Source organism: Lagenorhynchus albirostris, chromosome 3, assembly GCF_949774975.1.
Source record: "Lagenorhynchus albirostris chromosome 3, mLagAlb1.1, whole genome shotgun sequence".
Taxonomy (NCBI): domain Eukaryota; kingdom Metazoa; phylum Chordata; class Mammalia; order Artiodactyla; family Delphinidae; genus Lagenorhynchus; species Lagenorhynchus albirostris.
Window position 1 is genome coordinate 155,138,388 of NC_083097.1, and position 57,830 is coordinate 155,196,217.

Genomic DNA, 57,830 nt, shown 5'->3' on the forward strand with positions numbered 1-57,830 from the left:
CTTTACTACCTGAAAAACCCAGGGCAAGTGTCCTAAACTCCCTACATCCTACCTTTCCTGATAAACAAAGGGTCTGATGAGTGATGCAGAATGGGGTAGATGGAGAGAGAAGAATGGAAAGTGACCAGAGTTAAGTTGGAGGAGGCTCTCCGGCCCTCGCTCACCCCTACCCTATCCTTACCAGGAGGGTCCTGGAGGCTGCACGCCAGGCCAACCTGACCAGCTACTTCCTGTGGGTTGGCTCAGACAGCTGGGGAGCCAAGATCTCACCCATCCTGAACCTGGAGGACGTGGCCGTGGGAGCCATCACCATCCTGCCCAAAAGGGCCTCTATTGATGGTGAGTGGGGGAACGCCCTTCCCCACGGCATCTCCCACCCATATTTATCCTTCCCCATGATCCCCCCTTGGGGGTGCTCATTTTCCCCTTCTATAAAATTGTACCATGATCCAGGGTCCCTTCTAGGATTCCCAGATTCTAGAATTCTGAGATTCTGTGAATACATCCCTCCAAGCAGTGTTTGAATGAATTGGCAGGTGAGGAAATGCACATCCCACTCTACAGGGTGAAGAATTGTTAGGTTTTGTTTGTTTGTTTAGTTTTGTGTTAATTCAATGCCTGTATTCCTGGTTCTGCCAAAGGCACTCTAATTTGAGGGTGACTGTGGGAGGGATAGAAACCAAGGATGTGGGTCATACTGTCCTGTTGATCAATTAATGAGGCCTTCCTCTCCACCATCCCGCCTGTGAATATCTGGAAGAATGCAGGAAAGATGGCCACTTTACACTAGGATTGCTCATTTCCCCAAAGGCTAAACTGAACATGCTTTGATGAGGCACTTCGGGGTATTTTATGAAGTGCAGACCCTTGTAAATGCTGAGCCCTGACTCGCAGAGGCTCCCAGCCTTCGGGAGGTGTACACCCACCCTTACACTCTTTCTTTCCCTTAGAATGCATTCAGTTGCAGGCAACAGACTAGACTGAGAGTGGTTTTAGCAATAAAGGCATTTCATTACAAGGCAAGAGGTTTCAAAGTAGGGGCAACTTCATGCTTGGGGCAGTGAGTCAATGATGTTCTCAGAGCCCTGAGCTCTGTCTCCCTTTCTGTTCCACCATCCTCTGTAGTTGCCATATGCCTTCTATTTTTTAAAAGTCAACCTGTTTTTGTTTTTGTTTTTTTAATGAATTTATTTATTTATTTATTTTTGGCTGCGGTCGGTCTTTGTTACTGTGTGCGGACTTTCTCTAGTTGTGGTGAGCGGGGGCTACTCTTCGTTGCGGTGAATGGGCCTCCCATTGCGGTGGCTTCTCTTGTTGCAGAGCACGGGCTCTAGGCATGCGGGCTTCAGTAGTTGTGGCTCGCAGGCTCTAGAGCTCAGGCTCAGTATTTGTGGCACACGGGCTTAGTTGCTCCGCGGCATGTGGTCTTCCTGGACCAGGGCTCGAACTCGTGTTCCCTGCACTGGCAGGCAGATTCTTAACCACTGCGCCACCAGGGAAGTCCCATGTGCCTTCTTGATTGTGGTGTTTTATTCACAAAGTGGCTGCTGAAGCTCCACCCATTACATCTTCATAGCAGCATCCTAACCAGGAAAGAAAAGGCAGCAAAAAATTCTCTCATGTGGTGAGGCTCTGAGCTTGTATCAGGATGCAAATTTACCATGGAGTCCCTAGATGGCTTTGAACTCATTGGCCAGGCCAGAAATTGGTCACATGGGTATCCCCAGCTGCAAAGTGAGTAAGCGGTGAAGGGACACAAGTAGTGAGCTGTGGCTAGCTCAGACTGTTGCCAGCCCCCTCCCTCCTTCCCTGTCTCTCAGGATTTGACCAGTACTTCACGACTCGCTCCCTGGAGAACAACCGCCGGAACATCTGGTTTGCTGAGTTCTGGGAAGAGAATTTTAACTGCAAACTGACCAGCTCAGGTACCCAGTCAGACGATTCTACCCGCAAATGCACAGGTGAGAGCTGCCCAGGGTGGCGAGGGTGGTGAGGGAGAAGGTGGGAGGCCAGGTTGGGCATCTGGGAGCCAGGCACACTTCCTCTGGGCATCCCTAGGACAGGTGAGGAACGCATCGGCCGGGACTCTGCCTACGAGCAGGAAGGGAAGGTGCAGTTTGTGATTGATGCTGTGTACGCCATTGCCCACGCCCTCCACAGCATGCACCAGGCTCTCTGCCCCGGGCACACAGGCCTGTGCCCGGCAATGGAGCCCACCGACGGGCGGACACTGCTGCAGTATATTCGAGCTGTACGTTTCAATGGTGAGTGGGAGCCAGAGCCCCTACGTGAATGAGGGGAAGCCTGCTGGGATGGAGTTCTTGGGACCTGGGACGACTCAGGATGGAAGGAATGGGAGAGCAGAAGAGTATAGTGGGAGCATCTGGGCCTGAGAGCTGGAGGCTCGAGCCAAGTTCTGGGGAACAGTTTTTAACACCCCTCCTTCTCCAGGCTTCAGTACCTCCTGCTACAGGCTGCAAATTCCAGGTGTTGGGGAACTTCTCTGTGGCCCCTTCTGCCTGGATCCCTCAGAGGGTCACACACAACTCTCCTCTCCATTGCACGGAGTTTGTAGTCGTCTGGTCTCTGAGGGCACGCACGGGGCACAGTGCAGACTGTGCAAAGGCACTGCTTACACAGTGGACAGGCAGCCCACTCCGAGTCTCAGGCTTCCGAATGCCTCCCCAGCCAGGCCCTGTGCTGCCTGAGCACAAGGCATGAGTCTGTGTCCCTCCAATACGAGTGGAGGGCCTGGCACATGGTCAAGGCTCAGAATAAGGGTTTCTGAAAAGGCCCAGATGGACTCAGCCATGCTTATGGTTTGCTGGGGGGGCTTCGCATTGTGTTCAATTACTATCCTTTAGTAAATTAAGAACTCTCTTCTTCCACCAAATGTTGAGCACCTTTCCTCTGCCAAGCTCTCCGTTAAAGAGCGTGACTTAGGGATTTCCCTGGCGGTCCAGTGGTTAAGACTCTGTGCTTCCACTGCAGGGGACACAGGTTCGATCCCTGGTCAGGGAACTAAGATCCCTCATGCTGATGGCCAAAAAGTTATAAATAAATAAAGAGCATGACTTAATAGCACTCCAGAACAGCTCTGCAAGCTGGTAGAACAAGCTTCTAAAAGAAATAAGGCACGCTGATTGTTCAAATCAGTACCTTTGTAAGTCTGAACTCATCCTCTCGCCTGCACAGTTAAGCTCTTTCTTATTTCTTTTTAAATTGTGGTAACATGCACATAGCGTAATATTTACTATCTTAACCATTTTTAAGTGTACGGTTTAGTGGTGTACATTGTTGTGCAGTCAATCTCTAGAACTCTTTTCATTGTGCAGAACTGAAACTCTGTACTCATTAAACACTAACTCCCCATTTCCCCCTCCCCCAGCATTCTACATTTTGTCTATGAATTTGACTGCTCTAAGTACCTCATATAAGTGGAATCACACAGTATTTGTCCTTTTGTGAGTGGCTTATTTCACTTATCATAATGTTCTCAAGGTTCATCCATGTTGTAGAATGTGTCAGAATTTCCTTCCTTTTTAAGGCTGAATAATATTCCATTGTATGTATAGACCACAATTTGCTTATCCGTTCATCCGTTGATGGACACTTGCGTTTCTTCCGCATTTTAGCTACTGTGAATATGCTGCTGTGAACATAAGTGTACAAATATCTCTTTGAGTCCCTGCTTTCCATTATTTTGGGTATATAGCTAGAAAAGGAATTGCTGGATTGTGTGGTAATTCTGTTTAATTTCTTGAGGAACCACCATATTGTTTTCCACACTGACTGCATCATTTTGCATTCCCACCAGTGAAGTATAGGGTTTCAATGTTTCCATACACTTGCCAACACTTACTTTCTGTTGTTTTGACAGTGGCTATCCTAAGTGGGTGTGAGGTGGTATCTCACTGCGGTTTTGATCCGAATTTCCCTGATGATAGGTGATGCTGAGCACCTTTTCACGTGCTTGCTAAGCTCTTCCTTTGTCCTGGCTGGGCCTTTGATGGGCTCGAGAACCAGCTGAGGATGACAGGCTCTCCTTCCAGGCAGCGCAGGAACCCCTGTGATGTTCAATGAGAACGGGGATGCACCCGGGCGATACGACATCTTCCAGTACCAGGTGACCAATGGCAGTGCGGGCAGTGGCAGCTACCAGGCTGTGGGCCAGTGGGCGGAGACCCTCAGACTGGATGTGAGTGGCACAGGATGAGCTCTGGGCACAGGGAGGCGGACCCACCTTCCTGGAGGTGGGAGTCACAGGTCCCGGTGTCCCCTGTGTCCCAGGTGGAAGCCCTGCAGTGGTCGGGAGACCCCCGAGAGGTGCCCGAGTCTCAGTGCAGCCTCCCCTGTGGGCCGGGAGAGCGGAAAAAGATGGTGAAGGGCGTCCCCTGCTGTTGGCACTGTGAGGCCTGCGACGGGTACCGCTTCCAGGTGGACGAGTTCACTTGCGAGGCCTGCCCCGGGGACATGAGGCCCACGCGCAACCACACGGGCTGCCGCCCCACGCCAGTGGTCCGCCTGTCCTGGTCCTCGCCCTGGGCGGCCCCGCCCCTCCTCTTGGCCGTGCTGGGCATCATGGCCACCACCACAGTGGTGGCCACCTTCGTGCGGCACAACAACACGCCCATAGTCCGGGCCTCTGGCCGCGAGCTCAGTTACGTTCTCCTCACCGGCATCTTCCTCATCTACACGGTCACCTTCCTCATGGTGGCTGAGCCCGGGGCGGCTGTCTGCGCTGCCCGCAGGCTCTTCCTCGGCCTGGGAACCACCCTCAGCTACTCTGCTTTGCTCACGAAGACCAACCGCATCTACCGCATCTTTGAGCAAGGGAAGCGCTCGGTCACGCCCCCACCCTTCATCAGCCCCACTTCGCAGCTCGTCATCACCTTCAGCTTCACCTCCGTGCAGGTGAGTCCTTGGGCTCCCAGAGTGACGGGGTGGGCAAACGGGGTCGGGGCTGGGGGTACGGGCACTGACCTCCACCTTAAAACTCAGAGTCCCGGGCTTCCCTGGTGGCGCACTGGTTGAGGGTCCTCCTGCCAATGCAGCGGACACGGTTCGTGCCCGGTCCGGAAAGATCCCACATGCCGCGGAGCGGCTGCGCCCGTGAGCCATGGCCTCTGAGCCTGCGCGTCCAGAGCCTGTGCTCCGCAACGGGAGAGGCCACAACAGTGAGAGGCCCGCGTACAGGAAAGAAAAAAAAAAAAAAAATCAGAGTCCCTCTTCTATTTTGGCCTCTATGTTAAAAAAAAAAAAAAAGAAAAAGTCCCAGGAGATAGGGTGCTACTATTTCTGTAACTAGAAGAACTCATTTAGGAGCAGCTGTTTCCTCCTGCTTCATCCTTAAAGGAAAATGGATCAGTAAGGTGGGGAGTGCAAGCATCCTGTTATTTTTCTGTAAAACAGTGAAATTATTTTCATAAAGTGAACGTGCTCTTCCATAATTTGGCTCCCAGGGCAAAGAGAATCTGATGAATTTCCCCCAAGCAGAGAATCTGTTTCCATAAAGGCAGTTCCTGCTGCCCAGTCACTGGGTAACTTGGATAAGAGGCACAGGGTCTAATGATACTATGTGGAGTGAAGCATCCAATTCCATTGATGGCCAGAATTTCATGCTGTATGTGCAGCAAAAGCAGAGTTCCTTTAGGGTTTTCTCTGAGATGGTAATATTACAACATTGGAAATGGCTCCTGTGGTCTGGAAAGCACTGGATGTTTTCTGTGTAAAGGGTGCTAAGACAAGTGTGTGTGACATTGTATGACACTGCAGAGCCAGCCCAGTTCTCAGGGCCAGGTGGATGGCCCATGCTCAGCTCATTTGGACACGGCTCACTCTCCACCCCAGGAGAGCCCTTCTTCCTACCCAGCTCTGCATATAACATGGTCATTCCCACCCATGGGCCTCAGTCCATGCAATTCTTCACAACTGGAAGGTGCTGCCATTTTCTGACACATAGCAGGGTCTGAGCGTCCTCTGTCAGGGCTGGAATCTCAGTGCACAGCCCATCCTCAGAAAGCACCTCACTGCTTCCTGCCTGAAACCCCCGTGGCACCTCTTGCCCCAGGATAGAGATGTTTAGACTGCATTCAGTACCCCCGTCTGGCTCACCTATGGACTCCCCACATTATACCTCTCTTTCTAGAAATCCCAAATCTTTTCAAAGATGCACACCTTCAACTTTACAAGGTTATTCAGCAATATGATGGATGTGAAATGGTATCTCATTGTTTTAATTTGTCTCTACTTACTAGTGCAGCTAGCCTTTGTACTTTCCTCTTCTGTGATGTGCCTGTGCCTCTTCCTGTGCTTTGCTCACTTTCTATTATTTTGTAGGCTTTTGTTATCTGTACTGGATGCTAATTCTTTTACCAAGTACATGGGTTGCAAATTCAGTGGGGCACATTTTGGTTGCTACTCCGTGTATCATAGGCCTTGGGTTTTAGTTTCTCTTGGGCAACTTTCCCCCCCAGCTAGAGGATTTCTAAGAGGAGCCTCCATGCTTCCTTCCTGGACAGTGGGTGGAGTTTTATTTTATTAGTCCCTTGTTCATGGGGCTGCTGCCTTTGGGAGAATCACAAAAAGGTGTTCCTTCTGGGTGTGCAAATTATTTAAAAAGCATCCTTTCCTCTAGGATCACATGGCCCTACTCCAGGTGCCCAGTATGGCGCTGAAGTGTTGGCTAGGTTTCAGCCCTGCTCCTCCCAAGTCAAGCATCTTGTGCAGTGAACCACCTGGACAAATGTAGGGGACGGCCCTTCCAGGGTCCCACCTTTATGCAGGTGTCTTAGTTCCTACTCCCCAGCTTCCCTTGGCTCGAGGTCATGTCTCCCCTCACTGTGAAGGAATTCATACTCCATCTTCTCCTTGTTAGGGCCTGTGTCTGACTCTGACCTCCCTGGCCACCTGGCATCAGTTCACATTCTTACTGCTCTCCATTCAGTGCCTCTATATTTTGAGCCTCACTATGCATTCACACACAATTTCATTATATCTTGTTCAACAGTTCTCTGGATCTGGAGAAGGAAGGGGGTCCTCAGGAACTTGGTTTGCCATATTGCTAGATTAGATAAAGCTAGTGTTTTCCCACCTACAGAATACATGATACTGCCTCCCTGGATGGTTGTGAAGGGAAACATTTCTGCTGGGCCTGGTTCCTAATCAGTGGGACATGCACTGACTCCTCCCCCAAGCTGGCATCGTGTCTTCACAACAGATTATGAGGGTTCCCATTCGGTAGATAGAGGAGACGTGATTAGGGTCACCTTTCCAGAGCCCCTGCCTGCAGTCACTGCACCTTGCTGGGCTCAGTAAACGGTGGTGGTAATGGCTGAAATACAGGAAGAGGACATCCAGGGCCCCTTCCCCAATCAGCCCAGATGTCCCCAGTACATACTTCCACTGCAGCCCCTTCCCTCCACCTGCCTGTGTCACAGGCCTTTGCCCAGGCAGTCCCCTGCTGGACAACCCTCCCCTCTCCACAGTGGCTTTCAGGCCTGAGCATCCCACTCAATAGGCCAGGAGCCTAAAAACGACCCTAACCTGCTAGAGATCTCAGTCGAGGGTGAGGCTGGGTGTGTCCTTGATACCATGTTGGCTCCTGCAGGTGGTGGGAGTGATGGCCTGGATGGGGGCCCAGCCCCCACACAGTGTGATTGACTATGAAGAGCAGCGGACAGTGGAACCAGAGCAGGCCAGAGGGGTGCTCAAGTGCGACATGTCAGATCTGTCCCTTGTCGGCTGCCTGGGCTACAGCCTCTTGCTCATGGTCACATGCACGGTGTATGCCATCAAGGCCCGTGGCGTGCCTGAGACCTTCAATGAGGCCAAGCCCATTGGCTTCACCATGTACACCACCTGCATCATCTGGCTGGCTTTTGTGCCTATCTTCTTTGGCACTGCCCAGTCAGCTGAAAAGGTAATCTGGGTCCCCCGTCAGTTTCATGACCTCGTTTATTTCCTGCCTGTCCACGGAAGGGCTCGATTATTCCAAGAGCTGGGCCACCCATGTGAATGCTTGCTTGGTTGGCTGAGTAATTCATGTACTCATTTGTCTTTCCAGTCTCCCTCCAGTTGTTCTCTCAGTCCCCTTTCCATTGTTTATTCATTCATTTTTTTTCATCCATGCTTCTTCCAACCATCAATTAACTTTATTTTATTCAATTATCTTTTCATATACTTTGTATCTGCCAATCCATTCATCTGTCGGTCTATTTGTTTGACAGTCATTTATTCATGTGTACAGTGGAGCATTTGTTTATTCACCTCCGTCTTCCCTTTGTTTGCCTACTTGCTCCTTCATTCAGGTTTGGTTCATCCATTCATTTGTACATTTGAAAACATGTTCATTCATTCATTAACATTCTCTAGCACTTTTTAGGCATATGGACCATTTCCCCAGGTGTTGCTCTCTGTGAATGAACCTCTCACTTCCCTTGATCACTTGTCCACTCAGTCCTGTGTCATTTACCCTTCTTCCTGCCTATACCAGAGCCAAACAGTGACTACCAATTCTTCATGCCACGGGGCCTTTGCTTACACTGCTCTCCTTTATTGAGTGCTCATTCCCAGTCACTTGACTGAAATAGACTCATTTCCAGGCTGTGTGGGGGTGGAGGGTGGGAGAGACCTGGGCTGAGTCCCACCTGGTCCCTTCCTCCGTGGCCTAGATCTACATCCAAACCACCACACTGACTGTGTCCTTAAGCCTGAGTGCATCGGTGTCCCTCGGCATGCTCTATGTACCCAAAACCTACGTCATCCTGTTCCACCCGGAGCAGAACGTGCAGAAGCGGAAACGGAGCCTCAAGACAACCTCCACAGTGGCAGCCCCACCCAAGGACGAAGGCACAGAGGCCCCCAAGTAGCAAGTAAGGGATGAATGGGACAATCGCTCCCCATCCTCTGTTCTTTTCTTTCCCTTGCTTCATGGTGGAAGCTGTGAAGAGCCCAGATCTGCAGTGAGCAATCAGGGTGGGGAGTCCACAAAGGCCACGGCCACCAGGATGGAGCTGGCCTGGACCCACAGGACACCTTTTTCTGTTTTTCTGTGCATGATGGCGTCATACTTCCTCACTGCAGACCAGACTTTCTACTCATGGTGGGAAACAGCCACTGAGAGAATCCTACTCTGGAGAGGAACTAAACTTATACTCACTGATTTGAAGTTCAGAGATCATGATGAAGCCCTGGGCTTGGCCCAGTGTGAGTGGATTTCCACCCCTTGATCAACCACCAGAATTTGGGGATTGGGCAGCATGTGAGAATATGTAGACCCCAGAATGAAATTCAGGGTTGGAGTCAGGGAGGAGCAGTTTCCACAAGAGCTCTGTGGGTCTGTATTTTGGACTAACTTGGGCTTGGGTAAATATTTTGCTGGTACAGAGGGATCGAGCCTTGGATGAGAGCCCTGTGAGAGAAGATGGGCCTGCACAGGACAGGGGAATGAGCAGAGGGAACTGGGATGCTCCCATGAGATTATTTGTGGCAGGGTCTTTTCCTCGAGATCTTTTCTCCTGGGATCTGGGGGATGTCACATTTAGAGAACTGCTTTTTTTTCCTTTCCCATGTGTATTCCCTTAAATGAACCCTGAACTTTAAGAAAATCAGATACACTTGTGTGGTGGTAGGGGTGTGAGAATAAACTAGCAAGGGTGGTGTTTGCCCTCCTCTGATGCCTGTAAGGGATGGTGTTCACAAGTTCTAGGTTGGGACCAGTGACAGAGAGAGTTGTGTCCATGGCGAAGATTAATTCCAAGTGGATAACTTAGGATGAACATCAAAACTGTTCTCTTCCAATATTTCCTGGGAAGATCCCCTTCGAAAGGCAAGCATGAGGCATGGGAAGGAAGATGCTTGGACTTCAAATGCATTTTTCATTAATCTTTTTTTAACAAGAAGTTCAGTTTAAGTTAATGGAATTTTATTTCCCTGGGGTAGAATTTAAATTTGTTAAATTGACTCTTTTTATTTATCAGTATGAATTCTCTAGTATCTAATGTCTGGAACTGATTTTGAAGATCAACAACACTTCATACAACATGGAGACTCTTCCTTAGACAGAGTCTCTGCATAATCCATTTTGACCTTGGGACTAGGTGTTTCTGCATTCTTTAATAGGGCTTCTCCTCAGAATAACATTTTTGGTGTACAGATTCTCCTTCCTCACATTTGTTGCATTCCTAGGAATTCTCCACAGTGTGAACTATGACATTTCATATATTGCTGGATGCTTACCAAAATTCATTATTTCATACAGGTTCGCTCCTGTGTGGGTTTCCTGATGTACAATGAGGTGTGTTTTCTTACTGATGGCTTTTCCACACTAGTGCTTTGATAGGGTTTTTCGCCTATATTAACTCTTAGAGAACAATGAGCTCTGATCTCCGAAGAAGGTTTTCCTGTATTTATTATTTTCTTGGTGTTTCTCTTGGTATGAATTCTCTGATGTGCCGTGAGTCTTGACTTCTAGTTGAAAACTTTTCCACAGTTTTTACATTTTTGTGGTTTTACCCACTCTGAACTCTGTGACTTAGATTTTGGATGATTTCTTAGTAAAAGCTTTTCCACATTTAGAGGTTTCCTCCCCATGTGAAGTTTCAGACTTAGAGTCCTGGTTTCCTGCTGAAGACTTTCATATACCCCCGCATTCATTCAGACTGGTCTCTCTGATGTGGATTCTTTGATGCACAGTGAGTTCTGTCGTCTTCTTCTGGGCCTTCTCACATTCAGTCCACTTGTAGAAGATGCATGCACCATTTTGTGTGCAGTGGGGGCATCCTCTATTGCTAAAGGCATTGTCATATTTAGTACATTTGTGAGATTTCTCTCCTTTCTGAATTCTCTAATGTGTACAAAAAGTTCTGACTCTTGGAAGAGGGCTTTTCCACATTCAGTGTGTACATAATGTCTCTACCTTGGATCATTTCTTTGATGTTCAGTGGGGGTTGACAAATCCTTGAAGGTTTTTCCATGCTCTTTGCATGCATAGTTTGCCTTCTCCGATGTCCAATCAATCAATTTGAACCCCTGAAAAAAGTTTTTCCCCCAAATTTGTGGAATTTATAAGGCATTCTGCCTATGTGTTTCATTTTCTGTTGAATAAGAGCCAGGCTATACCTATAGGCTTTCTCACATTCATTGTCCTTGAATGATTTCTCACCAGTATGGATTATATATTCCAGTGAAAACGGGGTTCTGGTTGGAGGCTTTTCCACATTACAGTCACAGTATTTCTCTCCAGTGTGAGTTCTCTAAAGCAGAGTAAGATTACATTTTGTTATAAGCTTTTATTCACCATGTTCAATGTGTTGAGACTTGTACAGGAGGGATTTTTTTATATTACTTATATTCTTATGCATTTTCACTAGTGTGGTTTTTAGTGGACACATTTATAACATTTATTACAACTTTGTCACATTTATTACATTTTGTGGTCTTTGGAAATTTCTCCCAAATTCATTACATTCATTGTCTCTCACTTTATTCAGTAATTTCTCCATAAATAAATGTAAAATTTCCCAAACATTTGACTTGGGTTTTCTGTTCCTTTTGTATATAGTTATTGACTTGCAAGACTCCCTGTAAAATGGAATAAAATGATAACTCCAAGTGAATCTTTTCGCCATCATTTTATAGAAGGAAACCTCTTCAGGAATACTGTTATATTGACGTCTTTGCCTCTAAATATGAAAAATTCCTAAGTGTAAACATTTCCCACCTCTTGGGCTTTGAGGGGAGAAACCTGCTCCAGTGTGGACAGAGCAGAGTACTGAAAGCTATGACAAGTAGGTTGGGAGTTTCAGAGATGACATTTTAATCTGTGGAGCAAAGAGTAGGAATCAAGATGGGCTGCAGCTCTGAAAGGGGAAGACTGAGTGGGAGGATTGGATGGAAAAGGCAAAGAAAGGTAAAGAGAGGCACTAATGGTGATGGGACTGGGTTTGGACATTTTTAGCCTCATCACTTCATTCATGGATTACTATTGCAAAACTTTAGTCTTTCTGCTTTCTGTATTTTCCCCCCTCTCATCCTACACACCAGTATCAAAATCATCATGCCAGGGCACCAGCTCCCCACATTTATAGGAACATTGCTGTGGGTCCTGCCCTCTCCCAACACCTGCATCAGGCTGTGATTCATTCTCATATTTACCTGCAGACTCAGAGGCAGAAATCGCAGGAAGGGTGCATTAGTCTAGAGAATCATGGCCTCATGCACTGTTCACTGATATAATCTGACAGATGAAGCATCATTAGGTTATTCTACCAGAGCTCTTGAGTGCTGAATTTACCTGTAGTATCAACTTTCTAGTTTTTTCCCCATTCTGATTTGCTACACAGGGAAAATTTCCAGGATCCACAGACCTTGTCTTGCCCCTGCCCCTGTATACTTCCTTCACTCAGCTTTCACATCTTGACTTGTACAACACTGAGGTTAAGACATCTTGAGATCAATTCCAGCTCTGCCACTTACTAGATGGGTGACTTTGGGCAAGATAATTAGCCTCTCCCATAGCCAGTCTCCTTAATGATCTCCACAGAGATGCCCAAGCCATTGACCCCATTTACCTACTACTGACCCTCCTAGTCCTACCAATCACTGTCCATGCAGACCCCATTCATTAAGCGAAGTCCTCAGCTGACAAGTCCCATCACCCCATCTCAGACCCACTAGCCCTCTGATTCACTGATCTCCACAGACTGCTCATTCATTGCTGCTCCAACAATTATCATTGGGTATTTCCTCTGTGCTAAGCACCTGGGATACATCAGTCTATAAAATAGACAAGGATTGTCTCCTTCATGGAACTTACATCCTAGTTGTGGAGACAAACAATAAACAATATGTAACACAAATAAATTATGAAATATGTTAGGAGGTGATAAAGTGCTGTGGAAAAAAGAAAACAGAGCAGGGTAGGGAGAAAGGGAAAGACTAGAGGGGATGGGCTGCAATTTAAATAAAGTGGTTAGTATAAGCTTCCTTGAGAAGGTGGAACTTGAAGGAAGTGGAGAGTGAGCCAGGGAATTATCTGGGGGAAGAAGGGTCTAGTGGATGGAGCGGCCAGTGCAGAAGCCCTAGGGCAAGGGCATGCATGTGTGTCTGAAGACCCAGTCAAGAGGCTGGTGCGGTTGCAGCAGGGCAAGTGGAGGAAACAATGTGAGAAAGGTAGGTGAGGTATATCAGTCAGAGTTCTCCAGAGAAGCAGAACCAGTAGAACATATTTGTTTCTCTGGAGAACACTGATAGATTAGATAGAGATAGAGATAGAGAAAATATATAGTATGTATAGATATAGATAGAAAGGCTAAAAAATAGATGGATAGATCTATCTATCTTATCATCTTTCTAACTATCTGTCTAACTTATACCTAATAGGATGTCTGTGTGTGTGTGTGCATGTGTGTGTGTGTGTATGCATAATGTCAAGACATATATTTTAAGAAATGGCTCCCAGATTGGTTCAAGGTGGTGGAATAGAAGGTTGTGTGCTTACTCCCTCTTGTGAGAGCACTGGAATCACAAGTAACTGCAGAACAATCATCAACAGGAAGACACTGGAACTCACCAAAAAAGATACCCCACATCCAGAGACAAAGGAGAAGCCACAATGAGATGATAGGAGGGGCACAATCACAATAAAATCAATTCCCATAACTGCTGGGTGGGTGACTCACAAACTGGAGAACACTTATACCACAGAAGTCCACCCACTGGATTGAAGGTTCTGAGCCCCATGACAGGCTTCCCAACCTGGGGGTCCAGCAATGGGAGGAGGAATTACTAGAGAATCAGACTTTGAAGGCAAGCGGGATTTGATTGCAGGGTTTTGACAGGACATGGGGAAACAGAGACTCCACTCTTGGAGGGCACACACAAAGTAGTGTGTGCATTGGAACCCAGGGGGAAGAAGCAGTGAGACTGAACCAGACTTACCTGATAGTGTTGGAGGGTCTCCTGCAGTGGCAGGGGGTAGCTGTGGCTCACCATGAGAACACAGACACCGGCAGCAGAAGTTCTGGGAAGTGCTCTTTGGCGTGAGCCCTCCCAGAGTCTGCCATTGGCCCCACCAAAGAGCCAGGTAGGTTCCAGTGTTGGGTCACCTCAGGCCAAACAATAACAGGGAGGGAACCCAGCCCCAACCATCAGCAGACAAACAGTTTAAAGTTTTACTGAGCTATGCTCACAAAAGCAACACTCAGCTCTACTCACCACCAGTCCCTCCCATCAGGAAACTTGCACAAGCCTCTTAGATTGCCTCATCCACCAGAGGGCAGACAGCAGAATCAAGAACTACAATGCTGCAGCCTGTGGAACAAAAAGCACATTCACAGAAAGATAGACAAGATGAAAAGGCAGAGGGCTAGGTATCAGATGAAGCAACAAGATGAAACCCCAGAAAAACAACTAAATGAAGTGGAGATAGGCAAACTTCTGGAAAAATAATTTAAAATAATGATAGTGAAGTTGATCCAGGACCTCGGAAAAAGAATGGAGGCAAAGATCAAGAAGCTGCAAGAAATGTTTAACAAAGACCTAGAAGAATTAAAGAACAAACAGAGATACAATGACTGAAATGAAAACTACACTAGAAGGAATCAATAGCAGAATAACTGAGGCAGAAGAACAGATAAGTGACCTGGAAGACAGAATGGTGGAATTCATTGCTGTGGAACAGAATAAAGAGAAAAAAAAAAGAAAAGAAATGAAGACCACCTATGAGACCTCTGGGACAACATTAAAGGCAACAACATTCGCATTATAGGGTCCCAGAAGGAGAAGAGAGAGAGGTGGGACCAGAGGAAATGTTTGAAAAGAATATAGTCAAAAACTTCCCTAACATGGGAAAGGAAATAGCCACCCAAGTCCAGGAAGTTCAGTGAATCCCATACAAGATAAACCCAAGGAGAAACAAGCTGAGACACATAGTAATCAAATTGGCAAAAATTAAAGGCAAAGAAAAATTATTGAAAGCAGCAACGGAAAAATGACAACATACAAGAGAACTCCCATAATGTTAACAGCTGATTTCTCAGCAGAAACCCTACAAGCCAGAAGGGAGTGGTATGATATATTTAAAGTGATGAAAGGGAAGAACCTACAACCAGGATTACTCTACCCGGCAAGGATCTCATTCAGGTTTAATGGAGAAATCAAAAGCTTTACAGACAAGCAGAAGCTAAGAGAATTCAGCACCACCAAAGCAGCTCTACAAAAAATGCTAAAGGAATTTCTCTAAGTGGGAAACACAAGAGAAGAAAAGGACCTACAAAAACAAACCCCAAACAATTAAGACAATGGTCATAGGAACATACATATCGATAATTACCTTAAATGTGAATGGATTAAATGCTCCAACCAAAAGACACAGGAGTGCTGAATGGATACAAAAACAAGACCCATATATATGCTGTCTACAAGAGACCCACTTCAGACCTAGGGACACATACAGACTGAAAGTGAGGGGATGGAAAAAGATATTCCATGCAAATGGAAATCAAAAGAAAGCTGGAGTAGTAATACTCATATCAGATAAAATAGACTTTAAAATAAAGAATGTTACATGAGACAAAGAAGGACACTACATAATGATCAAGGGATCAATCCAAGAAGAAGATATAACAATTATAAATATATATGCACCTAACATAGGAGTACCTCAATACATAAGGAAACTACTAACAGCTATAAAAGAGGAAATCAACAATAACACAATAATGGTTGGGGGGGGGCTTCCCTGGTGGCGCAGTGGTTGAGAGTCCGCCTGCCGATGCGGGGGACACGGGTTCGTGCCCCGGTCTGGGAGGATCCCACGTGCTGCGGAGCGGCTGGGCCCGTGAGCCATGGCTGCTGAGCCTGCGCGTCCAGAGCCTGTGCTCCACAACGGGAGAGGCCACAACAGTGAGAGGCCCATGTACCGCAAAAAAAAAAAAAAAAAAAAAATAGTGGGGGATTTTAACACCTCACTTATACCAATGGACAGATCATCCAAAGGGAAATTCATAAGGAAACAGAAGCTTTAAATGACACAATAGACCAGATAGATTTAATTAATATTTACAGGACATTCCATCCAAAAACAGCAGATTACATTTTCTTCTCAAGTGCGCATGGAACATTCTCCAGGATAGATCACATCTTGGGTCACAAACCAAGCTCCAGTAAATTTAAGAAAATTGAAATCATATCAAGCATCTTTTCTGACCACAGCGCTATGAGATTAGAAATCAATTACAGGGAATAAAACGTAAAAGACACAAACATATGGAGGCTAAACAGTACATTACTAAACAACCAAGAGATCACTGAAGAAATCAAAGAGGAAATCAAAAAATACCTAGAGACAAATGACAATGAAAACTGGATGATACAAGACCTATGGGATGCAGCAAAAGCAGTTCTAAGAGGGAAGTTTATAGCAATACAAGCCTACCTCAAGAAACAAGAAAAATCTCATGTAAACAATCTAACCTTACACCTAAAGCAACTACAGAAAGAAGCACAAACAAAAACCAAAGTTAGCAGAAGGAAAGAAATCATAAAGATCAGAGCAGAAATAAATGAAATAGAAACAAAGTAATCAATAGCAAAGATCAATAAAACTAAAAGCTGGTTCTCTGAGAAGATAAACAAAATTGATAAAGCATTAGCCATACTCATCAAGAAAAAGATGGTGAGGACTCAAATCAATAAAGTTAGAAATGAAAAAGGAGAACTTACAACAGACACCACAGAAATACAAAGCATCCTAAGAGACTACTACAAGCAACTCTATGCCAATAGAATGGACAAACTGGAAGAAATGGACAAATTCTTAGAAAGGTATAACCTTCCAAGACTGAACCAGGAAGAAATAGAAAATATAAACAGACAAATCACAAGTAATGAAATTGAAACTGTGATTAAAAATTTTCTAACAAACAGAAGTCCAGGACCAGATGGCTTCACAGGAGAATTCTATCAAACATTTAGAGAAGAGCTAACACCCATCCTTCTCAAACTCTTCCAAAAAATTGCAGAGGAAGGAACACTCCCAAACTCATTCTATGAGGCCACCATCACCCTGATACCAAAAGCAAACAAAGATACTACAAAAAAAGAAAATTACAGACCAATATCACTGATGAATATAGATACAAAAATCCTCAACAAAATGCTAGCAAACAGAATCCAACCATGATCAAATGGGATTTATCCCAGGTATGCAAGGATTCTTCAATATATGCAAATCAATCAGTGTGATACACCATATTAACAAATTGAAGAAGAAAAACCATAAGATCATCTCAATAGATGCAGGAAAATCTTTTGACAAAATTCAACACCCATTTATGATAAAAACTCTCCAGTAAGAGGCACAGAGGGAACTTACCTCAACATAACAAAGGCCATATATGACAAACCCACAGCAAACATCATTCTCAATGGTGAAAAACTGAAAGCATTTCCTCTAAGATCAGGAGCAAGACAAGGATGTCCACTCTCACCACTATTATTCAACATAGTTTTGGAAGTCCTAGCCACGGCAATGAGAGAAGAAAAAGAAATAAAAGAATACAAATTGGAAAAGAAGAAGTAAAGCTGTCACTGTTTGCAGATGACATGATACTATACATAGAGAATCCTAAATATGCCACCAGAAAGCTACTAATCAGTGAATTTAGTAGGGTTGCAGGATACAAAATTAATGCACAGAAATCTCTTGCAATCCTGTACACTAATGATGAAAAATCTGAAAGAGAAATTAAGGAAACATTCCCATTTACCATTGCAACAAAAAGAATAAAATGCCTAGGAATAAACCTACCTAGGTAGACAAAAGACCTGTATGCAGAAAACTATAAGACACTGATGAAAAAAATTAAAGATGATACCAACAGATGGAGAGATATACCATGTTCTTGGATTGGAAGAATCAATATTGAGTAAATGACTATACTACCCAAAGAATCTACATATTCAATGCAATCCCTATCAAATTACCAATGGCATTTTTTACAGAACTAGAATAAAAAATCTTAAAATTTGTATGGAGACACAAAAGACCCTGAAGAGCCAAAGCAGTCTTGAGGGAAAAAAACGGAGCTGGAGGAATCAGACTCCCTGACTTCAGACTATACTACAAAGCTATGGTAATCAAGACAGTATGGTACTGGCAGAAAAGCAGAAATATAGGTCAATGGAACAGGGTAGAAAGCCCAGAGAGAAACCCACACACATATGGTCACCTTATTTTTGATAAAGGAGGCAAGAATATACAATGAAGAAAAGACAGCTTCTTCAATAAGTGGTTCTGGGAAAACTGGACAGCTACATGTAAAAGAATGAAATTAGAACACTCCCTAACACCATACACAAAAATAAGCTCAAAATGGATTAAAGACCTAAATGTAAGGCCAGACACTATCAAAGTCTTAGACATAAACATAGGCAGAACAGTCTATGACATAAATCACAGCAAGATCCTTTTTGACCCACCTCCTATAGAAATGGAAATAATATCAAAAATAAACAAATGGGACCTAATGAAACTTCAAAGCTTTTGCACAGCAAAGGAAACCATAAACAAGATGAAAACACAACCCTAAGAACGGGAGAAAATATTTGCAAATGAAGCAACTGACAAAGGATTAATCTCCAAAATATATAAACAGCTCATGCAGCTCAATATCAAAAAAAGAAACAACCTAATCCAAAAATGGGCAGAAGACCTAAAGAGACATTTCTCCAAAGAAGATATACAGACTGCCAACAAACACATGAAAGAATGCTCAACATCATTAAACATTAGAGCAATGCAAATCAAAACTACAATGAGATATCATGTCACACCAGTCAGAACGGCCATCATAAAAAATCTACAAACAATAAATGCTGGAGAGGGTGTGGAGAAAAGGGAACCCTCTTGCACTGTTGGTGGGAATGTAAATTGATACAGCCACTATGGAGAACAGTATGGAGGTTCCTTAAAAAACTAAAAATAGAACTACCATACGACCCAGCAATCCCACTACTGGACATATACCCTGAGAAAACCATAATTCAAAAAGAGTTGTGTACTTCAATGTTCATTGCAGCTCTATTTACAATAGCCAGGACATGGAAGCAACCTAAGTGTCCATCGACAGACGAATGGATAAAGAAGATATGCACATATATACAATGGAATTATACTCAGTCATAAAAAGAAACGAAATTGAGTTATTTGTAGTGAGGTGGATGGACCTAGAGTCTGTCATACAGAGTGAAGTAAGTCAGAAAGAGACAAACAAATACCATATGCTAACAGATATATATGGAATCCAAAAAAAAAAAAGGTCATGAGGAACCTAGGGGCAGGATGGGAATAACAACCCAGACCTACTAGAGAATGGACTTGAGGACACGGGGAGGGAGAAGGGTAAGCTGGGACAAAGTGAGAGAGTGGCATGGACGTGTATATACTACCAAACGTAAAATAGATAGCTAGTGGGAAGCAGCCGCAAAGCACAGGGAGATCAGCTCGGAGCTTTGTGACCACCTAGAGGGGTGGGATAGGGAGGGTGGGAGGGAGGGAGACGCAAGAGGGAAGAGATATGGGGATATAGGTATATGTACAGCTGATTCACTTTGTTATAAAGCAGAAAATAACACACCATTGTAAAGCAATTATACTCCAATAAAGATGTTGGAAAATAAAAGAGAGAGAGAGAAACATCTTCTGTGCATGTGTCTTTTCAGAGTATATTACATGCAGACCAGTGTGGTGGACACATTCATTCATTGAAATAACACTGTTCTCAATCACGTATGCACTAGCATTCTTAGAAACACCTTTTGATGTCACCTTATATTTTGGGAAGGGTATAAAAAGGAAGATAGAGAAGAGGTGAGTGGAGGACTCTGGCAGCCAGAGTGACAAAGTCTCCAATCCATGGCAGTGCAGTTTAGTGTTTAAGCGTTTGGTTTCTAGACTCAAAAAGACTTCACATTTAAACACTTCTGTTACTCTAACACTGTGACTTTGGACAACTCACAGATGCCTCATCTATAACGTGAGTATGATAATCATATCTAGCTGATAGATAATCATCCATCCCCACAAACCTGGGGGTTTTGTATAAATTTCTTGGCATAATGTAGGTAAAGTGTACAGAGCCTGACCAATAGTACATGCTTAGTGAATATTACCTATGATGTGAACACATCTGTGACTCTATGATGGTATGAATAAAAACAACTAGAAAGCGTAAGAAAAGTTGATGATTAAAGGAAACCTAAAAGATGAGGATGAAGATGAGGATCACGGCTTACTTCTCAAGGAATAGCCATAGACACTTTCTTTACCGATATTATCATTTAACTCACACAAATTATAGTAACAGCTGCATAACTGGACTCTCAAGATCCAGTCTCCCCCTAACTTCAGGTATCCACAATAATTTCCTACCACAGAATCTGTTGGAGTAGGGCCAAAGATATAAATAGCTACATTTTTTAACACCTCCACAGGTAATCCTGATAACCATCCTTGCTAACAAATCACTTCCCTAATGAAAATGCGTAATCATGACCTTCTCTTCTCTTATCATCCCAGTCCATCCCCACTGCCTACTTAATAAGATCAAACACATAACATTGGTTAAAAAAAGCCCTTTAAGATCCATTCTCAGACTACATCCTCATTGACAAAGAATGGCAGAAATAATATAAATGGATAGGATATTTAAAATTCTCTGGTCTGCTCCTTTTTTTTAATCAGTAAAGAAACTAAATACTAGAAGATATAAGATTTGCCCCAAGTAACACACCTAGGAAATGCCAGAAATGAAAGGCAAGTCTGTGTCTCTGAGTGCATCACCCCTACAAAAACAGCATGACTCTTTCAAAAGTACCCACACATAGCTTCTTCCACATTGCTTACCACTTGATTTCAGTTTTAAAGATCTTACTGTATGTAACCAAGTTTCATGAAGCCTTTGCCAAGACTTCTGTCATTTCTGTGAATTCCAACAACAATTTGTTCTTATCTCCTCATGGCACCTCATGTATTGTGGCTGCTTGTGACCATCAAACCAAATGACCTCTAATAGTTCATGGCTCATTCATCTTTTTCATCCCCAGTGATTCTGAACATTCATAATCAAATCTCAGGAGAAAATACTTGCAAATATATTAAATTTAAACCCTTAATTTTTTAACAATTCTCATCTCTAAAAAACAAATTGGGTAAAACTTAGTATTAGGACAAATAACAGAACTGTGTGAACAATAACATTAAGGTGGAGGAATTACTTCTGCTGATACTAAGGCCCAGTAATTTTCATTCAGTATTTATTCATCTCAGAATTTTTTTCATACAAATGCTTCATAATAATACAGTAACATCAGAGGCAATATGATTAACTAATCAAGATTGGCCCCATTAGAATTGATCGAAATTTAACTTCACCTTATGTTCAAAACTTATTACACAATTTCTCCCAAATGATGTACCTTAGTTTTCTGGAAACACATATTTTCCAGAAACAGGTTACTGAATATCCTTGTTTACATGAAAGCCAGACTCTACTTACAACTATTCTACTCCAACTTTAGATATTCTTTGCCTAAAAGATAATTTCCATGTAATGTATTGACCTACGGAAAGCTTCTGATTTGCTATACTGTTAGGTTTCAATGTTGATCCCTGGATATTAATGCCCATTTCAACTTTTAATATAATGTCATGAAAAGAATGAGGGTGGACATGTGCATACAGAACAAATTTCAGTTCTAAATAGCATAAGACAAAGCTATGACAAAGGCCTACTTTTCTTTTGTCTTCACCTCTGTAAACTGATACATAGCCTTTTGGTTTAAGTGGCCAATTAAACACACACCTATCTTCTCACCTACTTAAGGCCCCACTCAAATAACACGTATAAAAATTATATAAACTCAGATGAACAAAGCGAGTATAAAAAGGGACAAAGTAAGCAACAGTACTATGGAAAATGTAAAGCAGAGAGGGCTAATTTGCACAAGAGTCTCCCATAAAGACTGAATGCTTAGAAGTAGTAGGTAAAGAAAAGAGGGGGAGTGTGTCTGGGCAGGGGCAGAGAAAACAGGAAGTTATTTTGAAAGTCCATCTATGACACAGTACACCTCTACATTCACACCAGATGCAGAAAGCCATCAACAGACACCTACTCACCAGGGATGAGAGAAGAAGCTAGATTTTTTTCTTAGAGACATTGACTGGGAAAGACTGAGGTCTTAGATACAGGGGCAGGGCATGGCAGGGTACAGGGGTGAGGCAGGGGACTAGAAACAAGGGTATTATTTACAAACCTAATTACAGAAAAATTCATCTGCCCCTCATGCACCCTTAGAATTCTATAATCAATCAACTACCAATCTGAAACAAAGGCAGAATGAAGACATATTCAGACATGCAAGGACATGAAGTTCATCTCTCATGCTTCCTTAGAATGCTTTTGGAGGATATCCTCCAACAAAAACTACATAGTAGGGACTTCCCTGGTGGCGCAGTGGTTAAGAATCCACCTGCCAATGCAGGGGACATGGGTTCGAGCCCTGGTCCAGGAAGATCCCACATGGCGCGGAGCAACTAAGCCCGTGCACCACAACTACTGAGCCTGCACTCTAGACCCCATGAGACACAACTACTGAGCCCACATGCCACAACTAATGAAGTCCTCGCACCTAGATCCCGTGCTCTGCAACAAGAGAGGCCACCGCAATGAGAAGCCCACGCACTGCAACAAAGAATAACCCCTGCTCACCACAACTAGAGAAAGTCCGCACATGGCAACAAAGACCCAATGTAGCCAAAAATAAATAAATAAATTTATAAAAAAACAAACAAAACCTACAGGGTAAACCAAGAGAGAAGGATACATGGGATCCAAGAAACAATGGATCCAATCCAAGAAATTAGTGCAGAGAGCCATTACCTCCCTTGAGTGTTCTAAAATATCCCAGATCATGAGGTGTTTCACACGGGCAAATGCAAATCTTCTCTGGAAGAATGCACCTTCAACTAGGCTTCAGAATTCCTCCAATATAGTTATTCAAAAACAAGGAACAGCATAGCATCAAAAAGTAATCAGTCAAAGAGGGAAATAAAGCACCATGATAAACAACCAGCAGAAAACTATCTGGAGCAAATACTCCAGATATTGAAATTATCAGACACAAATTAAAAAATAACCTGCTACACCTTCCCAAAATCACTTTGAGCCTGGGAAATAAGCCTCTCAACCCCTCCACTAGCATTGCTTCTTTTAAAACTGCTGTGTAGAAAAATCTGAACTCTATTTCCTTTATAAAAATATGAATTCTTCAACCAGGCTCCTAGTGACAGACTTAGGTTTCCTTTAAGTCCAAGGTTATTTTTTGTAGCTTTCTTTTTTCCTTTTTTATACTAAACAAAAGCTAGTGATGACTTCCCTTGAAGTATTCACATGAAAAAAAAAGGACCACATTTTCAAGAAAAAATAATAAAATAACCTGCTTACTATGAAGACAAGCTTGAAAATATCATCCATGAAGGGGATCACACACAATCTAGCATTTCAAGTAGAATAAAAGGTCTACATTAGCTTTGATATGTAACATTTCATTACCATCAGTTTTCTGCAGGGGTCAATGATGCATTCTGTATATAGTCCCATAAGGTCAAGTTTGTTAACCATGATTTTTTATATCATACTGACTTTTTGTCCAATGACTCAAGTTAAAAATAAAGCAAGAAAAGATAAAGGGTTAAAACCACATAGAAACAAAGACACATAGACACACTTAAATGTGCCAAAAGCAGTGACTCTTGAGCTCCATTCAGAGTTGCTCCTTAGACTAGGTTGGTTGTCAGGGAATTCAACTGTGAAGGAAAAGGATGTGTACAAAGGACTGAAACACACCCTTGAAAACTGGGTCTAAAAGGTAAGACCCAGTTTCTCACTTTTTAAATCTTCATTGAAGTGAAAGACTTAAAATCTTCATCGACATTCTTCCCAGCATTAAAATCAAGTTATAAGGATTCCCTGGTGGCGCAGTGGTTGAGAGTCCACCTGCCGATGCAGGGGACACGGGTTCGTGCCCCAGTCTGGGAAGATCCCACATGCTGCGGAGAGGCTGGGCCCGTGAGCCATGGCCACTGAGCCTGCGCGTCCGGAGCCTGTGTTCCGCAGTAGGAGAGGCCACAACAGTGAGAGGCCCACGTACTGAAAAAAAAAAATCAAGTTATAATTATCCTCTTAAGTAAAGTGAAGAAAGATTTTGAGACAAATTACTTCAGAAATACATAAATTTTATTGTCTGTATTTTAAGGTCAATCTATATAAACATATATACATATATACACACATATATATCAAGTTATAATAATTCAAAGTACTGCTTCATAGATCATAGACCAATGGGACAGAATGGTCCAAAAAGACCAAAATATGTGTGAAATGTGGTGAAAGATAAAGATAACATCTTAAATCAGTGGGGGAAATATGGCTTAATTAATAAACAATGTTGTGACATCTGGATAGCCATCTTGAAAAAATTTAAATTTGTCCTATAGTCTCACATCTTACCCAAAATTATTTCAAGGGCTCAAAGATTTTAAAGTAAAAAATAAAACTGGAAAACAGTGGACAATTTGAAAAGTAATCTTGGTGTGGATAAGTACTTTTTACCTGTGATTTAAAACTCAGAAGCCATGAAAGAAAAAATTAATCAATTTTGTTTAAAAATAAAGCTTTGTAACAAATAAAAACACCATTATGTACAAAGTTAAAAGACCAAAAACAAAACTATAAAATACATTTGCAACTCATGACAATGGGCTAATCGCCTTGTTATGGAAGAGAACCTACAAATTGATTTCTAGAAGCCAACAAACCTAGAATGAGATATACAGTGGCTCTTAAGCACAAGAAATGATGCCCAATCTAATTCATAGTAAGACAACTGCACTCTCAGTTATGAGTAAGTGCCAGGATCTAATGTTCAGCATGGTGAATGAGTTAACAATACTGCATTGTACACTTGAAAGTTGCTATGAGAGTAGAGCTGTAATGTTCTCACCATACAATGAGAACAACATGGTAATTATGTGAGGTGAAGGCTGTGTTAACTAACCTTATTGTGGTAAACATTTTGCAATATATATTGTGTATCAAATCATCACATTGTGCCTTTTGGCCATCTGTATGTCTTCTTTGGTGAAATGTCTATTTAGGTCTTCTGCCCATTTTTTAATTGAGTTGTTTGGGGTTTTTTTGATATTGAGCTACAAGAGCTGTTTGTATATTTTGGAGATTAATTCTTTTTCCATTGCTTCATTTGCAAATATTTTCTCCTATTCTAAGGGTTGTTTTTTCGTCTTGTTTATAGTTTCCTTTGCTGTGCAAAAGCTTTTAAGTTTAATTAGGTCCCATTTGTTTATTTTTGTTTTTATTTTCATTACTCAAAGAGGTGGGTCAAAAAAGATCTTGCTCTGGTTTATGTCAAAGAGTGATTTTCCTATTTTTCCTCTAAGAGTTTTTATAGTGTCTGGTCTTACATTTAGGTCTTTAATCCATTCTGAGTTTATTTTTGTGTATGGTGTTAGGGAGAGTTCTAATTTCATTCTTTAACATGTAGCTGTCCAGTTTTCCCAACACTCCTTATTGAAGAGGCTGTCTTTTCTCCATTGTATATTCTTGCCTCCTTTGTCATAAATTAGGTGACTATATGTGTATGGGTTTATCTCTGGGCTTTCTGTCCTGCATCATTGATCTGTATTTCTGTTTTTGTGCCAGTACCATACTGTCTTGATTACTGTAGCTTTGTAGTATAGTTTGAAGTCAGGGAGCCTGATTCCTCCAGCTTCGTTTTTCTTTCTCAAGATTGCTTTGGCTACTCAGGATCTTTTGTGTTTCCATACAAATTGTATGGAATTAGAAAATTAGAACAAAAATTTTTGTTCTAATTCTGTGAAGAATGCCATTGGTACAGATAGACAAGAGGCACATGAAAAGATGCTCAACATCACTAATTATTAGAGAAATGCAAATAAAAACTACAGTGAAGTATCACCTCACACTGGTCAGAATGGCCATCATCAAAAAAATCTACAAACAATAAATGTTGGAGAGGGTGTGGAGAAAAGGGAACCCTTTTGCACTGTTGATGGGAAAGTAAATTGATACAGCCACTATGGAGAACAGTATGGAGGTTCCTTAAAAAACTAAAAATAGAACTACCATATGACTCAGCAATCCCACTACTGTGCATATACCCTGAGAAAACCATAATTCAAAAGGACACATGTACCCCAATGTTCATTGCAGCACTATTTACAATAGCCAGGACATGGAAACAACCTAAATGTCCAATGACAGATGAGTGGATAAAGAAGATGTGGTACATATATACAATGGAATATTACTCAGCCATAAAAGGGAACGAAATTGAGTCATTTATAGAGAAGTGGATGGACCTAGAGTCTGTCATACAGAGTGAAGTAAGCCAGAAAGAGAAAAACAAATATCATATGTTAATGCATATATATGTGGAATCTAGAAAAATGGTACAGATGAACCTATTTGCAGGGCAGGAATAGAGATGTAGAAGTAGAGAATGGACATGTGGACACAGGATGTGAAGGGGAGGGTGGGGCAAATTGGGAGATTAAGATTGACATAAATACACTACCATGCATAAAATAGCTAGTGGGAACATGCTATAAAGCACAGGAAGCTCAGTTCAGTGCTCTGTGATGACCTAGATGGGTGGGATTGGGGGTGGGGTAGGAGGGAGGTCCAAGAGGGAGGGGATATAGGTATACACATAGCTGATTCACTTCACTGTACAGCAGAAACTAACACAACATTGTAAAGAAATTATACACCACCAACAAAAAAATCATCACATTGTACACCTTAAACTTACAGAATGCTGTATATTGATTATATCTCAATCAAGCTGGAACAAAAACCCACCTTAAGACACCCTTTTTATCAGATTGGCAAAGATCAAAGAGTTAGCTAATGTTCTGTGCTGGCAAGTTGTGGGGCATGGCCCCCACCTCCCATGGCCCGTGGAATACACACAGTACAGCCTCTAAGGGGGGCTAGATGGCACTGTTTTGCTAAATTTAAAAATGTGCACACCCTTTGAACCTAGCAGCTCACTTCAGGGAGTTTTTCCACCAGAAATACTTGCATGAAATGGCACATATCTAAGAATATTAATTGCAGCATTGTTTGAAACAATGAAAGATTGAAAACAACCTCACTGCACCTCAGTTGGGAGCACTGATTTAAGTGTATTATGGTGCATCCATGTGTCGATGAGGCCAACCAATAAATAATCTATAATAGGAATAGAAAACAGTTTTATTTGAGCCAAACTGAGGACCATAGCCCAGAAGACAGCCTCTCAGATAACTCTGAGGAACTGCTCCAGAGAAGCATGGCTTTCAGCACAGTTTTATATCTTGTTAGAACAAAGAACATTAAACAAGTCAGGGATACATTCCTTCAAGTTTTCAAAAACAGATCAGCACATACACAGTAAGTCAGTATGGCCTTGGCACCTGGAAAGCGGCCTTATCATAGAAGGAGTACCAGCATTGGTGTCCCAGGAAGGGAGGCATTTAATCTTTATTTTTAGTATGGACATTACTTTTGGTCAATGTGTCCTTTTCTTTAATAATTAAAGCAGATGTACAATGTATGTTTGATAGGCCACAAACAGGCTGTTTTAGTTAGCATCAAATTCAAGTTAACACATGTATAAGCCAGAATGACTTCCCCATACTTCCATATGTGAATATTTCCTTTATCACAAGCAATGGAATATTTTGAAGCCACCGGAAAGAATGAGGAAGTTCTGTATGTACTACAAAGAAAACATCTTTGAGATATGTTGTTAAATAAAAGCAAAATGCAGGACAACATATCTAGTATCTGCATTATAAAAAAGTTGGGGGATGCTTTCCCTGGTGGCGCAGTGGTTGAGAGTCCGCCTGCTGATGCAGGGGACACGGGTTCGTGCCCCAGTCCGGGAAGATCCCACATGCCGCGGAGTGGCTGGGCCCGTGAGCCATGGCCGCTGAGCCTGGGCCTCTGGAGCCTGTGCTCCGCAATGGGAGAGGCCACAACAGTGAGAGGCCCGCGTACTGCAAAAAAAAAAAAAAAAAGTTGGGGGTTGTATATGTATAGACTATCTCTGGAAGGACACATAGAATCTGGTAACTGCTGTTGCCTCTGGGGAGAGAAACTGGGAAGGTGGAGGAATGGGAGAGAGGCAGTTGCTTTTCACTGTACAAGTTTTGAATTTGTACCACGTGCTATCAAAAAGGAAAAAAAGAAACCACATTAAATCACTTTAAAAACAGTGATATATCTACTGAATAACACTCAGAGGATAACGCAGCCACTCCTCCCACTTCCTTTCTCCTACCCAACATTTATACACAGGGTAGCTGGCTGAGTACAGAATTTTCCCTTATAATGTAGCCCTGGGAATAGAAGTGCATTTTATAACCCATAAGCCAACTGAAGGCATTTTACTTTAAAGAGATATGTCATAAACCATACAGGCCTCAGCAAGTTATTTGTTGGAAATAGTGAGGATCACCTGTTTACTAATTTAACACATATCTGTTGACACCACTATGTGCTCAATTTGAGTTGGGTTCTGGGCCAAGTTCTTAACATTAGCTCACAGCCTTCTTGGGGAACTAGACAAAGAGATGATGATAACCCAATCTGGCATGCCAGGAGCTACTGGCAGTTCCATTTTTGCAGGGTAAGGTAGGGAGATGAGGCTGGAGAGTCTACACGGATCTGGTTGTGAAGGGTCTTGAAGGCCTTGCTTTTAAGCAGGTGAGACCTCACCATCTGCAGGGTGGACACATCACTGGTTGCTGGAGTGGAAGATGGACTGGAGCACACCAGAAAGATTGGTCAGGAGCCTGGGGCAACTTACCAGGGGGAATCTGGCATATGCCTGCCTGAAAATATATTTATAATTCTTTATTTTTTGTATCTAAGAGCTAGAAATTATAAAATAACATCAGGTAATAATCAGGGTTGTGTCAGAGAGCAACCCTGTACGTTGGTTAAGGTATATTGCTGAAATAAATTAGCAATTGAACTTTAGGTGGTTAAATAGTTTTTCCAAATTTGGAACTTCTTATTCATTACAAGGGAAATTAATTGGGAAAGAAAAAAATCAGAAAAATTTACAATCTTTTATGCTCTAGTAAAATTTATATATCAGTGGGAACTCTCTGTAACTTAGAAGTTTGAAATGCAAAAGCTAAAACCTGGCAGTAGCTTCCTTTGTGTTAACCTGCCAAAGCTCATCGCACAGGCTGGTCCGGCTGTGTGGTCTCGCCTCTTCTCATCCAATCTCACCTTGCTCACCTGGTTCCCAACTCTCTCTACCCACACGACCCACTTTTTTTAAAAAATTATTTTTTATTTATTTTTGGCTGCGTTGGGTCTTCGTTGCTGAGCAGGCTTTCTCTAGTTGCAGCGAGCAGGGGCTAAACTCTTCCTTGCAGTGCACGGGCTCATTGCGGTGGCTTCTCTTGTTGCAGAGCATGGGTTCTAGGCATGCGGACTCAGTAGTTGTGGCACACGGGCTCAGCAGTTGTGGTTCACAGGCTCTAGAGCTCAGGCTCAGTAGTTGTGGCACACGGGCTTAGTTTCTCTGCGGCATGTGGGATCTTCCTGGATCAGGGCTCGAATGCATGTCCCCTGCATTGGCAGGCAGATTCTTAACCACTGCACCACCAGGGAAGCCCCAGACCCGTTATCTTGAGACGGCATAGTCGTGGGTGTGCTAGGAAGTGTTTGTGCCAGTAGGGAGTAGTGGGGGTTGGGCTGGATGTGCTAAGGATGGCACATCTAACCCGGGAGTGTCCCAAACAGTGGTCCTCATCTTCTGTCATGGTGTCTATCAGTAAAACTAGAAAAGCGAGGTGCAGAATGAACTGCTCCTCCTAGGAGGTTGGGGTAGAGAAAAGTCCCTGTCAATAATTGCTCAACTCTTGTTAGGCACAGATAAGACAATTCATATGAATATATTTTTTATAAACTAATTCACCAATATAAGCTTAATATTATCTACATTACTTTAGACTTTTTCTATAACAAGGTATTCACGAAAAATTACTATGAGATAAAGTATGTTAAAGAAATTTAAAAAAATAAATAATTGCTCAACTCTTGTCTAATACCATGCAGATCAGCTGGCAGAAGAAAAGGTGGCTGAGGGACTTTAACTCAGAGTTCTCAAAAATGCACTTTTGGGGGGTTAAGCCAAAGGCCAGACTGTCGGTGTGGAGAACCTACTTCAGATTTAAAAAGTATGAAATAGCACCCAGGCAAATTTTGGCTCACTTAGTTGAGGTGGTCATACCATAAGGTGTTAATCATATGGCATAATGTAATAAAGCCAATGCTAATGGTCTGGTCAGATGAACAGTTCTAGCATAAATATATCCAAGTTGACTCAGGCATTTCTAATAGGCCATTTACTTTTTGCCTCCCCAGCCAGGGGGCATCTCAGAGGCATCTCAGAGGTCTAATTTCATGAAGACCCAAGCCTGACAGTGGTGGGCTCAGGGAAAGTGGACTGTAATCATATGGAGGGCCTTCAGACTGCACTAATGCTGGTGGAAGCACAGCTGCTGGAGCTGCCACTGGGATGAGTGGCAGAAGGTCTTGGCCTTAGCCCAAATGCAAGCACATTCCAAGGGGCAGCAGCTCTCATTAAAAACAAAAGGAATGGGCTTCCCTGGTGGTGCAGTGGTTGAGAGTCCGCCTGCTGATGCAGGGGACACGGGTTCGTGCCCCGGTCCGGGAAGATCCCACATGCCGCGGAGTGGCTGGGCCATGGCCGCTGAGCCTGTGCATCTGGAGCCTGTGCTCCGCAACGGGAGAGGCCACAACAGTGAGAGGCCTGCATACAGGAAAAAAAAAAAAAAAAGGAACAACAAAGTTAGCTAAGAAATATGTTCCTTGTGAGGGATTCAAGGCAAGGAGGTAATAGTGAGGACAAGGCGGGCCATAGGGATAGTACTGAAGGCAGATCTCTGTAGCAGTGAGCAGCTTTCCAAGTTTATTGTGGAATCTGGGGTTGCCAGCCATGTAAGGCTGCAGATGAACATGTGTGGGCCCAGGGCATGGAGAGTTCCAAGCAACCTCTTGAAATGCTGCTTCACCTGAAGCACAATAGGGAAGAAAAGATGAGTTGCTGATCTAACAGGAGATGCCTACCCACACCAGTGGCCTTTATTAGGTGGGAGCTGAATTTAGAGAACTTGGGTATTTAAAGCTGCTGGAAGCTTCCAAGTCCATGTTCAACCTGAAGTCCTGATTCCACCATGACAGACTATCCTCTCCTGTAACTTGGAGCTGAGGTGCAGCATTCGTAGGGGCCGGCAGTTGCCCAAATTGATAGAGAGCACTTCCACAGACCAGGAACCTGTCACACTGCTTCCCAGACAACAGTTGATTTGCTCTTCCACCTTCATGCTGTAGTATGCTCCAGTCTGCAGTAGTGCAGGCTCCGCATTCTTTGTGGTGGGGAAGGGGAGGTGCCCCCAGAGGCTGTGTGTGAAGGGACACAGATGTTATTTTATCTGTGACTTCTACAGACAGCACTGAAGAATTAAAGACAGTGAAGGAACTGTACCTGCAGGACTAGAGTATTACTCAGACTTCTGGGCATGGACACTGCCCCTGCCAGAGAATGTCATGGTGCTGTTGACTACTCCATAGAATTACTCAACACGCTGCTCACCACTGTCAAAACGGGGTAATCTTTAAGTGGTGGAATACCCAGGTGGAGGACATGAAATGGCCACTTCCAAATGCAAAATCAGAAATTCAAAGCTCTCTGTGTTTTCTATGAACAGAGTTGATACCTTCAGAAAAGTAGACAAAAGCAGGGCAAGAACCAGGATGCAGCAGTTCAATATTCTGGGAGTAACAAATATACACTAATGCAGTGGACACAGGATTGCCCAGCCAAGGGAAAAAGTGGGTGAGAGCCTTTTGACAACTCCCTTGAGGCTCTAACCTCCCTTGTCAGATGCACATCAGGAAATGGCAAGTCACAGAAGTAGCAGTGCCCAGAACATCTCTAGGTGGCTGGGATCATCACACCCGAAGCTGAGCATGCCCCTGACTGCCATGTGTAGTGTAATCTACAGTGCAGAACAACTGGCGGGGGGAATGTCTGCACAGATTAAGCCCCTACTTTAGGGATTATCCGAGGGTCAGAGTCAAACTGAAGCCCAGAGGACCTGGGTTACTCAGGAATTTTTATCAACCTCTGCCTTCCAGATAGGAGTCCTGAGTTCTGAAAGCTGGGTTTGGAACAACATCCAGAATCATGGACTGTGTGTGAGGTCAGATAACCACAGTCTTCAAGGGCAAACTGGGTGGTAGTAACTGACGTGATGTTATCAGTTAGGAGTTGCTAAATCAAAAAGGGACACACAGTTCAAATGAATTGTCCCAGGAGAAGAATACAGGTAAGAAGCCAGTGGACACATGAACCAGGGACATCTGACAAAAGTTGGTTTGAAGCAGAAGGTGGGAAGCATAATTTAAGTAACTCCTGGGCCAGTGCACAGGTGACTGCACTTTCTTTACACTGGGTGTAAATAGTGGGGGTGAGGAAAACAAAGCATTCCATTAAAGGTAGAAACCCTCCTATATAAGAGAATCAAGTACAGTAAAATGCTTATAGACCATTTTCTTACTTTTTTGTTCCTGTGCTTCTCAATTTTTACAATTTTATAATTTATCTTAATGGTCAACTAATTTCTATGTTGTTAATGAAGGTCCATGTTGGTTCTGATACTTGGTAATTCAGACTATTCAACTGAGGCAGTTCTGAATTATGAGGAGTGTTTGACATTCTTAAGTTCTCAAAACCCACACTACTGTGAACCTTGACTCTCAGTAAATAAAATGACTATCTTCATGTAAGCTTTCATGATTATTCTGTAGAACGGAAATTCTCTTGCATTCAATAATTAATACACTTAGTCTCAAAGCTCTTCCATTATCACTTTTCTCCAATATGATGTCTCTGATGCTGAATGAGGTTTGCAGTCTGGTTGAAAGCTTTCCCACATTTATTACATTTATAGGGTTTCTCTCCCGTGTGAATCCTCTGATGTTGAGTCAGATGTGTACTTCGGATAAAGGCTTTCTCACAGATTTTACATTTATAAGGTTTTTCTCTAGTATGAATTCTCTTATGTTGAGTGAGGGCTGAATGGTCACTGAATGCTTTCTCACATATATTACACGCATAAGGTTTCTCCCCAGTATGAATTCTCTGATGCTGGGCTAGGGCTGATTGGTCCCTGAAGGCTTTCTCGCACAAACCACACCTGTAAGGTTTCTCTCCAGTATGAATTTTCCGATGTCGAGCAAAGGATGAATTATCCCTGAAAGCTTTCCCACATTCATTACACTTATAAGGTTTCTCTCCAGTATGAATTCTTTGATGTTCAGTAAGGGAAGAGTTCACCCTGAAAGCCTTCCCACATTCATTACATTCAAAAGGCTTCTCCCCAGTGTGAATTCTCTGATGCTGAAGAAAACTTGTACTCTGATTGAAGGCCTTCCCACATTCATTACATTTATAGGGTTTCTCTCCACTATGAATATTCTGGTGTTTGGTAAGATGTGCCCTGCACACAAAGGCTTTGTCACATATGTTACATTTAAAAGGTTTCTCTCCAGTATGTATTCTATGATGGTGGGCAAGGTGTATGTTTCGGATAAAAGCTTTTCCACATAAGTTGCATTCAAAAGGCTTCTCTCCAGTATGAATTTTCTGATGATAAGTAAGTGAGGAGCTCACTGAGAAGGCCTTGCCACATTCCTTACATTCATACGGCTTCTCACCAGTGTGAATTCTTTGGTGATGGATAAGGTGTGTGCTCTGGTGAAAGGCTTTCCCACATTCTCTACATTCATATCGCTTCTCTTTAATAAGAATTTTCCGATTTGCATTAAGTTTTTCAGTATGAATCTTCTGATGTTTATTGAGGGTTGAACTCTTAGTGAAGACTTTTCCACACTCACTACACTCAAAGGCTTTTTTGCTAGATTGAAATCCCTGACTCTGAACAAAGGATGAGCTCATGGTGCAGTGCTTCCCAGATTCATCACATTTCTGGTCACCAACCACAGATGAAGTTTTCTCATGAGCAAGCATCACTTGCTGCAACTTTATCTCCTGGCTTCCATGCTGCCATTCCAACAGTGTATCATATTTCCAGTGAGTATCTTTAGTGAATCTTTCCTTTATCATCCACTGACCCAATTCTCCTTCAGGAATATCTGCCTTGAGAGTTGGTTTCTTACTCACAGGTGTAGTCATCCAATCTGAAAGACATCAAAAATTCACATGTCTGTTTTATCCTAGTAAAACATCTAGTTGGGATAAGAACGTGACCTTGTTTATAATGCTAACAGAGAGGTTGTAATTTTGAAGATTTCTTGAAGTGAAGATAAAACAGGAAAAGGGAGAAGAGGTGAACAGAGGACATGGCAGGAAGGGGTTGACAACTATACAATGTATGAAGCAGGAGAGCTTGGAGCTGGCATTCAGAAGTCACAGGCCTGAGCTGGGATCCTGAGTACAATATTTATTTTCTTTGTGATTACAGAGAAGTTACCTGAATTTTGAAGCCTCAAAAACACCTGTAAGACCACACTATGCTAACAGATAAGAAAAAAATGTACCTTATCTGTTTTAGTGATATGGTCTTTAAAATAACCTAGATGTGACCTTAAGAAACCATTGAAACTAGAGGTCAACACTTGGTAGAAAAAAAGTTCAGCTTTGGAGTAACTACTAAAACCAGCATTTATGTTTTATAGACACATTTTAGCATTCAGATGGAAAATAAAAAGTTAGGCTACTATAGAGCCTGTGAAACACTGATACCTACTAATAAAGTTAGAACCTCCTGCTACCAGTGAGGAAGCAACATCTTCAAACCTATATGAATAATGTGACATTGATATAAGGAAAATGTACCATGAGGATGTATATGTGAGCATAAAAAATTAGGAAGAAAGCAGCAAATCTGCCAGGATATATCCAGTATGTCTTGGAGGCAAGGCCCTGAATTTGGGGAAAGGAGTATAATAGTCATTAGAAATGGGGCTCTGCTACTGGGATCTGGGCCAAGGTCCCATGAATTGTCTGACAAAATGATTCCTCTCCCCCAAAACAAATTCCACACTTACTCAACAACAGTCTCACTTGGTCTCATGGGTATCCTGATATTAACAAGTAGAGTTCTGAATGCATACTAGTTTTCTGTACGTATTTGTGAATATCTGTCTTTTGTGTTAAGTCTATTTAAGACTTTGTACTAAGAAATGCAATGATAAGGACTTGATACTAACACAGATGATGCAAAGATTCCTGGGAAAGCCTATCAAGAACAAGCCTCCCTCAATGCTTTTTTCTCCTACTCACTCCAGAAAATCTATAAAGAGCTATAATAATAATAATAAAACTCCTTGTACTTACCTGGAAAAGAAAGTTAAACAGGTGCACTTTAAGGCTAAAATCCTTGTGAGCTTAGAATAATATATCCTTGCTCAAAACAAAGAATGTTTAAAGTTAAACACCAGTTTTGCCAAATCTCAAAATCTTAAGAACTGACTTTCGCTTCTGGACCTGACAAAGTAGCCTGTGGAAGACCAGATTCTTGCAAAAAACACCCGAAAAATCTGAATTGAAAAAAAAAAAATCTGTCTAAAGGCATCAGATATCACTTGAAGCCAACTTGATAGTCTAATATTTGGGATAGAAGGGAAATACAGAGATGATTCTAACAGTGTTTTTTTTCGTCAGAGAATTTGCTGAATTCTTAAACTTCTCAGGGCAAGAGACTAAGCTAAGCAGAAATTCAGAATTCTCTATAGTCTTATAGTACTGTTGAGCCAAAAACTGGAGTTCAGGACCTTCTGGGGGGCTGTGGGGTGAACAGTGGTCAGAGTAAACGTGTAAAGCTCTCGGTTGGGACTCCTGGAGGTCTACAACCTAACAGCAAGGGCAAACAAGAGATAGGTAAAGCTTCGTAAACATTCAACCCAATCTCCAGCTAATGAGTCCCTGGGTGGATGGATTAGGGTGGTTTGCTTGTACTCCAGCTGTCTACCAGAGGGAAGGAAAATCTTCTCTGGAGGAACATAACATCAGCCAGAGCGTATTCACTCCTTTACACATGATGTCAAGGATTCAGTCAAAAAGTACCAGGAGTACTAAGAAATTATTGAATCAAGAGAAAAAACAGACAATAGAGAAAGACCCTCAGAACTCAGATACCAAAATTATCAGACATGGGGTTTGAAATAAGTGTGACTAACATGTTCAATAAAACAGATAAGAATGAGAACTTTAACAGAGACTTGGAACCAAAGAATCAAATGAAAATTCTAGAACTGAAAAATATAACTGAAATTAAGAACTCAATAGATAGCTTTAACAGTATATTGGACATTGGGACTTCCCTGATCGTCCAGTGGTAAAGAATCTGCCTTCCAATGCAGGAGACAGGGGTTCGATCCCTGGTCAGGGAACTAAGATTCCACATGCCACAGAGCAACTAAGCCTGTGCGCCACAACTACTGAGCCTGTGCGCCTCAACTAGAGAGCCCGTGTGTCACAAACTACAGAGCCCACGTGCTCTGGAGCCCAAGTGTCACAACTAGAGAGAGAAAAAACACGCACGCCACAACTAGAGAGAAGCCCACGTGCCACAGCGAAGAGCCTCTGCACTGCAACAAGAAGATCCTGCATGCCACAACAAAGACCCGACACAGAGAAAAAAAATTTTTTAATAAATAAAATGAATAAATATTTTAAGAAACAGTATATCAGACATAGCAGAAGAGAGGAATAGTGCACTAAAAAAATACATAGGCAGAAAATACCCATGGTAAAACCTGGAGGAAAAAATTTAAAAAGACATATAAGACATGGTGAAAACATTTATTAACACGTGTGACTGGAGTTCTGGGATGGGAGGAGGAAAAGAATGGGGCAAAAAACACTATTTTTTTAAAAAAAGGTTGAAAAATGAATTTGAGAAGCACAACAGACTGCAAGCAGGATAAATTCAGAGAAAATCCACCTAGGTACACCATAGTCAAACTACTGAAAACATAAGACTAATTTGAAATTTCCTTGAGAGGAAAAATATATTACCTTTAAAAGAGAAAAAAATAAAACTGATAGCTCTCTTTTCAACCAAAAACAAGGGAAAACAGAAGACAATGAAATAGGAACTTCCCTGATAGCACAGTGGTTAAGAATCTGCCTGCCAATGCAGGGGACATGGGTTCAAGACCTGGTCTGGGAAGATCCCACATGCTGTGGAGCAACTAAGCCTGTGTACCATGACTACTGAGCCTGTGCTATACAGCCCATGAACCACAACTACTGAGCCCTCATGCCACACCTACTGAAGCCCACACACCTCGAACCTGTGCTCCGCAAAATGAGAAGTCACGGCAACGAGAAGCCCACGCACCGTAACAAAGAGTAGCCCCTGCTCACCACAACTAGAGAAAGCCTGCCTGCAGCAATGAAGACCCAATGCAGACAAAAATAAATTAAATAAATTTAAAAAAATAGCTCTGTAATTGTCTAAAAAAAAAAAAGATGACAGTGAAATAGCATCTGAAGTGCTGAAAATTGCTAAACTAGAACTCAATAGAAACAAAATGTCCCAAAAAGGTAAATATGAAATGGATATTTCTGTACAAATAAAAACAGGGATTGTGTCACCAGCAGGCCCATATTAAAAAAAAACAATAAAAGGAGTGTTCCAGGCAGAAGAAAGATAATCCCAGGTGTAAAAGTAAGAAAAGGCAATGGAAAGAGTAAATAAAAATATTATTGCACAAAACAATAATTATAATGTCTTGAGAGGTTGAAAATATATACATAATTAAAATACATAGCAAAAATACCACAAGACATGAAAGAAAGAAAATAGTATTGTTTTAAGCTATTAGCATTGCTTGGGAATTATTTATTTTGGATAGTAATAAGCTGGTTTTACTTATTAGACTTACCAATAAAAGACTGGTTAAAGAAGATACAAGCTCATACAGTCTTTAAGACTAGTTAAAGAAGGTACAAGCTCATTGGAATATGGAACAGTAAAAATAGTTGATTCAAAAGAAGACAAGAAAAAAAAATGGACTTAAAGCAGGTGAGTAAAATTAAAATTAAATAATGAAATAGCAGACGTCCAATCCTATACATATTAGTAATTGGTCTAAATTCTCCTATTAAAAAACTAAGCTTGGGCTTCCCTGGTGGTGCAATGGTTGAGAGTCCGCCTGCCGATGCAGGGGACACAGATTCATGCCCCGGTCCGGGAAGATCCCACATGCCGTGGAGCAGCTAGGCCCGTGAGCCATGGCCGCTGAGCCTGCGCGTCCAGAGCCTGTGCTCTGCAACGGGAGAGGCCACAACAGTGAGAGGCCCATGTACTGCAAAAACAAACAAACAAACAAACAAATAAAAAACTGTTGTGAGGCTGGATTAAAAAAATAAAATCCAACTATATGGCACTCAGGAGAGAAATATCAAAAATATAGATCCAGAATTAAAAGGAAAGAAAAGAATGGAAGAGGATTTATCAAGCAAGCACTAACCACAAGAAAGCTGGTATACCTATACTAATAACAGACAAATCTCATAATATTAGAGAAAACAGGCTTTAAGATAGTTCATATTGACAAAAGGTTCAATTATCTAGGAAAATATAACAAATCTACATTTTTCACATAATATAACTTCAAAATGTATAAAGTAAAAATTGAGAAAATAAAAAGGAAAAATAGAGGAACCTTAACAATGATAGTGAGATATGTTTACATACCATTCTCAATAACTCACAAATCAAACCATTAAGAATAGGGGATCTGAATAACAAGATAAACAAACTTGATCTAAATGATATACTTATAACACTATACCCAACAATGACAGAATATACATATTTATGTGCATATAGAACATTTACCAAAACTGAACATATACTGGGATGTGAAGTAGTATGAACACATTTCACAGGACAGAGATCATTCAGAATGTGTACTCTGAACTCAGTGGAATTATGCCAGAAGTGAATAACAAAATACCAAAAAGACGGTTAGAAAATCCAGATATTTTTAAACTAGTCCATACATTTCTAAATAACTGATAAAGAAGAAATCAAAACAAAAATTAGAAAATATTTTAAACTTAATGATAATAGAACCATGAAATGAAACTTACAAAATGCAGCTACAGCATGGTTAGAAGGAAACGTACATCTATCTATCTGTATCAATTATCAATCTCAAGAAATCAGAAAAATAGCAAATTAAATACAAAGGAGAAGGAAAGAAATAATAAAAATAACAGAAATCGATAACTTAATAAAAAATTGATAGACCTCTATCAAGACTAATGGAGAAAGAGAGAAGGCACATATTACCACTATCAAGAATGACAAAGGTGACATCAAGACAAATTCTAAAGAGACTTATAAGATAATAGCATAATGAGGAAACTTTATGCCAATAAACTAAAAGACTAAATTCTAGGAAGGTATAGTGTATCAAAACAGATGCAAGAAGAAACAGAAAATCTGAATGGCCCTACATCTAATAAATAAATTGAATCTTCCATTTAATACCTTCTCACAAAGAAATTTTCAAGCAGAGATGGCTTCACTAGTGAATTCTTCTGAACATTTAAGGAAGTCCAGTCTGTATACAAACAGGCCAGCGGAACAGATTATAGACCCAGAATCAGACCTATGCCCATGCAGTCCCCTTATGTATGACAAAGGTACACTGCAGTACAATGGGGGAAAAGATAGTCTTTTCAGTAAATGATCCTGGGTCAACTGAATATCTTTATGGAAAATAATGAAAATAAATCTTCCATGTGGACTGTAGACCTAAATATGAAAAACGACAGAATAAAGGAAAACACAGAAGATCTTCATGGCATTAAATGTCTTAAGTAGGACACAAAAAGCATTAACTTTAAGAAAAACCCCAATTAATTGGACTATCCTAAAAATTTAGAACTTCTGTTTACCAAATAACACCATTATTCGAAGTGTGAAATAATATTTATAATGCATTATGTATCTATATGACAGAGGATCAAATCCCAAATGTACAACCCTAAAATATATCAATAAGGTAAGATTAGACAACTAAATAGAAAATAGGGGAGAGACTTATAGATACTTTACAAAAGAGGATATTTAAATGATCAATAAAAAAATAAAAAGATGATCAACTTCATTAGTCATACGTTGAGATACAATGAGATCCTCCATATATCCTCTAGAATGGTGAAAAACAAACTTTTAATGACAATACTAAGTATATAAGAGGACATGGAACCCTCGTATCCTGCTGGCTGGAGTATAAACTGGTATAACCACTTAAAAAAACTATTTGGCGGTGTCTATTAAAGCTTGCAGGGACTTCCCTGGTGGTCCAGTGGTAAAGAATCCACCTTACAATGCACGGGACGCAGGTTCGATCCCTGGTCAGGGAACTAAGATCCCACATGCTGCGGGGCAACTAAGCCCGCAAGCCACAATTACTGAGCTCACATCCCTCAACTAGAAAACCTGCATGCCGCAAACTATGGAGCCCACATACTCTGGAGCCCACACCACAATTACAGAGCCCACGTGCCCTGGAGCCTGTGCGCCACAACTAGAGAAGAGAAAACCTTCACACCACAACTAGAGAGAAGTCCGTGCGCTGCAACTAAGACCCAACGCAGCCAAAAAAAATAAATTAAAAAAAAAAGCTTGCCTACTCATGAACATAGTACTCCTAGTTATATGCTCAATAGAAATGTATAACGTACATTCTCTAAAAGATGTATAAGAATGTTCATAATAGTTCCAGTATTACTGATAATAGCTCCAAGTCAGAAATATACCAAATGTCTAGCAACTGTAGAATGTATAAATAGTGGTAGGTTTACAGAGTGAAATATCATACCTCAATGAGAATAAACCAACTATTGCTACATAAAACAACATGGATGAATCTCAAATACACTGTGAAAGCAAAGAAGCCAGACACAAAAGAGTAGACACATATGAGTCCATTTATAAAAAGTTTTAAAATAGGCAAAACAAAGCTATGGTCAGGGTAGTAATTATCTTCAGGACAAAAGAAACAGAGGGGATGGGAGGGGATATCTGGTGTTCTAGGAACATTTTATTTCCTGATATAGGTGCTGGTTATACAGATGTATTTATACTGTAAAAATCTGATGAGCTGAACACTTATAATTTATGTATTTTCCTGTGTTAGTATTACTTCAATAAAAGTTTACTTTAAAAAATCTGGGAGTGGCTTTCAAAAATAATAATTTGGCTCAATAAAAACAACCAATTGCTAGCTTTCTTTTCTAGCAGCTATTAGATAGCTATGTTTATTAAAGCCTTTTCTTGATTGTGATCATAAAACATATCACCTATATATAAGAGAAAATTGGCTTTTTAATGTTTTGTGTTACAGGAAAACACTCATCTAATTGTGTTATCAAGAGGGGGTCAAACACACCCTGGTTTCACGGCGCTGAAAATGAACTGAGATGGGGAAAGACTGGACCCTCAGAGTCAGTTCTCACTGGGGCCCAGGTTACTTCATGGGGGCTGAATTAGGAGCAGTATCTGTAGCTGCATTGGGCCACACTAAAAAAAAGTATGGTTTTAAACTATATATCGATAACTCTAGGGTATCAAACAAGGTATGCAAGTAGTATGATCCAAACCCTATACAATGTAGTCAAGAGGTCACCCCCAGGGAGGGACCAGAAACTGACCCAATTTCCTCCAAATCATCAAAAGTTTCAAGACTTGGCACTATCAAGTACATCTGAGAGTGGGGGTGGATAAAATAAGGAGTTTTGGATTAAGGTCAGTTTATGAAGCCTTTATGCCCTCAGATCCCTTCCCCAACTCAGAGGAGCTGGAAGGTTTCCCTCTTCCAACTGAGGAAAGCCTCTAACAAGAAAGAGATACCAAAGAGATATCAAAACAATCAAAGAGAAAATTTGAGAACACAGTGCCTATAAAGGGAGATGAAAGTGTTTTTGGAAATCATTACCTTTAGAGGTAAGATATTACAATTGTAAAACATGAATAAGAGCTTACAAATAAAACAAGAGTTTTTGGAAATTAAAAAGGATGGCAGAATTTGAAAACTCAACAGAGAATTTCCACCATAAACAATTAGAAAACCAGGGAAAAAGTGAAACAACTATTTTTAGGCAATGGAAAAGTAATCCTGGAAAAGTAAACTCACAGTGACAGAAGCAGACCTGTGGTTGCCAGGGGCTGGGGACAGGGGATGGGATTAATTGCAAAGAGGTAAGAAGGCACTTTTAGTTAGAGATGACAAAAATGTTATTCCTTTGATTTGGTGATAAATTTGTCAAAACTGATCAAATATTACACTTAAAATGGTGAATTTTATTGCATGTAAATTATACTTTAATGAAGCTGATTAAAAATATTTTTTAAATCTCAATAGATGAACTGGAAGACATAACTGAAGAAACCTGTGAAAAGTAGAACAAAAAAAAAAGATGGAAATTTTAATAAAAAGATAAAATTAGGGCTTCCCTGGTTTTGCAGTGGTTGAGAATCTGCCTGCCAATGCAGGGGACACGGGTTCGAGCACTGATCTGGGAAGATCCCACATGCCGCAGAGCAACTAGGCCCATGAGCCACAACTACTGAGCCTGCGCGTCTGGAGCTTGTGCTCCGCAACAGCCGAGGCCGCGACAGTGAGAGGTCCATGCACCTCAATGAAGAGTGGCCCCCGCTCGCCGCAACTAGAGAAAGCCCTCACACAGAAACGAAGACCCAACCCAGCCATAAATAAATAAATAAATTTTTTAAAAAAACAAAAAAAACTTACTGGGGACAGTAAGATTTATATATATATATATGATAAAATTAGAAGACCAGTCCAGGTGGTATCAGGCATTCCATCAAGAGAAAATAGAGAAAACTGAAGGTGGAAATTTAAAAATGCTAGAAGAAAATGTCCAAGATCCACAGGGCAGAAATTTAGATGGAAAGGCTCACCAATCCTCAGTGGATCCAAGTATAGGAGCACACCAGGGTACACCACTGAGAAACACTGGAGTAAATGAGGAGATCATGCAAGCTTTCAGAGAGGAAAAACAGGTCACAAGTGATGAAGAACCTGAAGATTTTGGATTTCTCAATAGCAGACTTAGGTCTAGAAAACAACAGAGCAATGTCTTCAGAACTCTGAAGAAAAAAGATTTCCAGTGTTGAATTCTATCTAGTCAAACAATCCAGAAAGTGTTACGGCAGGAAAACGACATTTACAGACTTGCTAGGTTACCAAAAACTTATTCCTGTGCATCCTTTCTTAGGAAGCTACTGGAAGACATGTGCAAATGAAGAGATAAGCCAAGAAAAAGGATGATGTGGGACGTGCAGGCCGGGAAAGACGGGATTTGCAGGAGGATGACAGCTAGGCACCTGCCATTCCAGAAAGGAGCAGGTCAGATGGCTCCAGAAGAGACTTTTCCAGGAAAATGAAATTGTCAGAATGACTTCTGATCTAAAAGTCTTGAGAATCGAGATGCAGACAACTAGAGAAGGTCTGAGATTAAATTAAATTAAATTAAACTAAATGAACCCTGGGAAAGATTGCTTAGGAAAGCAAAAGCAAAAGTTGCCAGGACTTACTTCATGGATCAGCTGTGAACAGAGCTTCAGAATGTAAACAATGACTATTTCTCTGACCATTAAGTACACTATAACCCTACTGGAAGGACAGGGAATGGAAAAGGTAGTAAGACGAATAGTCAGGGAGGTGAGTTTAATCCTCACTTTTATAGAAGGAATTCAGTAAATAATGCCTAAAACTGAAAAGTCAAGAGGTAGCAATATAAACATATTCCTTGAAGACATGGAAACAGATGTACCAAATAATCAACTGAAAGAAGAGAAAATGGTTACTTCTAAAGAGGAGAGAATGGGGATAAGGGGGGATAAGAGGCCATCAGTTTTCATAATAAACATTGTAGTTTCGTTAAACTAAATGCATTATTGTGATGACATTTAATACTAAAAATAAAGAAAAAGGACAGAATAAGCTCCAAAAAATTCAAAGGAAAGAAATAATGAAGAGCAAAAATTAATGAAATAAAGATAAAATAGAAACGATCAGTAAAGTCAAAAATTATTTATTAAATTTATTAAAAAGGCAAACCTCTGATAAGATTTATACAGAAAAAAAGACAAAAGTAAATTATTATTAGAAAAAATTCATGATTTCATTCAACAAATACATACTGGGACCTGGTGAGCTGAGATACAAGAGCAAACATGACCAAGTCCTTCCCTCATGGAGCTAAGGGTAGAAAGCACTATTTAAACAGGACACAGAAAGCACTAAGATAAAGATCATTAAGACAAAGACTGATTACGAACTTCTGCTAGTAAAGAAAGAGAAAAGATAAGCTATAGACTGGCACACATATTAACTGATAAAGTATTCAATTCCTAATTATATATAGAAGTCTTACAAGTGAATAAGAAAAAGATAAACTATAACAGAAAAATGGATGAAGAATATGTCACAGAACACAAATAATCAACATATGAAGATGTTCAAGTCCACCAGTAAACAAGGAAGTGCAAATTAAAACCACAATGAGATACCATTTCTTAGGAATTTTGGTTCAGTTCCTGTTACTTGCCAAAGTAACATCAACTAACCTGCATCAACTATTAGTATAATTTGGATCAACTAATTTAATCAGCAATCTGGGACCATGTAGTAGACCTGAAGAAGCATATACTCTTAAACCCACTATTTCTACACCTATGAATACACCTAAAGAAATTCCCAAACAAGGCCCATGTGTATAAGGAAGTATGTACAAGAACATTCAGGTCTGGACTTCCTTGGTGGTGCAGTGGTTAAGAATCCGCCTGCCAATGCAAGGCACACAGGTTCAAGCCCTGGTCCAGGAAGATCCCACATGTTGTGGAGAAACTAAGGCCATGCGCCACAACTACTGAGCCTGCACTCTAGAGCCCACGAGCCACAACTACTGAGCCCTCGTGCCACAACTACTGAAGCCTGCACGCCTAGAGCCCATGCTCTGCAACAAGAGAAGCCACCTCAATGAGAAGCCCATGCACCACAACAAAGAGTAGCCCCCACTCACCACCACTGGAGAAAGCCCGTGTGCAGCAATGAAAACCCAACGTAGCCAAAATTAAATAAATAAATTAAAAAAAAAAAGAATATTCAGGTCAGCATCATTCAAAAGGCAGCAAAAAGTCTGGAAACAACCTACAGGTCTATCAGCAAGAAAATAGTTAAATAAAGGTATAGCCATTGAAGGAGTATCAGAGTGCAGTTAAAAATGACTAGAGCTACACATCTCAACAAGGACTGAAAAAAATGCAAGCTGTGGAAAGGTATCTATAGTACAATACATATATATATCAACTTTAAAGTGTGCAAAGCTAAACAATATTGCTCAGAGCTATGGATAAATGTGGTAAAGAGCAAGAAGAGCAGCACAGGAGCTAATGTAAAATTCAAGCTAGTGGCTCTCTTGTATGAAAGGAGGAAGATCTGATGAGGAGGGACACATCGAATTTCACATATGCAGCTTTGTTCTGTTTCTTCAGCTGGAGAGCAGGGTATGGAGGGTGTTTGCCCATTCTTCAGGCTGTTCAAAAATGTTACATATTCTGTTCTGTAGATAGGATTACAGTATCAAAATATATTTGCTTTAAGTAAAAAAAGGAAATGATAATGCTAAGTGTCGAAATAAAATTATAGCATGTAAGAGAAATAGGAGCTGGTTCTCTACAAAAAGTCTCAACAAATTTTAGAGGAAAAATACACAGATAAAGTTGGAAATGAGAAAGAGGATATAATGTAAAATGTTAAAATTATAGATGAACCTGGAAGAAATGGACAAATTCTTAGAAATGCACAACTGCCAAGACTGAATCAGGAAGAAATAGAAAATATGAACAGACCAATCACAAGCACTGTGAATAAAAATCTTCCAACAAACAAAAGCCCAGGACCAGATGGCTTCACAGGCGAATTCTATCAAACATTTAGAGAAGAGCTAACACCTATCGTCCTCAAACTCTTCCAAAATATAGCAGAGGGAGGAACACTCCCAAACTCATTCTACGAGGCCACCATCACCTTGATACCAAAACCAGAAAAGGATGTCACAAAGAAAGAAAACTACAGGCCAATATCACTGATGAACACAGATGCAAAAATCCTCAACAAAATACTAGCAAACAGAATCCAACAGCACATTAAAGGATCATACACCATGATCAAATGGGGTTTATTCCAGGAATACAAGGATTCTTTAATATACACAAATCAATCAACGTGATACACCATATTAACTAATTGAAGGAGAAAAACCATATGATCATCTCAATAGACGCAGAGAAAGCTTTCGACAAAATTCAACACCCATTTATGATAAAAACCCTGCAGAAAGTAGGCATAGAGGGAACTTACTTCAACATAATAAAGGTCATATATGACAAACCCACAGCCAACATCGTCCTCAATGGTGAAAAACTGAAATCATTTCCACTAAGATCAGGAATAAGACAAGGTTTCCCACGCTCACCACTCTTATGCAACATAGTTTTGGAAGTTTTAGCCACAGCAGTCAGAGAAGAAAAGGAAATAAAAGAAATCCAAATTGGAAAAGAAGAAGTAAAGCTGTCACTGTTTGCAGATGACATGATACTATACATAGAGAATCCTAAAGATGCTACCAGAAAACTACTAGAGCTAAAAAATGAATTTGGTAAAGTAGCAGGATACAAAATTAATGCACAGAAATCTCTGGCATTCCTATACACTAATGATGAAAAATCTGAAAGTGAAATCAAGAAAACACTCCCATTTACCACTGAAACTAAAAGAATAAAATATCTAGGAATAAATCTACCTAAGGAGACAAAAGACCTGTATGCAGAAAATTATAAGACACTGATGAAAGAAATTAAAGATGATATAAATAGATGGAGAGATATACCATGTTCTTGGATTGGAAGAATCAACATTGTGAAAATGACTCTACTACCCAAAGCAATCTACAGATTCAATGCAATCCCTATCAAATTACCACTGGCATTTTTCACAGAACTAGAACAAAAAATTTCACAATTTGTATGGAAACACAAAAGACCCCGAATAGCCAAAGCAATCTTGAGAACGAAAAACGGAGCTGGAGGAAACAGGCTCCCTGACTTCAGACTGTACTACAAAGCTACAGTAATCAAGACAGTATGGTACTGGCACAAAAACAGAAAGACAGATCAATGGAACAGGATAGAAAGCCCAGAGATAAACCCACACACTTATGGTCACCTTATCTTTGATAAAGGAGGCAGGAATGTACAGTGGAGAAAGGACAGCCTCTTCAATAAGTGGTGCTGGGAAAACTGGACAGGTACATGTAAAAGTATGAGACTAGATCACTCCCTAACACCATACACAAAAATAAGCTCAAAATGGATTAAAGACCTAAATGTAAGGCCAGAAACTATCAAAATCTTAGAGGAAAACATAGGCAGAACACTCTATGACATAAATCACAGCAAGATCCTTTTTGACCCACCTCCTAGAGAAATGGAAATAAAAACAAAAATAAACAAATGGGACCTTATGTAACTTCAAAGCTTTTGCACAGCAAAGGAAACCATAAACAAGGCCAAAAGACAACCCTCAGAATGGGAGAAAATATTTGCAAATGAAGCAACTGACAAAGGATCAATCTCCAAAATTTATAAGCAGCTCATGCAGCTCAATAACAAAAAAACAAACAACCCAATCCAAAAATGGGCAGAAGATCTAAATAGACATTTCTCCAAAGAAGATATACAGACTGTCAACAAACATATGAAAGAATGCTCAACACCATTAAACATTAGAGGAATGCACATCAAAACTACAATGAGTTATCATCTCACACCTGTCAGAATGGCCATTATCAAAAAATCTACAAACAATAAATGCTGGAGAGGGTGTGGAGAAAAGGGAACCCTCTTGCACTGCTGGTGGGAATGTGAATTGGTACAGCCACTATGGAGAACAGTATGGAGGTTCCTTAAAAAACTACAAATAGAACTACCATATGACCCAGCAATCCCTCTACTGGGCACATACCCTGAGAAAACCATAATTCAAAAAGAGTCTTGTGCCAAAATGTTCATTGCAGCTCTATTTACAAGAGCCCGGAGATGGAAACAACCTAAGTGTCCATCATCAGATGAATGGATAAAGAAGATGTGGCACATATATACAATGGAATATTAGTCAGCCATAAAAAGAAATGAAATTGAGCTATTTGTAATGAGGTGGATGGACCTAGAGTCTGTCATACAGAGTGAAGTAAGTTAGAAAGAGAAAAACAAATACCATATGCTAACACATATATATGGAATCTAAGAAAAAAAAAGAAAAAAATGTCATGAAGAACCCAGGGGTAGGATGGGAATGGAGACGCGGACCTGCTGGGGAATGGATTGGGGATATGGGGAGGGGGAGGGGTAAGCTGTGACAGGGCGGGAGTTGTGGCATGGACATATATACACTACCAAGCGTGGAATGGATAGCTAGTGGGAAGCAGCCGCATAGCACAGGGAGATCAGCTCGGTGCTTTGTGACCACCTAGAGGGGGGGTGGGGGGGGGTCGGGGGGGAAGGGAGATGCAAGAGGGAAGAGATATGGGAACATATGTATATGTATAACTGATTCACTTTGTTGTGAAGCAGAAACTGGCACACCATTGTAAAGCAATTATACTCCAATAAAGATGTAAAAAAAAATTATAGATGAATACCATGCACAGTTGTAAATGAATACATTTTATGGCTCAAGAAAAGATAATTTAAAGCTAAAGGGCAAATGTACAATTGATATAACAAAAAGAAACTAAACAGATTAATAAATAAGGAAGAAACGTAAAAAGTTATTAGCAACCTACTCAAATTAAGGGATCAGGTCATTTTCTTTAGGTTTACTGGGTAAACAATTTCTGTAGAATTAAAGCTATTTCAGAGAAGGGGGGGGAATGACACCATTTGAGGGTCACACTGGTTTAACCCTCATCCTGACTTGCAACAAAATGGCAACATTAAATACATTGATATTAGTTAACCATCCTGAAGTTGATTTTTCTGGGTTTTCTGTAGTGGGGTTAATCATATTTGCCTCACAGGTTGTAAGGTTGAAATGGGGCAGCTAACAAATCCCCGGAGATCACCCAGCACAGTGCTGATCCACAGGGGCTCAAATGTCAGCTCCCTGCCTACACTAGATCATGGCCCAGGGAAGAGAAAAATTTTAAAAGAAAGCTATCAGAAGGACTTTTTCTTACTATTATTAAAATTAAGTGTCTTTCTAAACCAAGAGTGATTGATGCAACAATGGAAAAGTTCTAGATCCTATCCTTTGAAAAATCAGAGATAAACCTACTATCATTGTTCTAAATGGTTTTTGAAGTCCTAGCCAGTCATTAAGAAGTGAAACAGAAATAAAAAACTATACTAAAAATAATTCAGTGAACACTTTAAGAATAAGAATTGGAGAGTGACAAGGGGAATAAATATTTGGAAATGACTACCACTTCTTTACAGCAGCAATTTCCAGTTGAAAAACAAGGAGGTAGTTCTATTAAAAAACAGCACTATAATTTTAATAGGAAATTGAAAGAACAACTATAAAACTTTACTGGGGGAATTCCCTGGTGATACAGTGGTTGGGACTCTGTGCTTCCACTGTTGTGAGCCTGGGTTCGATCCCTTGTCGGGGAACTAAGGTTGGGGCACTAAGATCCCGCAAGCCGCATGGTGCAGCCAAAAAACAAAAACAAACAAACAAACAAAAAAACCCCCACCAAACAAACAACAACAGCAACACAAAACCCCAAAAGTTTATTGGGAAATATAAGATTTCTTTCCATGTCTGACTGGCTGACCACTAATCATCCTTCGTGAATCAGCTCACAGCTTAGGGTGTCCAGGAAACAAGAGGTGCTGGAACAGAGGATCGTGAAAGGCATCTGGGAAGGACTGAACCATGACCTCATGGTTTTTCATGTCATTACTCATACCTGACTATAAAATCCCTTCTAGGCATAAAAGTCCTCTTCATCTTCAAAATCCCCCCTCAAAAGTGCAATAAAGAATTAGTGTCAATGATGAATAATGGAAGAATAAATGATGTTAATAGGCCAGAGTACTGAGACAGTGGATTAATTTCTTTTAATTCCCATCCCTTGTCTTTTTTTGTTATAACACTTCTTGTATAATATAATACTGAGTGAAATATTAAAAATGCCTTAGTTTGGGTGTAATAGAACATACAAATTCAGAATGCTATTGGGGTAAGTTAAAAGATTTTTTTGATAACTGAGTTTTGGAGTTAAGACATATAAATTCCATAACAGATTAGATCCTAGACATTCCAGTAAACAGTTACTTACTGTAGGATATAAAGTCCTGCCTACTTCATTGAGCTCCTGTGAAAAATCAGTAACAAAAGGTTTTCAAAAATATTTTACAATTGGCCAAATGCTGGCAGAAAGTGAAATGTAATGTCTTGAACATGCCAATAGCTCTCTAAAATATTGGGGGGTTTAGGGAAAGGCACCCCTGCTCCCATTCTTAAGCTACCAGATCCAATGGGTTCCTCAAAACAAGTAACAGCCACTAAACTGTCGTGTTCTCTGTATCCCCAGGCAACAAGTCTTTGCCACTTACTAGGTGCCAAGCACTGTGCTGGGCATGAGCAATACAGCAAAACGGGCAAAAAATCTGGCTGTGCTCGTATGGTGCTTACAGCCCAGTGCAGCACCAGCAGAAGGTGGAGAATAATTAAATGCTGAATGTAGGTACACGTGGATGAACAAATATGAAGGTGGTTGAAGAAATGTGCAATGTTTAGCTAGAAGAGCTGCCTCAGTAGGCACATGGTGACTGGCCCTGAGGACCAGAAGCTGCTTAGCTGTGTGTAACCTATGCTGTTCCTCCTCACTGGAGAAGTGTGAGCAGAGACTGCACGGTCAGATGCTGAAGGGAACAACAGGACACACAAGCACAGTGGGGAGCTGTCCATCTATGCCAAATAGAGAGAGAAGAAAAATCATGGGGAGGAGGATCCAGGGAGGGACAAACTGCCACAAGAAAGGAGTGCCACATGCACGTGGGGACAAATACGGCAACAAGGTATTGAGGTGAACATGAAGGGAAAAGAGGCTCGTTTCTCAGTCCACAGGCCTGGCGCACGTGCTGTGTTCCTCCCAATGCCTCCCACATGCAGCATGCTTACCAAGACAGAAGCCTCCCAGGGAGTCCTCCGGCATCCATTCTTCCCCCTTTCCCAGCTGGGAAAACATATCTGGCTTGGGTCCTAAGAGTCCTGTTTTTCAGGGGAAAAAAAAAATGGGCCATATCTGTTCATACCAGAGATAAAATCATTGCAAGGATGAGGTATGGTCCATAGAACTTCCTGGAAATGGTGACCTGATAGGGGCCCAGGGTAGACAACAGTTCCCAGAAGGAGGAAAAGATGGTTTGGGCCTGACACAGAGAATCTGTTCCCGTCTTCCTCTCTGCTGGAAGGGAAGGAGGATTCGACCTCTAGTCACCTTTGAGACATCTGCACTTAGACTCCAAAGAGCCCTGTGCCCAGGACACAAAGGATAGGCACTGAGATAACATCCTCAGAACAGCTCACTCCCAACCCAAATTTCTGTATGGAACCAGTTTACGGGTCCCAAAGAATTCTCCAAATATGAAGATGAGACTTCAGAGGCTCCCACTTACCCAGGGACACCAGGTTGCTGTAGTTCTCCAGCATTACATCCCTGTACAGGGCTCTTTGAGCAGGGCTCAGCTGCGCCCATTCATCCTGGGTGAAAAGCACGGCCACATCCTTGAAGGTCACTGATTCCTGTAAGGGCAAACCCATCCCCGTTGACTGGTGGCTACTCCCTCACATGACTCTCTGGGAAATGCTGTGACCGTCTGCAGGGCTGTTAGCACAGAAGGGGGATGGTGTTCTGGGACAAGGGAAGCACTTCCTCAGGGTCTCCTAGGGGTCAAGCTTTTATCAGACTTCGTTCCCCTGAAGAAAAATACCTTGTGGAGAGGACAGGCCTCCTCAGCACTGGGACTTCACACTGGCTGTTCATCTTGCCCAAAACATTTTCTCCCATCTCCATCAATCTGCACAGCCCTGCCTGTACCCCCACCCCTATGACCAATCCTACCCAGGTCTTGGCTTCAGCATTACCTCTTCAGCACCCCTCCTCAACTGCTCCCATATCACCTGTGCAGGGCCATCCAAGCACTGTCCCACTTGCTGAGTTTTGGTTTACTTTTGGTTTCCCCCACTAGACTGTTAACTCCAAGAAGCTATGGACAATTTCCACATCTCCCTTGTCTTCCCATCATGTCTTCTAGAACATGGCCCATGTACCCAGCACCTGTTACAAATGTGTTACTCAGCAACTCCTGCTTTTCTTCAGCTGAACCCAACACACATACACGGTTCCCATGGAAACAGTCCTTCTGGACAATTTGACCTTGTTCCCTCTGATCACAGCTAGTACCTTCTGTGGAAACACTTGGCTGAGAGGCCAAGAGAGCTGGTGTGAACTGAGAAGGAAGAGTTAAGTAGAAGCCCAGAGAAGAAAGGCAAGGGTCCAAGAGAAAGGACTTTTAGATTATTCTAGACCCCACTTGCCTAGCTGAAGTACAGGTGCATTTTGGCCTTTGGATTTTGGGCAATATCCCAGTATCCTTCCAATAATGACCTGCTTTTGCTTAAGGTAGTCTGAGTTAGGTTTCTGTTACCTGCACCCAGATCCTTGCACAAAGTAGGCTGAACCAAGGAACATTTGTTGGACTGAACCCATGAACCAATCTGTCAGGGAACATTGTTCACCTTTCTTTCATGGGCATAGATCTAATACCTGGCACATTTTACATCCCTAATACAGGTCTGCTGAATGGCAACCAAAATTATGGCAGCCTATAAACACAAAATAATTGTGTGACACCAACAATGAATTTGAGGAAAAGGCTAGGGAAGAGAAATGTCACAGTGGACTGGCACTGTGAAGACAGGTTTCAAAACAAAAGTGGTGCCTGAGATGGGTTCTAAAGGACAAGCTAGAAACCAAGGAGAAGGGTGAGCAACCAGTGAGCTGGGACTGGGTTGACATGGCACTTTCAATCGGCTGCTCAGCCCTTCCAGTGATTTCTGCCACAGATTCCTGCCCTGGACAGGTTTAAGTGTGAATGAATTAGAACAAATTTACCAAATTCATCAGAATTTGTACACTCAAATGAACGTTGTCTCCTTCAAAGTGGAGTCCATACCCTTATTCTAATGAAGTTAGCACTGCTCAAAGCTTTTCAGTAATTTATTGAAATTGAAAACATACCACTTGAATGATTTCATTTGTACCCAATATTCCTCTGAAGTAAAAAGCCAAATATAATTTTTTTAAAGCCCAGTAAATCTCACCTTTCTAAGAAAGCATTCCAATTTCTCTCTTCTATCACTCCTATGTTAGGTACTGCCTTTACCACTTTAGACTCTTATTTTACTTGCTAGTGGAAAGAGTGCAGGTTTCCACTTTGGACCAACCTGGGTTTCACTTCCAGTTGTGTCACTTAGGTGAGCTTTAGCAAGTTCCTGAGCTCTGACACCCACCAGGATGTGCCCAAGATGGGGGGGGGGGCAGGAGCGGGTCAGGCTCCTGAGTGAGGCTCCTGAGTGGACTGGGAGAAAAGCTCCTGGTCAGGGGAAAGAAACAGGCCCACCCTCCTCAACTACTACATTCAAATCTCCTAAGGCAATTTAGAGGGGGAAGCCCACAGCAATCCCTCACTCACCTGGACCACGGTTGGCAGGCACCTGACTGCCATTCCTTCTTCTCTGATGAGCCTCAGGCTGGTAACACCTTCTACTGTTTATGAGGAGAGGACTGGGTCAAAAGATACCACACAGCAGTCCAGAGTGGGGCTTTGAGCATTCACACCCTGGGAATCCTCCAATACTCCAGGTAGTGAATTCTTAGTCCCTATTTGCTCCCAATCCTCTCTCCTCCTGGAGGGTCTTTCTGATGGCCTCCCCTGTAAAGGGAATAGCTCACCTTGCAGCTACTCCCAGCACCCCCCACCAATTTTCCCCCTAGCAATCTGAGTCAGATCCTCCATATCTTCCCTTCTGTATTTAAATACTTTGACTTTTCTTGAAGGAAGCATCCTCCAGCCCGTTTTCACACTTTCTACACACTCTCCAGCCTTTTGCCCTTAAATTATGCTGAGAGATCTCAAGAAAAGTGTGTCTCCTGCCTGGACGGCTGCCTAATCCCTGGGCGGGGAGTGAAAGAAGTAGAGAAGGAGGGTCGTCTTCTTTCTCCTAGAAAAGAAGCTAAGAAGGCTGGATTTTCATTGTCGAGACGTCTCTCAAGGCCATGCCGTTCTCTGGCCTCAAGCCTCTCCTTCTCTGGCGCTCAGTTTGGGAGACCTGGAGTCAAAGGTGGGAGAGAAGCTGTGTATTTGTGCGGGGTGGGGGTGGGAGTGGGCGTTGGGCGCCACGAATGTTAATCGTACAACCCACCCTCCCGCCCTCTGCCAGGTCCCCTGGGAAGCTGCTGCAGGGGCTGCGCAGCTGCTGACCCGGCCTCAGCGAGTTCCGGATACTGTGATCCGGACCACACCGGGAGCATCTACCACAGAGCGTAAATGGGCTTCCCGGAGTCGTTTCCAAAACACACGCCAGAGGCCCTGACCGCATCCTTTTCCACATGCACCCGCAGATTCGGACCCTAAACCCGAGAGCTCACACCTGGCCTTTTTGTCTTTGGAATCAAACCTTAGCCATACGTCCCGGGAAGTTTGGGGCATCAGATTACCGTCCTTCAGAACGGACCACGACCCAGACCTACTCGGTTTTCATCCGCCCTTCCCACCGGGCTCCACCACCCCAAGGCTGCTCCCGCTCTCCCGATGCGGCTTCGGCCACCGTGTCTAGTCACCACTGGGTTGCCCTTCGAGGAGCCTCTGCCCGCGGCGAGAGACCGCCACCGCCACATCGCAGGCAGAACACAATGAAGTGGAGTCTGCAGTCCGAATCCGAACTGCGCTTGCGCGTTGCTGGGAGACCCGCCGAGCCGGATTCCCTCAACTCAGAGAGCTGCAGCGCTTCTGCTTCGCAGACTCCACTTCCCAGAGGGCGAATCGGCGGCAAGCGCCCGCACCAGCGCCGGGCGGAGAAACTGATACTGCGCGCCTGAGCAGATTAGGGCCCTGCCGCTCAGCACCCCCACCCCTCACCCAACCCAGGCCAAGGGGGTTTCCTTGCAGAAACTACATTTCCCAGGGACCTCGGCGGAGGCGTCACGGTTCCCTAGGCAGGTAACCACCCGCGCGCTAACCCGCACGTGAGGATTTGGTTCCGTTTGGGTCAGACTAGGGAAGGCAGAGACCAACGAAAAGTTAACGAAGGGATGAGGAAGGTCAGTCCGAGGAAGTGGCACCTGATCCGGTGAGTAGAGCTGATCCAGGACGGCCCCCAACGACTCAGAAGGAGGCGGCAAGTCGAAAAGGAGCGTTCCTGAGGGAGGACCGCGCGGAGATCACTTGAGAAGGCAGCGGGACTGTGCCTCGGCCACGGGGATGCAAAAAAAGCTAACAGTGTGGCCTGGCGTTCGTGCTGGGGCGTGGATCGGGCGATGAGTGGGGCCCGGGGACCGGGAGGACGGAGGTGCGGGCAGAAGGCCTGCGGACCAGTGAGGAGGCTGCTGCGGCAGTTCAGGACCCAGCGGATAGTGGCTGGGACTAGAGTGGTGGCCACGGGACCAAGGGCACGGCGCGAGAAACGTCGACAGGTAGAATAAACTTGGTTCTCCACGACTTATCAGGAGGAAGGAGCTGGATGCCAAGGAGTCTGTCTTGTACAACTGGGTGGTATTTAGCGAGGTGGTATTTATTTTTGTGGACAGTATTTTGCGGAGGCGGGCAAGGATGAGGTAAAATATAGAAAGATCCGACTGGAGATACTTAGTTGCCTTTGAATTTTCACGGAGCTCGGGAAGGAAAGATGAGAGAGTTTTAACTTTGTCGGTGGCGGAAAAAAAGCCAAGAATGGACCTCTGAGCAGTGTCAGTGACTTTACTTACGTAACACTATGGCATTCTGTTTTGGCTTTTACTGAAGATTTCATTCTATAGACACTTTTGGAGCATTTATGTGTCAGGCATTGTTCTAGGGGCTGGAGAAATAGTGAAACCCTGAACTTATGCAGGTGGAATTCTACTAGAGGGGGTACTCAATAAACAGAAAGTATTGATGAGGTAGTGATGACACATTGAGGCTGTGTTACGGTTTAGTGTGTGACGGGGGTGGGGAGGTGGGAATTATTTTCAGCAGCGTTTTGAGAAGTTCTCTTTGAGGAGGTAACATTTGAGCAGAGATTTGAATGTAGTGAGGAAGGAAACCATGTGCATATCTGGGAAGAGAACAGAAATGCTGACCAGAGATAGAAGTGTGCTTGGTGAGCCTGTGGTTTAGCAAGGCCAGTGTGACAGGAGAGGGCATAGTGAACAAGGGAGAGTGGGAGAGGAGGTTGGAAGGGTAATTAGAGGGCTTGAAGGACATCGTAAAAAGTTTGCATGTATTCTCTTGTGACAGAAAACCACTGAAGGGGTTTGAGCAAAAGAGTGGCTTGGCTGAACACATTTTGACAGAATCACTGGTCCGCTGTGGGGCGAACAGGCTGTGGTGCGGCTAGAGGGAATACAGGGAAACCAGTTAGGAGGCTGTTACACCAGTGGGGGTGGGGTGGGGGGAATAGAGAGCCTCCTACAATTATATCACCTTCCTACAAGGCATTTGCTTTGAGAGCCTAAGATAATTAAGGGTTGTGGATGCCATGCTAAGGAGTTTGGATATTGTTCTGTTTTCAGATATATAAGGATAATAATAATAAAATATTTATTGAGCACTAAATATGTGTTGGGCACTTTCATAAGCACTTTACATTAGTATTGAATGTAATCCAAAGCTATGAGGTTTGCACTGTTAACAAATAAGAAAACTGAGACAGCGATATATTAAGTGCCTTGCCCAAGGTCTCATGTCTAGTAAGTGGGACCAGGAGTCCTGCTCCTGCTGATAGAGGAAAGGTGCAGAAGTTTCCTCCTGACTTGTTGCCCAGAATGGCTGAGCACTGACATAACAAGGGCCCAAAGCTTCCAAAACTCCTGAAAAAGTAGTGAAACCTTCTACTGACCCATTTATCTGACCCGTTTCTCCTGCTGCTCCCTCTAAGTGTTAATATTTTACCAGTTTGGGGTTATTGCATCCATCTTAGGCTTCAATACATTTTATTCTTCCTATCCCCCTTGTCTTCTGCCTTCTTTTGAGCCTTTAATTTTGCTACTGTCTTTATAATCTTCCATCTGTTTTCTACCCATCTCTCTGCCTCCTTCTTCCCCTCCATTTCTGTCTCGAGATCAGGTGGGGAACAAGAATATACATGAAGAGAAAGGAAGAAGCTGGATGCAAGGGAGAGACATTATTTAAAATCTTAAGTTTCTGAGGTTACAATTAATTCAGTGTTTCATTCTTCCTTAGTCCTTGCCTTTTCTAATCCCATAGAGGTCCTGTAGCCCAAAGAAACCAA

General features: G+C 42.2%; 2 protein-coding genes across 5 annotated transcripts in view; one reads left to right on the top strand and one right to left on the bottom strand.

Annotated features, from left to right (window-relative positions):
- Positions 1-8,870, top strand: part of GRM6 (glutamate metabotropic receptor 6) — an 11,286-nt gene extending 2,416 nt beyond the window's left edge. Inside the window, exons 4-10 of the mRNA XM_060146397.1 lie at positions 185-339; positions 1,821-1,961; positions 2,064-2,264; positions 4,053-4,198; positions 4,291-4,914; positions 7,610-7,921; positions 8,673-8,870. Coding sequence (XP_060002380.1) covers positions 185-339; positions 1,821-1,961; positions 2,064-2,264; positions 4,053-4,198; positions 4,291-4,914; positions 7,610-7,921; positions 8,673-8,870 — 1,777 coding nt within the window. The remainder of the gene's footprint in view (positions 1-184; positions 340-1,820; positions 1,962-2,063; positions 2,265-4,052; positions 4,199-4,290; positions 4,915-7,609; positions 7,922-8,672) is intronic.
- Positions 8,871-31,821: 22,951 nt separating this feature from the next.
- Positions 31,822-55,274, bottom strand: ZNF454 (zinc finger protein 454). Of its 4 annotated transcripts, none has more exons than XR_009539723.1 (5): positions 54,035-54,359; positions 51,956-52,082; positions 51,459-51,548; positions 32,753-34,394; positions 31,822-31,890 (listed from the first exon to the last, which is right to left on the bottom strand). XR_009539723.1 is itself a non-coding variant. In XM_060144442.1 (5 exons), exons 2-5 carry the CDS (start codon positions 54,065-54,067, stop codon positions 33,061-33,063), a joined length of 1,584 nt encoding a protein of 527 aa, XP_060000425.1. In that variant the 5' UTR covers positions 54,068-54,108; positions 55,093-55,274; the 3' UTR covers positions 31,828-33,060. The 4 variants fall into 4 exon arrangements, 2 of the variants coding, with proteins under 2 accessions (XP_060000425.1, XP_060000424.1); XR_009539722.1 differs by having other exon boundaries at positions 31,822-31,909; XM_060144442.1 differs by adding an exon at positions 55,093-55,274 and having other exon boundaries at positions 31,828-34,394; positions 54,035-54,108.
- Positions 55,275-57,830: the final 2,556 nt, after the last annotated feature.

Excerpts from the sequence above, each read along its gene's own strand:
- ZNF454 (XM_060144442.1), bottom strand. The coding sequence starts at position 54,067 with ATGGCAGTCAGGTGCCTGCCAACCGTGGTCCAG. Across the intron at positions 52,083-54,034 it reads GCCTGCCAACCGTGGTCCAG|GAATCAGTGACCTTCAAGGA; the intron begins GTGAGTGAGGGA and ends TTGCCCTTACAG. Across the intron at positions 34,395-51,458 it reads CCTGGGAGGCTTCTGTCTTG|ATTGGATGACTACACCTGTG; the intron begins GTAAGCATGCTG and ends GATGTCTTTCAG.